We start from the raw sequence: 68,872 nt of genomic DNA, 5'->3' as shown, positions 1-68,872 counted from the left end.
GGTCCCCTTGCATTACGTGGCCCACCTTGCCCTGCCCTAAACGGCCCTACCCAGCTCCCAACCTCGAGAGAGCCCTCCTGAATGGGGGGTGCTGACCGGAGAGTAAACACACAGTGCAACTCTGTTCACAACGCCCCCAGTCTAGCCTTCTCAAGGCCCCCCTCAGATGCCCTTTAAGTTGTCTGTCAGGTGTGGCTGGCAGACTGCTGGGAAGATGGAGCCCTGCCCCAGCAACACTAACCCATGGCCACATTGTCACCCACAGGGAAGATGCAGCCCCTGCCCCAGCGACACTGACCCATGGCCACATCGTCATCCGTGGCATCCGTGAAGCGCAGCAGCAGCTCCGGCCACTGGCGGCCCAGCTTGTAGGGCTGGTGCTTGGGTTTCAGCTGCACCTCTGCAAGGCAAGAAAGGAGACAGTCATGAAGCTGCGGACCAGGCCGATGGTTCCTATCCACCCATCATACTGTCCACCAACAATGAGGACAGTCACATCCAACAATCACTGAGCAGGCCCAGAGTCACGTCAAATGATTTTACTGTATTTGCCCTGGGGCAACCCAGATCTCCATTCTACTTGGAGAGAACCAGGCTGGGTTAGCCACCTGTCTCAACCCAGAGCAGATGAGATTCAACTTGTACTGGGGCCCTGTGAACTCGGTGCTGGGGTCCTGAGATGTTAACTGAGAGGTGAGGTAGTGCTGGGCTCACTCAGGGGCGTGCAAAGATATCCGGTGAGGATGCCACCACATGCTTGCCAGACACGGACGCTCTCCCTCTGGCTGTCTCTTTCCCGACTAACGGCTGATCACTCTGTCCTGCCACCCAGCCAGATGCTAAAGCTTCTTTGACCGCTTGGACCTTCCTTCTGAGCCATGATCTTACCAAGTAGTAGCCCCAGCTTCCAAGCGGCCTTCTTGCCTCGAGCCTCCCCGATCCAACCTCTGCACCTAGCTCCAAATCCTTCTTGTCCTATTTCAGACTCAGCTTTCCCAGAGAGGATCCACAGCCTCATGTCCTCCACCTCCCCCATCCTCCCACTATTCACAGGCTCACAAGATGGGGCTATGGAGCAACAAGATCACTCATTTCACCTGCAGCCCACAAGGGATGGCAATTGCCCAGGGCCACACACCATCAGCAGTGACATGGGACCAGACTTAGTTTCCCAAACCTCCCTTCAGTGTACAGCTGACTCAAGAGTAAAGATGTCCTCTCAGTCCTCCAATGCAGAACCCCCTGGGTCTGAGTCCCTGTCCGTCCCAGCACTAAGAAAATCCAGAGTGGGACAGTAGACCTGGGGACCGGGGTGTGTTCCTCCCGCCTTCCCTCCCATGTCCCAGAGATCCCGCCATCAGAACAGGGCTATCTCAACACCACAGTCTGACTTCTGAAGTGGACTGTCTTTCCTAGCAGACATCATGCTGGCGCCAGTTCCATGCAGACATGGGGAGAAGGCCAAACACAGCAAAATGAGGAGCCTGATGGCCTCTGCCTCACAGGCACTCACAGCTGGGGAGGCAGGTCACTGCTCTGCTCTGAAGTAGCCTTTCAGCCGCCCACCCCAGCCTGGGAAGAACGGAGGTGGTAAGTGTGCAGCCTCAGGCACTCTCCTGGACAGTGGCGCCACACAGGCGTGCATTCAGCTCCAGCCACTGGCTGCTACGACAGAGCAGAGTTGGAGCCGGCTGCTCTCGCAGCAGAATAGGGCCGCCCACTAGGACCTGCTCATCCCCAGCTTTCCACACAGTCAAGGGGCCCACAGGCCTGACCAGCAGCTCAGAGGGCAAAGGAGGGGCTGGGAGGGCAGGAAGAGGGTGGGTGTGAGCCTGGGAAGGCAACTGCAGGAAGCTAGGGGGCAGGGCGGAGCAAGGATGGGGGATGGAGCTCCTCCCACAGGATAGAGGCAGAAACCCTAGGGACCCCAAGGGAGGAAGGTACCCATTCTGATCCCTGGGGCCTGACCTAGGCTGTCCCATTCAAATTCTTGAGACCAAGTGCCCCCTTCCTCCACAACAAGGGAATAGCCACTCTTTTTTGTTTTTGTCAACACTGGGGACTGAACCGAGGGCCTTGTACATGCTAGGCAAGTATCTATTACTAAAGGGAACTTTAAAAAACATACTTTGGTATATGCTCAACTTAAAAAATTGTTATTATCATTATCATTAATTATTATTGTGTGCACATGTGCGGCCACGAATGTGGAAGTCAGAGAACGACCTGCAGGGACTTGTTCTCTCCTTCCACGACACAGGTTCCAAGGGTCATACTAGGGTACCAGGCTTAGCGGCAGTGCTGTTAGCCACTGCGCCATCTTGCCAGCCTCAAAGGAAAATCTAAGCTCAGAAAACATGCCTCATGCCAGCACTGATCTATTTCCCAAAATGATGACAATGACCTTCCTTGAGTCCCTTTCCTTCCACGTCACAGGCTCAGGGACCACAATGAGGGACTTATTCTGCTGGCCTGAGCATCTATGAAATCCTGTCTCCATTCCCATCCCACTTTGGGCCCCAGCCTACAAGGGCAGAAAATGTGGTCGTGGGGCCATAAGCCAGGTAGGGCAGGGCCTCTTGCAGAAGGCCATGTTCCTCTTCTTTCGAAACCCCACACCTAAGCAAAGGTGCCCCTGTCCAGGACTACTTCCTGAGCCACGTCCACACTCTTCCCTACTGCCAGCGGTCCAGAGGTTTGGCACTGTGGTCTGTCTCGGGCCTGACGCCCACCAGCCTAGTGCTCCAGATCTGAGGACCTCACACTGCAGCGCAGACCTGAGTCACGGGGAGACACTGTACTCACACTCCCAGGGTGTGGCTCAGACTGCAGGCTCTGTAAGCAGGGGCTCCAGCAGCGCTACACCAGCACAAGAGAAAAGGCAGCGACAAAGGATCCAGAAACCCCTCCAGGCTCTGGGACACACCAGGTCCCATCTTTCCCTGACAGGTTCTGATAGCTAAGCCCTCTGTCTGCCCCAGTTCCCACTTACCCAGAAGAGGGGAAACAAGCCAGAGTGCAAAGGCCTCCAGGGCCACATCTGGAAGCTGCAGGACTTCATGGACTGCGCGGTGCAGCTCATGGGCACTGACGGAGGACAGGTTCTCCACGGCCAGGGGCACTACCGTGTCATCAGCCAGGTACACCAGCACATCAGCTGCTGGAACGTGAGTCAGACAGGGTCAGTTGAGGCCCACCCCCAGGCCAATGAGGCATTCTCCACCACCCTCTCTCTGCCCCTCACCATGACCCAGGCTACGCTGACATATCCCCTCAAGATCCCTTTAACCGTGATGCTCATGGCCAGGTATAGGGTGTGCACCTGTAGTCCCAGGACTCAGGAGGCTACAGCTGGGGGGTTTCAAGTTTTAGGACAGCCTGGACTACATAGCGAGACCCAGTATTCCACAAATAAATAAATAAACCAGGCAGTGGTGGCACACACTTTTAATCCCAGCATTGACAAGGCAGAGGTAGGCGGATCTCTGAGTTTAAGGCCAGCCTGTTCTACAAAGTGAATTCCAGGGCAGCCAGAGCTGTTACACAGAGAAACCCTGTCTTGAAAAGCCAAATAAATAAATAAAAGTGCTGCCTTTGAGGTCTTTTTGAGACCTCAAATTACCCAGAACTGTGGCCCGGGTACCAGCCCCACCTCACTCCCTAAGGCTTGCCATGAAAACCATCTCCCTTCCTCGGCAACATCAAATACTGCTGTATTGTCAATGTTTCTCAGGTGGGGAAGGAGGATGGGGTAGTTCATTCTGAGGTCACATTTCCCTATCAGGCTGGGAGCAAAGCCAACTAGTGACCTTCTGACTCTGTCTGGGTCTAAGAGGGCAATGACAATTTCCAAGGCCACCCCAGGTTACAGCAGGGGCCAGGTCTCAGCTTCGTTGGGACTCTTCAAAACTCTAAGGATCAATACTGTGGCTTTTGCAAATAGCTTTAAGTAGACTAGGAAAAAACAAACAACTCAAATAGCCAAGTGTTCCCTTAGAACAAACTGGATTCCCATTTGGAGCCCAGAGCCAGTGGAAGACACTTGCCAGGGTGGCCAGGTTCAAATCCCTATCCCCAAACCACAGGCCCAGTAAAGGAACACAGAGCTCGGGTGCGCAGATTCTCAACCTGTAATCCTTGCCTGCTCTCCGCTTATTGGCTGACTACAGTGGGGCTCCCTGTCAGTTGTAAATCTGTAAAAACAGTTAACACCCCTTCCTCAAAGGGCCGCCAACCAACCCGATGAAGCCTGTGACCGTGCAGGGGATGGCACATAGCTAACACGGTCCAGACACTTTAGATTCTATGTCTTCTGCTCCAACAGCTACTTTGAGAGATCAAACAAGTCTCCTCCAGGAGACTGCGGTCAGATCCATTTTATAGGCAGGAAAACGGGGCCCTGAAGGCTCAAGTTCATGATCCCTTTGGCCAGCTCCAGGAGTCTGGGACCTAACAAGCTCTCTGGGGCCAAACTGCCTTCCAATAAAAGAGGAAGCAAATCCTCTCTTTCAAAAGACTGCTTGTGAGAACAAAATGGAACAAAGAAAGTGGTGTCAATTTCCACTTGTCTTCATTTGAACACAGGCCTTTATACAGATGGGAGAAGATTCAACAGGAGGATGGCTTGGTCACTAAGCTGGTGACAGAGCCCAGCTAGGTCCTTTGACTTCTGTGAGTTTGCCACACCTTAACACATCGTATTTCCTACTGCCTATAACATTAACTTGCTGAAAAAGAAGACAAACGGGAGCCACGTCCCCAGAGCTAGGACCAAAAAGAGTACAGAAGATATGAAAAAAGGATAGAGACCTACCTCGGGCTCCCACAGAGGAAACGCTGCTTCGGTGGGATCGCTCCGCTGGGCCCAGCTGCCCTGTGCTACCTTCTGCCCCATCCATCTGTAACAGGAACGACAGAGAGCATTTAACGGGGATCCTGGGCAGTCGGTCTCAAGCTTTCATCCAAGAAGCAAAGGGGTCCCGAGCTCGGTCTACAAGTCTACAGTGATCAATTGTGTCGGCTGAAAGTGGGGAGTGACCCTCGGCCGAGTGCAGGTCGGGGTGGTGCTGGGTCAGGTCGGTGACCGTCAGGTGCAGGGGTCGTAGGTCGCTTGCAAGGGATGCCCAGGCAAGGCGCGCCCCCGTCCAGGGCGGGGACCCGGGCAGGGAGAGACCGCGCTCTCACTTCGCAGGGTCGCAGAGCTCGCTTCCTCACGCCAGAACGCCACCCGATTCAGGCCTCCAGTGGCCCCACCACCACGCCCGCTGGTGGGGGTCCCAGGCTCCCGCTGAGGGTCGGTACGCAGGCTTTGAGCCGCGGAAGCTACCGTGGGAGGAAGTTCGGGCCGAGGCCTCGCCTCTCCGACCATGGGAACCAATAGGAGCTCGAAGCCTCGGCGCACGCGCGCTCACTCGCTCCGTCCGTCGGCCTTTCCCACCCGCCCGCCCCAGCCCGGTGTGTTTGGGCATGTCTGAAAGCACTTGGCACGACCCCCGAACTAGTTATGGCCGTTGTTTTGTTTCGGTTTTTTTTCCTAATATTTCTAATTTTTCTAAGATTTATTTTATATATATATATACAACGTTCTGTCTGCAAGTATGTATGCCTGCATTCCAGAAGAGGGCACCAGATATCATTACAAATGATATGTGGTTGCTGAGAATTGAACTCAGGACCTCTGGAAAAGCAACTAGTGCTCTTAACCTCTGAGCCATCTCTCCAGCCCTAATGGTCCTTGTTGTGTCCCGCACAGCCAACTACTTTAATGACCCGTGCTGCTGCATTCACAAGACCCTTGATATGTGATAGGATGAAAACCAAGGATGAGGGAGCAAACTGTGCTGCTACCTCTCCCTGTGACTTGACCAGGCCCCGTTATGAAATGGAGATGCTTCTTTGGGACCGCTGGGTTGGGCAGTAGGTGGTGTCCTCCTGGGTCTGTCCTGAAGCGCCTTTTCAACCCCTAAGGACCACTGACTCTTGGCCTTGGGCAGGAGCCCTCAGGACCCTCCAGATCTGTTTTCACCTGTAGCATGAGAAGGTTGAACTGAATGACTCTCAACAATCCCTTTCACCCTCAAATTATGTATGTGCGTTTAAAATATGGAACTTGCTGTGCTTCGTGGGTACAGTCACTTAAGTCTGGCTGTCTTAGACCCATAACCTCCAAGAGCTAGAGGCATGGTGGTCCCAAAGAGATAAATGCAAAGTGTTTGTGTGTGTGTGTGTGCGCGTGCAAGCGCGTGTGTGCGTGTGCCTGTCTGGGGCCTGGAATGTATGGAGAAAAACAAGTCCGTGGACCCTACTCGAGTCACAAGAACCAGAGATCGTTCCGGAGGCAACGGTGGCGTGAGGACCAGGACCAGGACTTGAGTTCTCGCTGTCACCTGATTTCCTTGTTGAGAAGCAGGGTGAGCTCCTGGCTGGTCTCCAGCGTTGTTTTTGTTTTATTGAGCTTTTCATTTAGGGCCAAACTTGATGGCACACAAGCCTTTAATCCCAGCAGAGGGAGACAGAGGCAGACAGATGTCTGATTTTCAGTTAAGAGCTATACAGAGAAAAACCAAAAACCAGCCAAACAAAGCTAAAGTAGGCAGGCTAACCATGGTGACAAAGGCCTGTATTCCTAGCACTTGGATGGTGGAGGCAGGAGGATCAGCAGGAGATCAAGGCCATACTTGGCCACATAGCTAGCCCAAAGTCTGCCTGGGCCAGATGAGACTGTCCCCCCCACAAAAAAAAAACCCACAAAATAACAGCAATAAATATTACAGAAGGCCACAGTACTGCTCCAGGAGACACAAAACACTGTAGGCAAAGAGGGGAAGGTCTTTAGTTTCTGCTTACCTACCATGTGCGGGACGTGGGCCAACCCCTTTCCTGTGTGTCTCATGAACATGCCTTATGGGTTCTGTGACTGGAACCAAGAGGATTAGTAGCTACCATTTATGTGCTGGGTACTTTAAAATAAACTTTGTGTGTGTGTGTGTTGTGTATGTGTGCACCCACGCATGTATGCATGTCTGCATGTGCGCATGTGTGTGTTGATGTGGGTTAAACCTAGGGCCTCCTGCCTGTGAAGCAAGCACTCTAATCCTGAGCTACACGTGAGAGAAAATGTGGAACATTTTGTCTTTCTTCCCTGCTCCATTACTGCCTCTTGCTCTCACACTTTCTGGACTTCTTCCCCCTATCGTCTCCTGTCCTCTCTGTGTGTGGATGGGCACGTGTGCATGTGTGTTATGTGTACACACATTTATTCTACATTCTGGAGCTGGGGAGATGGCTTCCTGAGTGCTGACTGCACTCCCGACAACCCGAGCTGAGGTGATGTCAGGCATCTGTATCAACACCTTCTACGGCCAGATGCCAGGTGGAGGGAAGAGACTCACCTGGAAGCTGGTGGACCCAACAAGAGAGACCTGCTTAATGGAGCGGAAGGTGGGAACCTACTCTGGAAAGCTGTCCTTTGACTTCCTATGAGCGCTGTAGTACAAGTGTGCATGCTCTTGCTCTTTGTCTCTGAAACACAGAGTTAATTCGTTTTTGTTTTAATGGGTCTCGAGGGATGATGCTGGTTAACAGCACTGGCTGTTCTTGAAGAAGACCCGGATTCTGTTTCAAGCCCACACATGGGAGCTCACAGCCCCCTGTAACTGCATCTCTAACAGATTTGACAACCTCTTCTGACCTCTGAGGGCTCATGCACACAGGTGGGACATGTATGTACTCAGGCACACAAACATGCACACATAAAAACAAAAAAATGAGCCGGGAAGTGGTGGCACACGCCTTTAATCCCAGCACTCGGGAGGCAGAGGCAGGTGAATCTCTGTGAGTTCGAGGCCAGCCTGGTCTACAAGAGCTAATTCTAGAACAGGCTCCAAAGCTACAGAGAAACCCTGTCTCGAAAAAAACAAAAACAAAAAAAACAAACAGGTAAATGAATGAATGAATGAGCACGGAGGCTGGAGAAATGGCACAAGCAAAAGCATTTACCGCCTTTTTTCCTTCTGTGTGGTTGTGGCTGTCTTGGAACTCTCTTTGAACACCAGGCTGGCCTCGAACTCAGCATTTACTGCTCTTGCAGAGGTCCTGGGTTTGAGTCTCAGCACCCACATGTTAGCCCATAACCAACTTTAATGCCAGCTCCAGGGAATCTTATGTCTTCTTGTAATCTCCACAGGTACTAGGCATGTACGTGGCACAAACACATACATGTAGGGAAAACACTCATACACATCAGATAAATTTTAAACATTGTAAGGTTTGTTTTGTTTTTTGAAACAGGGTTTCTCTGTGTTGCCCTGGCTGTCCTGGAACTCACTCTGTAAATCAGGCTGGCCTTGAACTCACAGAGGTCTGCCTGCCTCTGCCTCCCAGAGCTAGGATTAAAGGCGTGCACCACCACTGCCTGGCTTGTCTAGTTATTTTTAATTTAATTTAATTTATTTATTTTGGTTTTTCAAGACAGGGTTTCTCTGTAGCTTTGGAGCCTGTCCTGGAAGTAGCTCTTGTAGACCAGGCTGGCCTCGAACTCACAGAGATCCGCCTGCCTCTGCCTCCCAAGTGCTGGGATTAAAGGCGTGCGCCAGCACCGCCCAGCCTATTTTTAATTTTAGATTCTGCACATGAAGGAAAACGTGACAATGGTCTCTCTGCGGTCAGCTTGTTTTGTTTCTCATGACGATCTCTAGTTCTTGCAAATGATGTCATTTTATTGTTCTTTACGCCTTAAAACTCTATTGCGTACAGCATCACACTGTCTCTGTCCACTTTTCCACCGTCGGCCTTGGACTTTTCATTCTCTGGCCACCGTTCATCCGTTCATCACCATTAGCATTTATCGTGTTATTCTACCACACTCTCTTATCCATTAAGCATGTAAGTGGATAAAGCTGCCACAGGTCCTTGACTACACAGACAACCTGCAAGCTGCATGTAACAGGTCCATGACAAGCACCAGGAGAAAGGCGAGGAAGACACTGGGAGGGAGGGGTGCAGACTTGGGGCGATTTCAATTGTCTATGAGATGGCTGGGGGTGTTCCCTGAGGTGATGTTTCAGCCGCAGCTTAAAGAAGTGCAGAGAGAGGATGTCCAGGAAGACGAAGCCAAGTCGGCTTTAGGGCCTCGAGGCTGACAGCCTGTTCAGCAAAGCAGGAAGCAGGACATGAGGTCAGAGAAGGGCGGTACTGTGAGGGCTCGGACAGCACAGAAGCGATTTAGCCACTTTCTTTTTAATTTTTAAAGAAAGGAAATTTGTTTGTTGCAGTTTAGAGGCAAGAAAGTTAAAAAAAAAAATCTAGCCTCTGGTATCTGGTGAGGGCCTCCCTGCCCCATCAGCTGACGGCAGGGGCCAGAGGGCAGGAGAGCAGAATTTTGGTTTTGACGCAGTGTGGCTCTGGTCTTTGCCCAGTCAAAAGCCTATTGTTCTTCCCCTGGGGTAGAGGAGGCTGCGGTTCTGACTCACGGCTGCAAACAACTCTGGAGAGAGCGGACAAACAGGCTTCAGGGCCTGGTGAGTCACTTCTGGGGGCAGGGGCCTCTCTTTTTCGGATTGTTCGCATCCTGCCCTAGGCTCAGGCGGCTGCCACAGGCCACTGTAGCCTGGGACTGCCACCTGGTGGCCACTGTCTGACTTCACATAGCCTCACAGCTGGTTAGGGTAGGCGAGGCTTGCGCTCCGAGAGGGAATGAATGAGAATTTGCTCTGGATAGGCTGCTCAGGCAGGGCCTTGCTCCTTACTCAGTAAGGCAGCCTTGCAGAGGCTCACCAAGCTAGGCCTCAGTGTCACACAGCAAAGTTGTCACTGTCCGGGGACAGGACTCAGGCTTGCTCTGTCAACCTGACCCTAGAGATTCCATACTTGGCTGGTCTCTTCTAGGCTCAGGGTCACTGAAGTTGGCTCCCTCTCGCTAATGGTTGTCTGAGGTCTGGGCACTGGGCCACTTCTCACCCTCCAGCCAGGGTTAAACATTAGTGGGAGGTTATCGGGTTCGGAAAGGGGGTGGGGATTTCACTTGCAACAGTCTTCTCTGCTTCTCTGCGGCCAGCCCGGAGCAGCAGTTCCCACCCGAGCCTACACAATGCCTGTGGAGGAGTTTGTGGCTGGCTGGATCTCCGGTGAGACCTTCTTCTACTTTCTGTCTTCTCACCCTTAAGGGTGGGCTGTGGGGAGGGAGGGTTGTCAAGAGGAGATGTTCCCTCTGGAGCACCCAGTAGCTAGCTGTTCCCAGAGCCTTCTGGGAATAGCCAAGGAAGCAGAAGGGAAAGAAGACAAGGAGAGACTGCTTCTGCATCCCAAGGTCATGCTGCCAGAGACCACCAAGGACCTGATAACCAGGGAACCTCCCCCAAGCCCCTTCTCCCAGACCAGTGTAAGGGACCCAGAACACATTCACCTTTGATCTCACCTGCTGTCCTGACTTCCCCTTTGGAAATCTGCCCCACCTGGCAATGGGTGGCACTCCTATGCCTTGAGAAAGAACACCATGGATGTGCTCCTGGTACTGCACCCCAGGCCCCAGAAACAGCATTTTTTTTTTTTATGGAGAATAATAGTGATATTGGGTGGCTTTCTCCCCTGGGGCTGGCAGGACTCCAAGCTTCCCCACCCCCCACCCTGTTCTGTACTGGTAAGACAGGTAGAAGGCCAGAGGAAGGGGGCAGCAGGGCCTGTTCTCATCCAAGGCCACAGAACTCTGAGAGGAAGGCAGTGTACAGCTCACACAGTTGGGAATGGTAGCCACTCCTCTAGGGCAGCGGCTCTCGACCTCCCTCATGCTCTGACCCCCAACCTTAAAATTATTATTGTTGCTACTTCATAACTGTAATTCTGTTATTGTTATGAATGTAATGTAAATGTCTGATATGTTACCCCAAAGGGGTCGTGACCTAGAGGACAGTATTACAGGTGGTTCTTCCCTATTGTGTGCGTGTGGGCCTCAGGTGAGGTCAAGGGTCTGCCACCTATTCCCCAGCTCTTTTGTGGCCCAATACCAGGTGTGGTGGGGTGGGGTAGGGCAGGGCAGCTGGGATCTCAGTGGAGCCCCAAGAATGTGGTTGTGGGTGTCTAAGCATACCCGGCCTTCCTGCTCCTACCTGATCCCTCTTCCCTCCAGTAGAGACTTGCTTCTTAGATTTGGCACAGAGTTCTTACTCATAACACACCTTCTTTTCATTTTATACCCCAGCCATGGTTTTCCCTCCTGCCCCTCCTCCTGCTCCTCCCTCCCCCACAGCCCATCCTCCATCCACTCCTCCCAACAGATTAGGGCTCCTATGGGGAGTCAACAAATCTGGCACATTAAGTTGGGCAGGTCCGATCCCACCTCAACCCCCCACATTAAGGCTGAGTATTCACAGCACCTTCTTGTCACCGCAGGAGCCGTGGGGCTGGTCCTGGGGCACCCGTTTGACACTATAAAAGTAAGTGTAGCAGAGGTACCAAGGGAACCGATGGTCTGGCTGGAACCTGGGTAAGAGCCCAGCTAATTGGGTTGGCTCGCTTGTGTGTCTGCCAGCGTCTACTGCGTGGGTGACCTGGCTGCCGCTGTGGGAGCAGCCCTGGCTTGCCCATTTCCTCACATACCCAGTACTTTCCATCCAGGTGCGCTTACAGACCCAGAACACATACAGGGGCATCGTGGACTGCATACTCAAGACTTACCGCCATGAGTCGGTAGGTAGCCTACTTCTTCCGGGGTGGGAGTGACTGTTTCCTGCCTGGCAGTCACTTAGCATCCCCAAAGCGGAGTGAGGTCCTTGCAGCCTCCTTCACCTGCTCTGTCTGCCTGGGACAGGACTTGAGCAGAAGTGATGTACAGATAGCAGAGGCCTGGCCAGAACTGGAAGTGGGACAAGGGAGGCCCACCATGCCTCTTACGATGCCATCATATTGCTCTGCAGGTCCTGGGCTTCTTCAAAGGAATGAGCTTCCCCATTGCCAGTGTAGCCCTGGTCAACTCCGTCCTGTTTGGCGTGTACAGCAACACCCTGCTGGCCCTCACAGCCACCTCCCACCAGGAGCGGCGGGCCCAGCCACCCAGCTACACAAACATCTTCATAGCAGGTTGTACTGGGGGTGTCCTGCAGGTGAGAGGGTCATGTCACGTTCAGGTGGCACAGTGATGGATCTGAGCCTTACACACACAGGCACACACACACACAGACACACACACAGACACACACACACACACCCGGGATTCCCAGCAGGGCCTGATAAGGCCTTCCTAAGGGATACTTGTAGCCACTGCTAATTGACCTAGCCATGTTGTGCCTTGCCAGCCTGCAGGCTTGGAAGTGGAAGGCCACAGAGACCAGGGGGACAAAAAGCAGAGAGTGTGTTGGGGGGGCAAAGACGATGCTAGGCAGAAGCGACCAATGCCTTCTTTCAGGCTTGTCTACCTTCAGAAGGATCTCCTAGCCCTAGAGTTCTGGGGAGACTATGCAGCATGGTGACCTTTTACCCCGGGGAACTGTCATTCTCCAGCAGAGCTGAGTTTTACCCTTGAAGTAACCCTAAAGTGGTCCTAGTCCATTCCACCTGCTCAACCAGGCTTTGGTCTGCAGTACAAGGACAGTCATAATCTCTGAGCCTGGCCTGAGGCCACAGGTCACAGACCTCAGCCAACCACCGAGTGTCACCCCCATCGTCTGTTTTGGTCTTTGTTCTTAGCACCCTGGCATGGCTTCTGTGGGGTGTGGTGGTGACTAAAAGAGCTTCCAGGCCCTAGAGGGGACCTGAGCTAAAGGGAGTGTCTGAGCATTAAGGGACAAAAGGACAGGTGCCAGTTCAAGCCTACACCCAGATGGGCTCCTAGGTAACCTTCTAATGGGTACCTGCCCTGATGCCACTGATACTTCAAGGGGCAGAGAGCAAGATGAGAGGACGGAGCCAGGGTGTGCACAGCGGGGGTTAATGATTAAAGAGACCCAGAGACGCCTGGCTCCTTTCTCCCTCCTCCCCCACCGCCTTTCCTTGTTTGTTTGTTTGTTTGTGAGTTTTGTTTTGTTTTTGTTTTGAGACAGGGTTTCTCTATGTAACAAACAGCCCTCGCTGTCCTGGTACTTGCTCTGTACAGAGACCAGGCTGTCCTCAAACTCAGAGATCCACCTGCCTCTGCCTCCTGAGCGCTGGGATTAAAGGCAACCACTATCCCCACCCCTGGCTTCATCTTTTTATTATTTATTTGTTTGGTTGGTTTGGTTTCTCAAAACAGGCTTTCTCTGTGTAATAGTCATAGCTGTTCAGTAACTCACTTTATAGACCAGGTTGGCCTCAAACTCACTGAGATCCTACCTGCCTCTGCCTCCCAGGTGCTGGAATTAAAGGTGTGTGCAACCACCGCCTGGCCACCCTTTTATTTTTTTTTATTTTTTTTATTTTTTATTTATTTATTTATTTATTTATTTATTTTGGTTTTTTTCGAGACAGGGTTTCTCTGTGGTTTTGGAGCTTGTTCTGGAACTAGCTCATGTAGACCAGGCTGGTCTCGAACTCACAGAGATCCACCTGCCTCTGCCTCCCGAGTGCTGGGATTAAAGGCGTGCGCCACCACCGCCTGGCCCCCTTTTATTTTTTTTTAAATGATTTATTTATTTTTTATGTGTTTGAGTGCTTTGCTTACATACATGTATGAGCACCATGTGTGTGCAGTGCCTGCAGAGGCCTATAGAAGGTGTTGAATCTCCTTGAACAAAAGTAACTACAGATGGTTGTGAGCTACCATGTGGGTCCTGGGAACTGAGCCCCAGGCCTTTGCAAGAGCAGTGAGTTTTCTTTACCATGGAACCATCTCTCAACCCCCTCTAGTTTAGGGTCTTGCTATGTAGCCCTAGTGGGCCTGTAATTCACTCTGTAGATTAGACTATCCTCCAATTTATAACAGTCCCCTAGCCTCTTCCCCAGACTCTGGAATTAGAGTTACATGCCACCAAACAAGGCTTTATATTCCTTATTATACAGATATGTGCCCATATATTTCTAAAGCCTGGAGGCCTGTACCCCTCAAAAACAGTACGAGACCAAAGTCCCTTGATAAAGTGGCCTGACTTAGGCCCAGCCAGGTGCCACTTCTCAATCACTTTCTCCTCATCTCTCTGAAAAGCAGAACCAGGGACTGTTAGGACCATAAGTGGTGACTTGGTCTAGGAACCTGCTAGAAGGCAGGGTTTCCTGGGACATCTGTCAACAGGGTTTCGAAGCCAGTTATGTACCAGTGAGGAAGTGGGAGGAAGGGGTAGGTGCTGACAGCTTCTGGTGGCACAAACATTGCTTGTGGCCTGATTGAAGCCTCTCTGGCTAATAACCCTTTAGGTTCCATGGGTAACACCCCACAAGACTCCCTGCGTCATCTCTGGAGCTCCAGGTCAGGAGCCCACCCTGCTGAGGTCTCGGCTCAGCCCTGTTGACAGGTCCCGGAAGGAACCTCAGCCCCAGCTTACAAAGGGCCTCCACCTTCCACGGAGGCAGAAGCGTGCAGTGTGCCCCGTCCCTGCTAAAGCCCAGCACTAGTCTCTCTACTACCAACCAGATCTAGAGCTGGACATGGAGCTCATGTGCTTCCAGACAGACAGACAGCAGACTCACAGCAGTAGCAAGTCAGTTCCCGCCAGCACCCTGCCTGCACCTCTGTGACACTGCAAACAGTGTTCTTTGATTTTTAAAAAAAGACTTTAGTCCTAAAATCAAACTTAAATTCTGCCCGTGGAAGCTCGAAGAAGGTGTATGATTCTCTGGAGCTGGAGTTACAGGCAGTTAGGGGCTGCCCTATATGGGTGCTGGGATGCAGACTCAGGTCCTCTGGACAGACAGTATACACTCTTACCCACCGAGTCTCCTCTCCAGCGCTGGTTAGTTTTTTTAATGAATGTTTTTATTTTTTATTTTTGATTTTTGAGACAGGGTTTCTCTGTAGTTTCTGGTGCCTGTCCTGGAACTAGCTCTGTAGACCAGGCTAGCCTCGAACTCACAGAGATCCACCTGCCTCTGCCTCCCAAGTGCTGGGATTAAAGGCATGCGCCACCACTGCCCGGCTTAATGAATGTTTTTAAATCTCTTATTTTATGTGTATGGATGTTCTTGCTTGCGTGCATGCATGTGTGCCATGTACATCCCTGGTAACTACCGAGCAGTGCTGGATCCCCTGCAACTGGAGTTACAGATGTTTACACAGAGCCGCATGTGGGTTCTGGAAACTGACTCTACACCCTCTGGAGGAGTAGCCAGTGCTTTCAGCCGCCAAGTCCCATCTCTCCAGCCCCGTGACTCGTTTATTGACTGAGTTTCATTCTGCTGTAGCCCACACCGACCTGGAATTCACTATGCAGACCAGGCTAGTCTTGAACTCTTGTAGTACTCACTGAAGCCTCTGGGGTCACAGGTATGAGCCCAGCACAGCCAGCTAGAACCTCCCCTGAGCTTCAGTAGCTTCTCTTGCTTTGTCTGGAGACAGGATCTCACTATGTACCTCTTGCTGGCCTGGAATTTACTGTGTAGACCAGGCTGGGCTTTAGCTTACAGAGATCTGCCTGCCTCTGCCTCTGCTTCCTGCAATGCTGAGGTTGAAGGCATGTGTCTCCCTGGCCAGCTAGCTGCTTAACAGCTACACCCCGGCACCTCATCAGTATGGTGATCTCCTCCTCTCCACATCTTCCCAGCCCAGTCCAGTCTACTCCATGTCTGCGTCCTGGCTAAGGGCTCTAGGGCCTTTTTGGTCAGAGGCAGGGAGGGCTGCTTTAAAGAGGGAGTGCTATGGAAGAGGGGGAGTCTCTGATGCTGGGTCTGTTTTAGAAAAATGCCAACGAGGTGACCCTCACCTGCAGCATCAGCTCCTCACTGTTTTGCTTATAGAATGAACCCTCATGGAGCCCCAGCCACTGCAAACGTGGGCTCCTCCCTGGAATCAGGGAGCCCAGGAGCCAGCCCACTCCCACTTGTCCTTGGGCACCTGTGCCTGCTATCTTAGGAGGAGGGGCCTGTGCGCAGCCTCTCAGGCCTGATAATAAGAGAGGCCGTCTGTTCTTAACCAGATACTTGGCCAAACCCAGCCGTGTACGTGGGAGGCTAGGAGCTGGCAGCAGGAGCCTCTGCCCTATTGTGATTATAAGCAGATTTTCCCAAGCTTAAACTCTACCCAGTCCCCTCCCATGTCTTTCTTCACAGGCCTACTGCCTGGCTCCTTTCGACCTCATCAAAGTCCGTCTACAAAACCAGACAGAGCCAAGGATGAAGATAGGGAGCTCTGAACCCCGATACCGGGGGCCTGTGCACTGTGCAGCCTCCATCTTGAGAGAAGAGGGACCCCAGGGACTGTTCAGAGGATCCTGGGCCCTAGTGCTGAGGGACACCCCTACGTTGGGAATGTACTTTGTCACCTATGAAGGGCTATGTCGCCAGTACACACCAGAAGGCCAGAATCCCAGTAAGTGGGGTGAGGTGGGGGTCCAGCAGGCTAGGGAGGGAACTAAGGCTGGGGAGATGCTCTGTTCCAGTCTGACTCCACCCTGGCTTCCTCTGCTCCAGGCTCAACCACAGTACTGGTGGCTGGCGGCTTTGCCGGCATAGCCTCCTGGATCACAGCCACGCCTTTTGATGTGATCAAGTCCCGGATGCAGATGGACGGGCTGAAGGGGAGAAAATACCGGGGGATGCTGCATTGTATGGCAAGCAGCTTCCGGCAGGAAGGAATACGGGTCTTTTTCAAAGGCATGACCCTCAATAGTGCCCGTGCCTTTCCTGTCAACGCCGTTACCTTCCTTAGCTATGAATATCTGCTGAGCTTGTGGAGATGAGCCCAGCCAGGCCGTGCCAGCAAGTCTACAACAGGAGCATGGCGGATAGATAGCAACTTGGAAAATCAAGCTAAAGAACCCAGCTAGCAGGTTCAAAAGCAAGAGGTGACATGCATCACCCAGAGTTAAGGAGTCAACTTGCAAGAAACCAATGAAGTTGGCCGTGTACGGACTCCAAGACACACCCATCTCCAGCCCACCTCTTTCCAGAAAGCGGGGGCACAAGCCACATACAAATCAGCCAGGCCACCATGTCACAACTGCCCCTCTGAAGGAGCTCTCAGGGACCAGTCACTGTCTTGGAGCCACCCAGTCAGGGGTTCAAACCATTCCTGGACGGGAGAATGACCTTTGCCTTCTTGTGTCCAGAAGCCTTCAGGGTTTCCATCATCTTCAGGGAAACCCAGGTCTCTAGCTCCTGGCTCTCCTGGCCCACTAAATGGTCCTCTCTCTTGGTCACTTTCTGCTGTGGTCCCTCATGTCCCAGGAGTGATCAGTGGGTGTAGTTATTGTCCCTCCAGTGGCCTACTCTCCTCTGAGACCCAGGCAGAGCTGTCTCTAGGGTCCTTCCAGCCCTGTGGGGTACCCAAGAACCTCAGCCCTCCTCCTACCTCAACCACAGCTCTTGTGTGCAGGGCTTCACGGTTAGTTGTCTCGCTCCTGAGACATTGTCTCTGAGAGTCTTGTGGTAAGGTTGTATTTCTGTCTCTTGAACAGATACATGCAATAAAGTTTCGTTTGCTGACATGCTGATGATCCCCTCCCATCTCTGCTCCCACCACACACATGTCTGTCCATGCCCTGGCTCCTCTCTAGGCTGTCTCTGCCTGGCCCACATCTCCTTACATTTGTCTTCTTTTTTTTTTCACCTCAATTGTTAAATTAGATATTAAAACTGTCTGAGGGGCTGGAAAGATGGCTCAGTGATTAAGATCACTGGCTGCTCTTCCAAAGGACCCAGATTCAAATCCCAGCACCCACAGGGCAGCTCACAACCATCTGTTAAATCCTCTTCTGGCTTCTGTGGGCATTGCATGTACATGGTACATATCTATACTTGGGGGCAAAACACCCATACACATAAAATAATAACGAAAATATTAAAAAAAATCTGGATGAGCCGAGTGGTGGTGGCATACGCCTTTAATTCCAGCAGTCAGGAGGCGGAGGCAGGTGGATCTCTGAGTTTGAGGCCAGCCTGGTCTACAGAGTGAATTCCAGGACTGGCTCCATAGCTACTGAGAAACCCAGTCTCAAACAAACAAACAAACAAACCCAAAACACAAAAAACAAAAAAACGAGAGCTTGACGATGGCCTTTAATTTCAGCACTCAGGAGGCAGAGGCAGGCAGATCTCCCAGTTCAAGGTCAGACTGGTCAACAAAGCAGTTCCAGAACAGCAGGACTATCGTGTCTCAAAAGCCATAAATAAATAGAATAGTCAGTTTACTCTTTCATGACTTCTCATGACTCAGAGAGTTCCCATTAGGGAAGGCCCTATTTACTCTTTTTTTTCCCCCCAAGACAGGGTTTCTCTGTGTAACAGGAACAGTCCTGGCTGTCCTGGAAGTCACTCAGACTCAGAGATCCACCTACCTCTGCCTCCCAAGTGCTGGGATTAAAGGCATGTGCCACTACCGCCCAGTGGACATTTGTTCTTTTTTTTTTTTTTTTTTTTTTTTTTTTTTTTTTTTTTTTTTTTTTTTTTTTTTTTTTTTGGTTTTTCGAGACAGGGTTTCTCTGTGGTTTTGGAGCCTGTCCTGGAACTAGCTCTTGTAGACCAGGCTGGTCTCGAACTCACAGAGATCCACCTGCCTCTGCCTCCCAAGTGCTGGGATTAAAGGTGGACATTTGTTCTTGATGAATGTCTTAACCTACTTCTCTAAACACATGGCCCTCTCCCACCACAAGACATTGGCACATGTTCTTCTCTCTGAGGTGTACCTCACCTTCTTTCAGCTCTAGGCTCTTTGAAATGTCTTTTAGTTGCCTTGGGCTGTGGGATGGTTCAGAAGTGCCTGGAGGGTTTGTTCAAGTACAGCTTGTGGAGTCTAACTTCAGTTTCTGACTCAGAAGTTTTTGGAGGGTAAGAGGATATATACTTCACTAAGTTCTCAGAGGAAGCTGCAGGTGTGGGCGAGGACCACTGGACATGTTTCTCATGTTACTGCTTTACTTCGTTCACCTCTGAGTGTCTTCTGTGATTCTGATTGTATCTGTCTCTCTAGCCCATGAACTCTATGGAGCAGAGACTCCATCCCTAATTGCTTGTCATTAAAACTAGAGCTGCAAAGAGGGTTGTCCAGGAGATCGTTTTGAGAGTCTAGGGATGCAGCTCAGTTGGTAGAGTGCTTGTGTGCACATAAAAGCCCTGGATTGATTGCCAGTATCACATACCTGGGGCATAGTGACTTTATACCTGTAATCCTAGCACTAGGTAGGTAGAGGCAAGATCAGAAGTTCAAGGTTGTCCTCGGCTAGGTAAGAGACCCTGTCTCAGAAAAACAAAAAGTTTTAACAAAATGAGTGAATGAATTAATGAACAAAAACTGGTTTTCCTAATTCCCTCTCTGGAAGACCAGTACTTTAATGGCGCTGTTTTCTATAAGCAACAAGATTTCAGATAATAATTACAAACAGCTGAAAGTCTTGCTAACTGATAAAAGAATGAAGAAACTTTCCATGGTCCCAGAAATAGAGGCTGTGAGGCCAGGATGTGGGGCTGAGGCTGCCTCCTGAGATGGGTGCTGAACGACCTGGGACACACAGAACCTTGTGGGAGAGAACCTGGGAATGACACACTCTACACCTTGAGTTCCCAGATTGTAGAAAGTTGCATCCAAGACTCAGAAAGTGAGCAAGATCCCCAAAGGGCTCCACCAGTAAAAAAGTGGACTGTAAAAACCTCCAGCCACCAAGAAAAGGAAAGGAAAATTGCTTCTCCCTCACAGACAGTAAAGTCTGACTGCCCAGAGAACTGGGACCCATACTCTTGTGCGCTGGAGCCTGTCTCCGAGAAGCTAACATTGTGTCTTCTTCCTGCCCCCTTGTGTCCAGAAGAAGCAACTACACGATAGTGTTCCACAAGTTTAATCCGAAGGGTGATTTCCCCAACACAGACATAATAAACATGAAGGAAATGAGCAGAGTGCCTAAATATATAGCTGTCTCTCTCCTTCCTTTCTTTGAGACAGGGTGTCACACCTGGCTCTGAGTAGACATTTCTCCCAAAAAAGACACAGCCAACAAGAGCTGGACAAGGAGCTGCTGGGCCAGGGGTTGCACACCTTTAATCACAATATCTGGGAGGCAGAGGCAGGAGAATCTCTGAGTTCGAAGCCAGCATGGTGAGTGCCAGCCCAACCAGAGCTACATGGTGAGACCCTATCTCAAAGAACAAAAACTACAACCGATCAACGCACCAAACAAAAGAGCTGGGCAAAATGGTGCGCACCCGTACTCCACCATTCTGACTCTGTAGCAGGATGGAAAGCTCACGGCTAGTCCGGTTCAAACGAAAGGGTGCAGGGGTTTTAAATGTTTTCAACACTACTAATTCTAAGAGAAATTGAATGATGACTGTGATGAGCTGTGGCGGGAGTCTAGTGGTCTGTGTCGAGGGCAAGCATGAGGATGCAACAGCTGTCTCTCTCTCTGTACCTAGATCTGGAAGAAGTCACAGTACAAAACAGTAATTGATTTTTTTTAGAGAAAACTTATTTATTTATTTTAAATTTATTTATTATATATATAGTGTTTTGGGCACCAGATCTCATTATAGATGGGTGTGAGCCACCATGTGATTGCTGGGAATTGAACTCAGGACCTTTGGAACAGCAGTCAGTTCTCTTAACCTCTGAGCCATCTCTCCAGCCCAGTAATTGATTTTTATTTATTTATTTTAGTTTTTCAAGATAGAGTTTCTCTGTGTAGCCTTGGCTAGCCTGGAACTCATTCTGTAGACTAGGCTGGCCTCGAACTCACAAAGATCCACCTGCTTCTGCCTTTAATCCCAGTGTTGGGATTAAAGACGTGTACCACCACCGCCCAGCTTTTTTTGTGTGTGTGATTGCTTTTTATGATTTATAGAGTTATTTTTCTAAGAAAGTTTTCCATCCGTTGCATGGCACACTTGGAGGTCTTGGATTATTGGGTACTGTTTACAGTACCCAATGTAAAAATAATAAACCTAAAAAACTTAACAAAACCTCCCAATTTTTTGTTTTTCTTTTTTTTTTTCTTTTTCTTTTTTTTTTTTTTTTTTTTTTTGGTTTTTCGAGACAGGGTTTCTCTGTGGCTTTGGAGCCTGTCCTGGAACTAGCTCTTGTAGACCAGGCTGGCCTCGAACTCCCAGATATCCGCCTGCCTCTGCCTTCCGAGTGCTGGGATTAAAGGCGTGCGCCACCACCGCCCGGCTGTTTTTGTTTTTCTTAAGATTTATCTATTTACTTACTTATTTATTATGTACACAATGTTCTGTCTGCATATATGCTTACTCACCAGAAGGCACCAGATCTCATTACAGAAGATGGTTGTGAGCCACCATGTGGTTGCTGGGAATTGAACTCTGGACCTCTGGAAGAGCAGTCAGTGCTCTTAACATTTGAGCCACCTCTTCACCCCTGTCTTTGTTTTTCAAGACAGGATTGATCTGTGTAACAGTCCTGGCTGTCCTGGAACTCGCTTTGTAGACCAGACTGGCCTCGAACTCACAAAGGCCCACGTGCCTCTGCTTCCCAAGTGCTAAGATTAAAGGTACCAACTATGCTGGGCAAACTCTCTAATCATTAAAAAAAAAAAAGTCAAAAGCACAAGAGCTTATGGTCGTGGTTTCATTCCCAGGACTGAGTGAATGAACTGATATGCACCCTGTTCTCTTACATGACACCCCAGTGTATGTCCTCCCCACAGTCCTCTCCACTCACAGGGAGAATACCGTCCCGCTCCTGTGCCACAGTGACTGATAAACTAGACACGAAGTAGATAAGAGCCACAGGGTGTCTGCCAATATAAACAAATTTTCAGTATAAAGAGTGACCTGGTCAGAGTACTAGACCTCAAATGGCCCTCAGTTAAGTGACCCATTAGAGTGTCATACTGTGAACACCCATAGCCAGCCACTGTTGAGACAGGGTCACTGGGGGCTCTCAGATCATCATATCTCCACGCATTCCATACTCAGGGGTGCTCCCTCACTCCATTTTAGGCCTGCCATCCTTCCCACTTTTCTCTCTTCAGCAGTCTACATATCGAAACTCACCCCTGGGCATATAAGATGGGTCAGGAGGGAAAAGCACTTGTCACAAAAGCCTAGGGACCTGAGTCTGAGTCCCAGAACCCAAAGAAGGGTGAAAGGAGAGAAGCAACTCCACAAAGCTGGCCTCTGGTCTCCAGACGTGCATGGTAGCATGTGCATGCATGTTTGTACACTCCCATACACAAGTACATTTTAAAAAATAAACAAGGTTGGGCATGGGGGCACACATCTTTAATCCCAACACTCCAGTTTAAGGCCAGCCTGGTCTACAAAGTGAGACCCTGTCTCAAAAACAACACCCATACACAAACAACAAAACCAGCTTACCTTTACTGGGTTTCACTCAGCTTTGGGGCCAAAGTACTCTGCAGGAATCTGCCATCACCTTTCTGGTCCTGCTTAGCAAAGACGTCACCTTTGCAATCTTGTCACATAGGAGGCCTTGATGAAAAGAACTGTGGTAAAATGAACAAACGGATGAGAAATGATAATGAATGACCAACCATTCTGGGCCTTACTTCCCTGGCCTGTTGACTAGAACATTAGGTGTTTTCCAACAGCCTGCAGGTGCTTCCCTGTCCTTTGCCTGTCCGGCCTTTGACATAACCAATCATAGTAAATGCCCTTAAAATGAGCCAATCCCTGCGTTTGACAAACAACCTACTGTACCCCCTCCCTGAATATGAGGTTTTTTGCCTTTAAAAGTAGCCTGCAGTAGCTGGTCGGGGCTTCTCTCCCTCGCCTGGCTGAGGAGCCCGTTTGCACAAACGAGAATAAACTTCCTCTTGCTTTTGCATCAACCGGACTGGTGAGTAGTTTCTTGGGGCGACCCTCCTGAGGAGTTAGCATCCTAGAGTTGGGGTCTAACAGTGACAAATCCCTTTAATCTTGGCACTTGGGAGTGGGAGGCAAGCAGATTAAGACATTCAAAATATCTTCAGTTACACAGCAAGTTCAAGGTCAGCCCAGACTACATCAGTCCCCATTTCAAAAAGAAAGAAAGAAAATCCACACCCTGACCTTTCTGGTTAAAAGCTTTATTTCCAGAAGCAGACTTGGTTTTGACACAAAATTTAAGGGTTGGGACCACCTGTCAGGAAGTCCACCTTTCTCACTTCCAGCCTTTCTAGACTAATCCTCTGCAGGGCTCGCCTAGAATCTCCACAGCCCAGATCCCCACTTTTGAGGCTCCATCTGTAGAGACTCTAGGGTCTGGGCTTGAATGACTTTTACGCTGACCTTCGACTCTGTGTCCCCGCTCCCTTCCCTTCTACACCCTCCACATGTTATTTCCACAGGAAAGAGCCAGTTTGCCTCTGGAGAGGCGTTTCCATGGGAAACAGGAGAGGGCAATTCCGCAGGCCACCATGCTTCCTCACAGACAGCAGAGCTGCTCCACCTCCACCTCACAGTCGTAAAATTTTTCAAAGAGCTCTGGAGAGGTGCTGTTACATTCGAGCCACCTCCTCAAGGTGCACAGTGCCCTGAGGGCATCAGCTTTAGTGGGCAGGGACTCAAAGCCCTCATCCTCCCTCCCACTGTCTTCAGTACCAGTCTCCTCTTTGCACACCCCAGGGCCTGGGTCCTCATCCTCCAGGTCCACAAACTCCTCTTGACTCAGTCCGCTAGGGAGCAGAGACATCTCTGTGACTTTGTCCAGAGACGGCAGTGTTTTGCCTGGAGTGAGCCCTTCCTGAATGAAGCTGCTCAAAATAAGCTGAGGTGGCACCTTGGCCCAAGCCGCTGCCACCATATGCAGAGCATCTAACACTGTGAGGCTGGCCCTCGCTTCAGTCAGTGAGGTGCCCTCTCTCCCGCTCCGCATGGCAGCCAGTTTGCTCATCAGACGGTGACGGTAATGGGCCTTAAAAGCCAAAACCACAGAGCCAGGCAGGGAAGGGGAGGTGCTGGAGGTTGAGAGAGGCAAGAGTCGCACATGGTGGAGTCCAGGAAGGTTGGCCCATTCCTCCAATACTCCGGCAGCCAGCAGCAAGGCTACCTGTCGGCCCTGCTGTCCCATGTCCTGGTCAAACTGTGCCAGCCACTCTGACCAGGGGATGGCTAGATCAGGGTGATAAGAGGCAGGTAGTGCCTCACTGTTGACTCCAAAGAAGCATCTTGGGACAGCCTGGAGCCCACCCACAAATACCCTTCGCTTTTCTGTGCCTCTGCTGTTGGCACACAGCAGTACCTGCAAGCGATCACATGCAAACACTTTGCCAGGCACTGCCCGGTACAACAAGGGCACTTCGGCACAGCCAAAAACATCTTCTGGTGAGAAGTCTTTAAGGGAAAGTGGTGGCTGGGCCTGGGACGGAAGCCCTGGGAGAGGTGGTTCCGGAGGGAACAGAGGAACAAGGACCTGGCGAGCCCCAAAGCCCACATTGTTGCGGCGTTTCCAGCGGACCAGCCAACCAATGCTGGGCACAAAATCCTGGCCCATGATATCGGCCAGCTCCTTGGCCTTGTGGAGCAGCATGGGCCCCGTGACATCCCAAGCCTTGGCTCGGGCAATGTGGTACCAGCAGAGTAGAGCCTCATCAATCCCACTGTATTTGGATTCACGCTTCCGCTTGCGCTCATGGTTGGCTGTGCCACTACACCAGTCTGCCAGGAGCTTCTCCTTATTCTTGCAGATACGTGAGATCTGGGGCTGGGAGACCTGGAAGCGCCGGGCCACCTCTGATTGGGACATCTTGGACTCATCCAGGAGTTCTAGCACTTGGATTTTCTCAGCCAGGGACAGGGCGTGAAGTTTCTTTTTGGTGCTCAGCTCCATGACTCTGCCAGGGCACCTGCTGGGGAAGAAAAGTAGAAGGTCCCATAGGCCGAGGGCAGGAGGTACAGAAGAGCACAGGACAGACGAGGCCACAGTAATCGGTGGGAACAGAGCAGACCAGCTGGATAGAAAGGGGATGGTCAGGCTGACGGAGAAGGCTAGGCCTCATCCTAAAGACTGCCAGAACAGAGCTGGCAGGGTGTCTCTGGTCGGGGCAGCGGGAATTCTGGGCTAGGGTTCGGCATTAATGAGGTAAAAGGATGACTAGAGGTCAGGGGACTGCTTTAAGGACAACCAGGGGACAGCTGGAGAGACAACAAAGGAGCAATGACAGCGAGGCCTGGGGCTAAGGCTGAGTGAGGCAGGTGTAGAGGACATTCAGGGTGGCCAGGAAGGAAACCCCTGAGAGATGGGGAGGAGGGCCTGGCTTGAATTGTGATGAGGATGTTGAGTGGAGGCGGATGGCAGACTGAATGGACAGAGTTGATGTGGACAGGTGAGATGGTACAGATGACAAAGCCAGATGGATGGGGTCTGAAGGCGTTCGTCTAATCTGGTGCTGGCGAGGCAGGGTGGTAAGGCTGGCCAATAGAGCAGCCTGAAGGGAAGGGACGAGAGTGAAGGTGCCAAGGCGACAAAGGGCGACAGGGTGAGGAGGCTACCGGCAGCAAAGGGGGAGGAGTGTCTCCTCCCGGGTGGTAGGCAGTCTGGAGGGATATCAGGGAGCAGGGAGCAGCGGTCGGGAGCAGGCAGCCCCAGAGCTGGTCTCTGCGCCCCGCCTTGACCCCGGGTTTGTCGGATAGCCCGACCCAGGCGTCGACCCAGCCCGTCCGCCCGCCAGCCCGGCCTCCCGATCCACACCCACCTCCAGGCGCTGTCCCGCGGCTCCCGTCCCTGCCCCAGCCCGGCTCCCGGGCCTCGGTGTGCTAGGCTACAGCAAAACCAGAGAGGGACGGGTGCCGCGACCCCGAGGGCAGAGCGCTCCGGGGGAGCAGCACGGGCGGCGGGCGCGCGCACAACACAGACCTGCGCGCGCTGCCCGCGCCCGGCTCTCTCAAGGCTGGGAAAACTGCGGCTCGGCCCCTCGGCAGCCCCGCCTTGGCAAGTTTGATTGGCCACTAGTTTCACTTGTCCCGCCTCCGGCTGTATTTCATTGGACGCCGAGGAGTGGCGGTTCATCGGCCTTCTGTGGGAGGAGCTTCCCGGGGTGAAGGGCGGGAGCCCGAGTGAGGGTCTGGCGGGAGGACTCGGCCTTAGTGCCTGATTCTCTCTAGGCGACCGGCGTCCCAAGGCGGTGACCCAGGTGGCTTCGACGCCATTCCCACTGGGTACCAAGCAGGGATACCGGCCTTCCTGGAGTTGTTTTGGAAACACGATGAAATAAGAAAACGAACGGATGTAAGCTTTACGCCACAAAACCAAGTTACCATGGACAGCGCTGGCTGACCTTCGGGCTCACCAACCAGCTACAAAACACAGGCCGCCAGACCTGAGGGGGCGAAAAAGGACGCATTTTTACCAGTTTTGGTGCCTCATGGCAAGATCTAAGTTCCTATACCAATCATTTCCCTCCTTTGTAATATTTGTCCTGAATTAGGTATAGACATCTTAGCCTCCCTGCCCCTTAAACAGCCAGGACCCCACTTTTCTGTATTTTCAGTCTCTTCAAGCGTCTCTGATGAAGTCTATTTCAGTGGTCTCACTTGCAGATTTTTTTTTTCTTTTTTGGCTCTCAGTTGCCTGACTCCCTCTACTCCTGCCCTACTTAGCAGGACAGGCAGTGCATATCTCCTCAGAGTCCACAGCACTCTGCCAATCTACCGAATGCAGAAGCAGCACAGGGCTCAGCTTTTCAATTGGCAACAATGACCTCAGGATGTACCTGAAAAATCTGAGGACACTTCTGGTGACACATTAAGTATTTAACTGAATCTTTAAGAAAAAAGAAGGGGTAGGTACTGGAGAGATGGCTCAGAGGTTAAGAGCACAGGCTGCTCTTCCAGAGGTCCTGAGTTTAGTTCTCAGCAACCACGTGGTGGCTCACAGCCATCTGTAATAAGGTCTGGTGCCCTCCTCTGTTGTGCAGGCATACATGCAGACAGAACACTGCATTCTTAATAAATAAATAAATCTTAAAAAAAAAAAAAAAGCCAGGCATGAGATTCATGCTTGTAATACCAGAACTCAAGGAGGATGAGTCAGGATCACAAGTTTGAGGACATCCAAGGCTGCATGGCAAAACCTCAAAAAACAAAAAACAGTATCAAATATGAGTGTGCATGCTTTTCCCCACACATGCCATGGTACTGGTATGGAAATTAGGGGACAACCTTTCAGAGAGTTTTTTTTTTTTTTTTGAAACAGGGTTTCTCTGTAGCTTTGGAGCCTGTCCTAGAACTAACTCTTGTAGACCAGGCTGGCATCAAACTCACAGAGATCCACCTGCCTCTGCCTCCCGAGTGCTGAATTTAAAGGCACGAGCAACCACCGCCTGGTGGGAGTTTTCCTTCCTTGTTGAGGTAGGGTTTTGGAGTGTGGCATACTCCAACCCAGTTGGATATTAAGCTTTCCGCAGATTCTATCTCCACTTCCCATGTCCCTCTAGTACTGAGATAACAGACACACAACACAGCATCCAGTATCTTATCTGGGATGCCAGCACAGAATTCACATGGTCAGGATTACATGGCAAGTACTTTTATTGGCTGAGCCAGCTCCCAGTTACAGAATCTAAAACCCAGCCGGGCCGTGGTGGCGCACGCCTTTAATCCCAGCACTTGGGAGGCAGAGGTAGGCGGATCTCTGTGAGTTTGAGACCAGCCTGGTCTACAAGAGCTAGTTCCAGGACAGGCTCCAAAGCCACAGAGAAACCCTGTCTCGAAAAACCAAAAAAAAAAAAAAAAAAAAAAAAAAAAAAAAAAAAAAAGAATCTAAAACCCAGGTTGGTGACATAGCTCAGCAGTTAAGAGCATTGACTGCTCTTCCAAAGAAAGGACTTGGATTTGATTCCCAGAACCTATATGGTGACTTAAAGCCATGTTTAACTCCAGTCGAGGCTATCTCGTGTACTTGGTACACAGACATACATGTAGGCAAAACACTCAAAACAAAACCAACCAACCAAAACAATCCCACAAAGATCACAGTTCAGTTCCCAGCACCCACTTCAGTGGCTCAAGGCTGCTTGTAATTCCACTCCAGGGGATCTGATTCCTTCGTCATCTCTGCACTGAGGTGCACATACCTGTACATTTTTCTTAAAATAGGGTCACCCTATGTAGCCTGGCTGTCCTGAAATTCTCTATGTAGCAGAGTCTAGCCTTGAGCTCAAGATCCACCTGCCTCTGCCTCTCTGGAACGCTGGGACTAAGTCTGTGCTAACACTGTCAACTCATGTTAAGTTTTACAAAGTCAATATATACTCATGAGCTTATACAAGATCCATTATGTAATATCAAAGTACTAGTTGGACTGGAGCAACTTATTGTTGGCATATAAACACCCTGGGAATGCTGGGAAGCTACAGTTTGGACAGTTCTGGTCCTGGATCCCTGCTCTGGCTCGGCAGTACTGCAGGCAATGAGAAGGTCCATCAGATGAGAAGACTGAGATTACTGTCCTCCTGGCTGCCCTCATCTTCTGTCCAAAAGCTTTCCTGTCCCATGATGACATTACTAGTTCCATGTACGTAGCTGTGGATGGGTGGGCATTATGCACGGTGAGTGACGGTGACTAACCCGGCCAAAGGAATCAGATCACCTGGAAGCAGAGTTACTTACGTGGTGGTTTTAAGCTGTAAGGAACTGAACTTGGTCCTCTGCAAAAGCAGTGAGCACTCCTCTTCCCTGCTGAGCTACCACATCTCTCTGCTTAGCCGGGCGGTGGTGGCGCACGCCTTTAATCCTAGCACTCGGGAGGCAGAGGCAGGCGGATCGCTGTGAGTTCGAGACCAGCCTGGTCTACAAGAGCTAGTTCCAGGACAGGCTCCAAAACCACAGAGAAACCCTGTCTCGAAAAAAAACCACATCTCTCTGCTTTAATCCGGTGACTTTTTGTTTGTTTGAAGAGAGGGTTTCTCTACTTAATAGCCCTGGCTATCCTGGAACTTGCTTTGTAGATCAGGCTGGCCTCGAACTCACAGAGATCCACCTGCCTCTGCCTCTTAAATTCTAGGATTAAAAGTGTGCAACACCGCCCAGATAATTCCTTTGAATTTATACCACGAACAAGCTTCTGGGCCCACTTTAAACATCACAATGCCATAGGTTCACCACATCTCCATCTACGTATCTTCTTTCTAACCAGCCAAAGCACAGAAAAAAATAAGGGTGCTAAAGTTGATTTTAACTCAATTTTTGCATTAACAGCTTTTAATTTATTTATTTGATTTTCGAGACAGGGTTTCTCCGTAGTTTTTTTGGGGGAGCCTGTCCTGGAACTAGCTCTTGTAGACCAGGCTGGCCTCGAACTCAGAGATCCGCCTGCCTCTGCCTCATTAAAGGCGTGCGCCACCACTGCCCGGCTATTATCAGCTTTTTAAAAATAACAATAAATTGTTGTAAACTTAAATTTATATCAAAACAAAATTTTATGGCGGGGCTCAGCAAAAATTTTGATTTTGAGAGAAAAAAGTTGTTTAAATTTTTCAAAAACCCACTGTAATTAAAGAAAGTAAATTTGAAATGAAATGGCTTTTCATTTTTTTTTCATTTCATTTTTTTTTTTTTTTTGGTTTTTTCGAGACAGGGTTTCTCTGTGGTTTTGGAGCCTTTCCTGGAACTAGCTCTTGTAGACCAGGCTGGTCTCGAACTCACAGAGATCCGCCTGCCTCTGCCTCCCAAGTGCTGGGATTAAAGGCGTGCACCATGAAATGGCTTTTCAACAACCAGTCAGGAGACAAACCATCCGTCAGAGTGCTCTGTGTAAAAATGTTTATTTTTACTAATGATTTGAATACAGGAACTAAAGATGGGAGGAGGGGGCCTCAACTTTGCAGAAAACAACAGTTAGGGCCTGCCCACAAGCCAAGGAGGAAGCCATTCCAGAGTGTCCTGGCATGGACTGTCCCCTCCTACTTAATGTCAGTGCCACTAAGCAGGAAACAGAAAAATCAGGGTGTGAAGACTTTACCAGCTGCTAGCTAGCGTGCAAGGAATGGGGACCTCCCTGTGACCCAAGAGCCAGGATACACAGGCAGGAGGCAGAGGCTCCTGATTCAGTTAAGGGCAGGACGCTGAATGTCCAGGTCCAGGAAGAATGAAAAGGGGATTTTGGAGGTAGGCTTTTTTATCGAGTTAAAAAACAGGCACATTATCCAACTTCTCCTTGTGGCCCCCAAGCTGCTGGCACAGCCACTGACATTGTCCCTCTCCCCACAAAACCAAAGGGAATAAGGAAGGAGGCAGAAGACACGAAGTTCTGAGGATGGGAAATGTGGATGAGTCAGCTAAGCGCAGGACGAACAGGTGAAGCTGCTTGTGTCTGGGACTGGGAAGGACAGGACAGAGCCAGATGGTGCCTGAGAGCATCCCAGTTCGAGCACAGGACCCATGAAGCAAAACAGAGGACATAGGACTGTTTTGGCAGAGGCAAAGTGAAGCAGAACAAGGGGTATGAAAAGGTCCTAGCAAGTGCCACTTCAGCCTGATCACTCCAGCTGCTCCCAGCAAAGGCCAGGCCTAGCTTACCCCTGGGGCTTTTGGAAACCCGAGGTGGGGGGCTAGGCTAGGCCTGAGACAAGTGAGCTGCTCTCATATTCCTCCTCAGAGGACCCCATTTGAACCCTGTGATTACCAGGGACTTGGGCCCAAGGCAAGCAGAGTGAATGCACTTCTTGGAGAGCAGAGAGAAGTTGGGCCCACAGGCCAGCCCTGGGGCAGCGTGCTGCTCCTTACTCCCTGAGGGCGTGGGGCCAGAGGCAGTCAAGAGTTGCCACCTCCCTGCAATGTTGCCAAAGGCAGGTTGGCAGGACTACCAGAATGAAAGAAGAAGAGGAGGGGCATGAAAACCAAGGTGGAGGAGAGCAACAGCCTTAGATGTGTGAGGAGATGATGTGTGGCACATCAGGAGGAGTTCTGGTTCTGGTAGATGGACGCTTTTTCCTTCAGCAGATCCAGACACAGGTGGCAGCTCCAGCTTCCTACAGAGAAGTAGAGGGGTCAGGGTGGATCCTACCAGATCCCCATCTGCTGTCTTCCCACTCTTTTCACACCTCTCCCCAGGCAGGACAGGGTAAGTTCTGCAGCTGTGGCTTCATAGCTATCCTGAGCTTAAGAATTTCTTGGCCTTCAAAACTATGAAAACTGGAACTGGAGAGACTGCTCAGAAGTTAAGAGGATCTGGCTTCAGCTCCCAGCACCCACATGGAGGCTCACAACCATCCGTAATTCCAGTTACAGGGGATCTGACGCTCACTCCTGACCTCCAAGGACACCAGGCACTCATGTAGTGCAGTGACACATATGCAGACAAAATACTGATACATAGACTAATAAATGCATCTTAAAAACAAAAAAATAAACATCCATGGAGATAAAGGTAATACTAAGTGGGAGGACAGTGCCCAAACAAATGCTCAGAATATCCTGTCTCCTCAGTGACCCTGGGACTCAAAGGACAGTCTGGGCAGACACAAGTGTTTTGTGTATTTGTATCTCACTACATTTATTTATTGATGGGGTGGGATGCATTCTATCCTTCCACCATGTTTTTGGGGTTGAACTTAGGTTGTCTAGGCTTGGTTACAAATGTCTTTACCTGTTGAGCCATCTTGCCAGCCAAGACACAAGTTTTGTTTTGGTTTGGTTTTTTCAAAACAGGGTTTCTCTGTGTAACAGTCTTAGCTGTCCTGGAACTAACTTGCTTTGTAGACCAGGCTGGTCTTGAACTCACTGAGATCCACCTGTTTCTGCCTCCCAGTGATGAGATTAAAGGCATGTGCCACCACTGCCCAGGACAAAACTAGTTCTTAATGTTTAAAATTCATAAGCGGGCTGGAGAGATGGCTCAGAGGTTAAGAGCACTGACTGTTCTTCCAGAGGTCCTGAGTTCAATTCCCAGCAACCACATGGTGGCTCACAGCCATCTATAATGAGATCTGGCGCCCTCTTCTGGCATGCAAGCATACATGGAAGGAATGTTGTATACATAATAAATAAATCTTTAAAAAAAATAAATAAATAAAATAAAAATAAAATAAAATTCATAAGCATAAATTATGTATGTTGTTAGGATAGTACTCCAGAGGAAATATCTTTTATTAGTTCCCCAAAGACACATGGTTCCACTAAAACTAACCCAGCTGCTCTAGAGGCTGAAACAGGAGGACTGCGAGTTCAAGGGCTACCTGGGCTACAGAGCTAGCTCCAGGCTAGCTCAGGCAACTTAGTGAGACTCTATCTCAAAAAATACAAGTGTGGCCGGGCGATGGTGGCGCACGCCTTTAATCCCAGCACTTGGGAGGCAGAGGCAGGCGGATCTCTGTGAGTTCGAGACCAGCCTGGTCTACAGAGCTAGTTCCAGGACAGGCTCCAAAGCCACAGAGAAACCCTGTCTCGAAAAAACAAAAACAAAAACAAAAAAACAAACAAACAAAAAAAAAAAATACAAGTGTGGGAACAGTGAGAGGTTTAGAGCCTGAGGACTGGAGTTTGATCCCCAGAACCCAGGGTGAAAGCAGACCTAACTTCCAAATGTTAATGATGTCCTCTGACCTCTACACAAGCACTATGGCTCAACTGCAATAGCATTCTCAATTTTCTTTTTAAGAGTTGGAGAGATCCAGGACAGGCTCCAAAACCACAGAGAAACCCTGTCTCAAAAAACCAAAAAAAAAAAAAAAAAAAAAAAAAGAGTTGGAGAGAGCCGGGCGGTGGTGGCGCACGCCTTTAATCGCAGCACTTGGGAGGCAGAGGCAGGCGGATCTCTGTGAGTTCGAGACCAGCCTGGTCTACAAGAGCTAGTTCCAGGACAGGCTCCAAAACCACAGAGAAACCCTGTTTCAAAAAACCAAAAAAAAAAAAAAAAAAAAAGAGTTGGAGAGAGAGGGGCTGGAGAGATGGCTCAGAGGTTAAGAACACTGACTGCTCTTCCAGGGGTCCTGAGTTCAATTCCCAGCAACCACATGGTGGCTCACAGCTATCTGTAATGAGATCTGGTGCCCTCTTCTGCTCTTCTGGCATGCAAGCATACATGGAAGGAATGATGCATACATAATAAATAAATAAATCTTTTTTTTTTTTTTTTTGATTTTCAAGGCAGGGTTTCTCTGTAGCTTTTTTGGTTCCTGTCCTGGAACTAGCTCTTCTAGACCAGGCTGGCCTCGAACTCACAGAGATCCGCCTGCCTCTGCCTCCCAAGTGCTGGGATTAAAGGCGTGCGCCACCACCACCTGGCTAAATAAATAAATCTTAAAAAAAAAAAAAAGAGTTGAAGAGAGAAGGATATAGCTCAATGGGAAGGCATTTGGCCATGGGTTCTATCTCTACTACAAAAACAAAACAAAAACAAAACAAAAAACCAAAAAAAAAAAAAAAAAAAAAAACCCAAAGGAATGAAAACAAGCAAAACAAATGGGGAAGAGAGGAAAGGAACAATCCATCAGAGAGGGAGAGCAACACCAGAGGTGTCAGGTCAGATAAGCTGCCAACTGAATTTTTGGACTACCCGAAGGAAGAAGACAATTTTCTCGTCGTAACTGTTCTCTGTTCAGCATAGTTCTTTTTCATGTTGGGAATTTTCTGTATCTCTAAGTATCACTAATGACAAAATGCAAACATTAAATTCTTCAAACTAAAATGCTGGGCTGGGCAGCGGTGATGCACATCTTTAATCCTAGCACTTGGGAGGCAGAGGCAGGCGGATCTCTGTGAGTTCGAGACCAGCCTGGACTATAAAGAAAGTTTCAGTACAACCAGGGCTACATAGAGAAACCCTGTCTCAAAAACAAAAACAACAAACAAAATAAACAAAAACAACAAAATTACTGAACTAAATCTTGCTTTCAGTGTTGTCAGAGACTCTCAATATTTACAATTCAGGTGATTGTCTGAGTTACTAATTTTTTTTTTAATCCACAACATATCACTTTATTATGAAATCTATTCTGTATATGAATCTATGGGTATATGAACGCTGAAACCCACACAATTACAGATCTATAACAAGTCACAAATTTCACTGTCAATGTTTTCTTTGGGTGTTACGGATCCTTCTGGGATAAAATATTTTGAGTAGATCTGGGCCACTTACCTTCAGGAGGCTCAGACATGGATGGGGTGAGACAGTACATGTGGTAGCCACGGTCACAGTCATCACAGAAAAGCAGCTGGTCCTACAGAAGGCAAGGAGGAAGAACAGGGATCCAACGGTTTATGTACCTAACTTATGACACTGCTGCTGCTTCCTAGAGGGACTGGTAGCTGCTAAGAACATCCAGATATAGGATCTGTCCATCTCAACTGATCACAAAGCCTACTATTTCCATACAATCTCTTCTTTACAAAGCTGTCTGAAAATATATGACAGAACATATCACTCCCCTAATAAAATAATAAAAGGCGGCCTCTGACAACATCCCCAAGGTCCAATCACGGGGGGGGGGGCACACAGAAGATCTGGTGTGTAGCAATGGTCTCGTCACTGAAGTTTCTGCACTAGCTATTGGAGATACACTCACTCCACACCTTCTTGGACTGCTCTTTGTGTTATCAAAACTCCAACACTAACCTCATTTCCTTCAAAAGCAAATCTAACTAGAAACCTCTACCAGTATCCAGTTAACACTTTGGCTCATTACTAGTTTCATTTTCTCCAAGGCATATCATATCCTGTACAACTCTGTTACCCCAAGTACACAGATTCTACGAAAGCACGGTCTTCTCTGTCTTATTTAGTGACCTGCGAGCCAAGAACACTGTTAGTGCTCAGGAAACAGTTTTTAAACAAGTGTAAAGTTCCCAGGAGTAGTTAAGGGAGAACATCTGGGAGGCCCTTGCTTGCTCTGACAGAAAGCTTGCTTTGGAGAAGGCTGAGGAGAGCCGGGCGGCTGAGAGGGCGGCACGCACGTCATTCTCCGAAGTGCCGCAGAGGTTGCAGCACTTGCACTCGATGCACTGCCAGCGGTAGGTCTTCACAGCTGCCATCATCACAGGGGTGAACTGCAGGCAGGATGGATGCCCTGCGGGGGAGGGGAGTCAAATAGGTGGCTGGAAAACGGGGTGGGGAAGGGCTAAGGGAGGCTGCCTGCCTGACAGCACTGAAGTAATCAGGCCAAGAGCTTCTTGGGCACTGAGTGTAGCCTGCTCTTTGAGAATGGAGTACCTGAGCGGCCACAGTCAGAACAGGACACTAGCTCCTCAGGCTGTCCTGTCTTCTTGTTGATTTTTGAGTCCCCCAGGCAGAAGTCACAGTAGTTGTTGGGCAGAGCTAAACCATCAGGTCCTTTTTTGGCTACAGGGGAGAAAAGAAAGGAATTTTGATGATGCTCAAGGGAACCCTGGGTTACCCACCCCACATTCCCTACAAGGGGGTCTCTACAACTAGGCTGGCACCTCTCCTGTTTGCCCACCCTGACCTCAGCTTACATTTTTGCTCCTCAGACCTCTGGGAAACAGGAGTGGGTGGCTGAGAGTCTTCTTTGTCCTCTCCTTCCTCCTCAGCCAGGTGGGAATGAGCATAGTGGTAACTGAGGCCAGGTCGGTTCTTGTAGCGTTTTCCACAAACTGGGTAAAGAAGATTGCAGAGCAATGTTAGGATGTGAAGGTGCTACTTACCGACTCTGACAAGCTGTAAGCAACACCTGAGGCCTATGGAAAACACCTGTCCCCAGCATCTCTAATCTAGGAAAAACCTTAAGATGGCTGCTTCCCCTTAGCCAAGAGCAGCAGACACTGGACCTTTCCAGTTTCTAGGATTCTCATCCCTCCCTACATCACAATCCCACAGCTACAAATATTTTTCATGTTGGCTTTTGGAAAGACTCAGCCCATGTTGCAACATTTGTCCTGGGAAGAGCAACTGTCTGGGAACTCCAGGTCGGGAAAGTTCTATGGTCTTCCTTATAGGAAAGGGGGAAAGTAACAAGATGTCAGACTTCTTCTGCTATGCACATGTGGCGCACTCATGCCATCCCATGTGTACCATGCAGCCAAATGAATGGCAAAGGGCTGAGGGTGGGTCTCTGGGGGAACACCTACCAACTGAGCAGTCAGGATAACTGTCCCCAAAGAATCTGAAATACTAGTGTTTTGCCCAGCCCCTGCCAACCAGCAAGGAAATATTCATGGTATCTTATCTTGAACGATGACACCAAGAGGGGCAAGGGGGCCAGCAGGAAGGATTGAGGATGGGAGGAGGTGAGGGTATGATGGTGGGAACATTAGCTGACCACCTGGTGTCTGTTTTGGGGAGCATCAGATGAATCTATCATAATGGGTTTCTGTTAAGACTTTGGAGCTACCCCACATACTAGGCCAAATGGCTATAGAAGTAAGTCTAAGGGAGACAGGCATTATAAAGACAGCTGCTAGGACTCGGAGAGTGGAGCACAGTCGGGGTTCCACAGCACTTCTGTCATACCGTTGCAGAGATTCCAAAGCTAGCATCACAGGAAATGAGAAAGGCAGGAGGAACAAGGGAAGAGGGGAAAGGGACAGGAAAACCACAAGTCTGAAAAGTTGAGAGAGCTACCTCTCTGGGGCGCTTTCGAGGTATGCTTTTGTTTGAAACTATCTGAAAGACAGAAAGAAAAGTCATGAGAAGAAGGCCTTGGTACATTTGAGACAGGGCAGCAGCAGCAGCAGCAGCAGGAAAACAGAGCGAGTGAGAGAGAACCCCAGCAGCAGTGCTACAGGCTGGAGTAGCATGGAAGTAGGGTGAGCCAAAGCAAAGGGAAAGAGGACAGACACTGACCCTCAGGGCTGGCCCCCTGTGCCCTGCCTTGATGGGTCAGCAGATCTGGATGCTGCCCACTGTGAGGCCAACCCTGTCTGCTGTTGAGTTCCCTCATCCTCCCACCCCAGGAGCCACAGAAATCTCTCCCAGAGCATGCAGGTCCCACCCACTGTGAAGCAAAGGCCAGGGCTTCTCAGAGGTTGGCAGGCAGGGCAAGAACCCAGGCTTATTTTTATCATCCAATGCAAGAACATGGCCCCCTTACTCTCACATCCAGAGCAGGGGTTGGGTCCAAGGAAGAACTACCCACCCCTTAGGAGGCACTCACTGTCACAGGCATAGGGCTTATCCCGGTCCTCTAGGATGGAAGCATCCAGTTTCTTCCGGGCACTGCTCACACCCTTACTCTGACAACAGCAAAAAGACAATGCCATTTACTAAGGTGTCTAGGCCAGAATAGCAAGGCAACCACCAGAAATAAAGCCTGGACCTCCAGGGCTACAACTTTCAGGCAGCACACTGGCTCCTCACCTTGGATTTCCCCTTCCCCCGACGCTTTGGAGTATCTTCTTCATAGTCTTCATCATCAAGGTCATCTAGGAAGTCATCAGGTTCAAGGATCCGCTGAGTGTACCAGAAGATTTGAATGAGCAGAAATCAAATACATCCAAAAGCTCCCTCATGACGTAGAATTAGCCACCTGAATTACTCTGAAGCTTCTCTGGGGCTTAACCTCACCCATAATCATTCTCTGCCTTGCAATCCCACTCCTGCTGCCTTTAGTGCTTTCTTTCTTCTGAGCCTCCTCAAGTTGCTTTCCCCCATCTGTTTCCAGAGCTCTCCCTGGTACCCCAGGCAGCCATTCCCTGTCCTGTCTGCTCTGCTTTAATTCCCTTTGCTGCTTACTTGTGTGACCCCGAGGGAAGTTTTAACTGCTTTGCTTCTGCCTCCCTGTCCGTGAACTAGGAACCACAGGACCTACCTCACATGGCTGTACAGAAGGAAGCATATGGAAAACACTTAGCACAGTACCTGGCTTCTCTGTAGTTCTTCTCATCTTTAAACTTAGCATTAACTTCCCAGCTGATAGTTGGGAACCACGTGTGCTTCACCTATGTAACACCAGACACCTAAAGTCTCTTGCAAAATCCTTGTGTAGAAGAGAATGAGTGAGTGAGCCTCTACTGAGAGGGGAAAGGAGTGTCAAAGAGCAGGCAGCAGGGCCGGGAGCCAGCACAGCCACAGGGCAGCCTCAGCTTCTGTTTCTATCTTTTGTGTTATAGTTTACACAGCACCAAGCAGGTGTTCTACCATGGCTCTGTCAATTCTGCTAACTGGGTGCACCCTCTCCACCCATAAAGAGGAGGCTGGTCCTTATTAAAGTCCTCTAGCCATAGAGATAATAGACCTTCCGTGCTCGGCTGTTGGTGACAGGAAACTCTCCCAGGCTGTCATCATCAACACGGGGATCTGGAGCGCCTCGCTTCTCCAGGGGGTCAGTACGCAACAGAGCCTCTAAACTGCTGCCATCCTGAGAGATAAGCCCCTCTTTCTTCAGGCTCTGGTCCGTGTCTGAAACAAATCAGGAGGAAGCAAGCTCAGAAAGGCTAACGCAGAGCCTACATGATATGGGGCCAAGTCAAAGTCAGCCACTAACTGCTGTTTTACAGGAACAGATATCTTGGTTCAGTCAGGACTGGATTACAGCTACTTACCTGTTTCTCCTAACACAGCGAGTTCTTTGAAGGATGAAATCATACCTCATTTACTTTAGTACGGGCAAGAGCTAACACAGAGCCTGGGACTAGCAAGTGATCAGCAAGCCTCTTCCCATACAATAGACCATGGTCCTGCTTAGGAAGTGGGCCCCTTACTTGGTTTATTTATTCACTCTTGATTATTTTACTTATTTAGCTTTGTGCACATGTGTGCGGTATATGTCTGCATGGTATAGGAACATGTGTGGGAACACATGTTGGAAAAGGACGTTGGGTGTCCTGCTCAATCACACTCTGCCTTATTCCCTTGGAGTTTCTCACCGAACCTTGAGTTAGGCTGGCTGCTAGTAAGCCCAGCTCTGTACTCTATAGTTTTGGGATTACAGAAACAGATTGGCCACACCAGGTTTTTTTTAATTAATATTTATTTGTTTATTATGTATATACTATTCTGTCTGTGTGTATGCCTACAGGTCAGAAGAGGGCACCAGACCCTAACACAGATGGTTGTGAGCCACCATGTGGTTGCTGGGAATTGAACTCAGGACCTTTGGAAGAGCAGGCAATGCTCTTAACCTCTGGGCCATCTCTCCAGCCCCACACCAGTTTTTTGTATGAACGACAGATTAGAATTTAGGATTTTGTGTTTACACAAGAAACACTGGGCCATCTTTCCAGCTTATATTATTTTGAGATAATTTCATGTTTGTTTTGCTTTGTTTTTCCAAGACAGAGTTTCTCTGTGTACCCTTGGCTGTCCTGGAACTTACTCTGTAGACCAGGCTGGCCTCAAACTACAAAGATCCACCTGTCTCTGCCTACCCAGTGCTAATTTTATGTTTCTAATTTTGAAGCTCTCAGGTAGCCCAGGCTGGCCTCAAACTCCCATGTAGCAGAAAATGACCTTGAATTTCTGATCCTCCTGCCTCAACATCATCAAAGCTGTGATTATGTAGGAATACACAGCCATGTTCAGTTTATGCTGGAGATCAAACTTGTGAATGCTGAGCGAGCACTCTAGCAGCTGAGCTTTAACATCTCCAGCCCTTACCTGGTTTAATAGACGGAAAGGAAAGCCTGGGATCCTCAGGTGGGTGGGCTCGACGCTTTTTCCGCCAGCGCCGGGCAGGGTAGGAATACAACTGTCCAGAGGCCAGTCCTGTGGAAGGAAAAAAGAGCAACAAACCCTAATCCAGCCCTAGAAAACGATAGCAAATGTTCTGTGGATGAGAACTCTGTTGTGCTCTAGAACAAAGGAGGGATACTGAACACGTGAGCCTGGGGTGAGTGGGCAGGACTTCTGGACAGAGAGAGGATTCTGAGAAGGCAGGATGGGCAGTACAGAGTAAAGGTTACCGGGCTATGTAAAAGAATGCAGATTAAAAGATAGGGGCTAATTTAAATTTTAAGAACTAGTTAGAAACAAGCGTAAGCTAAGGCCGAGTTGTTTTTTTTTTTTTTTTTTTTTTTTGGTTTTTCGAGACAGGGTTTCTCTGTGGCTTTGGAGCCTGTCCTGGAGCTAGCTCTTGAAGACCAGGCTGGTCTCGAACTCACAGAGATTCACCTGCCTCTGCCTCCCAAGTGCTGGGATTAAAGGCGTGCGCCACAATAAGTCTCCATGTTAGTTTTGTGAGCTGGTGTCCCAAAGAAAAATCTACCTACACTTGCGAGACCAGAAAACAAAGGTGCTGCTTCCTCCTCCCCACTTATCCTGAGACCATATTGATCTACTGGTGTGAGCAGCAGAAGACTTCACACTACCCTATCTCCTAGGTGAAAAAAGACACTTTCTCATGCTCCTGAGTTACTTTCCTGAAGCCTGCAACCTTACCTGGTCCACGGTGTCGCTTTTCCATCCAGATATAACAATTGCTCTGGGCTACTCCGGTCTGGGAGTCCAAGAAAGGCAGGCGCACACTGCGCTCAGCACAGAGGCGGGCATTGTAATTGTGGCACTGTTCCATGGCATCTTTGTAATACTGCTCCCCAAGGCTGCAGGAAGGTAAGACACAGAGGTGTGGGTCTCAGGTCATCCCTCCTTCCTGTCAACTGGTTCTCTAGAAAGCTTAGGAGTCTGGGAGACTCTTTTCTGTTATTCATCTCCTTTTCTGCCTCAAGAGACACAAAGAATCCCACACTAAGCCACCACACAAGGAAAGACAAGTAACCATGAGCTGGGTCACAGACCCCACATAATAAATAATAAACAATCACTGTGAGCAACACATGATTTTATCACGTATAGAATCAGATTTAAGCCTTTGAAAATATTTGTTTTGCTTTGAGACAAGGTCTCTCACTCTACAGCCCAGGTACTAAACTCATGAAAATCCCTCTGCCTCAGGCTCCCAAGTCAAACTTAAATCTTAAACCACACAGAGTGAAAAAGGATAGAGGAAAAAACTCTCTGGTCAAGTGCTTGTCAGCCCTCACAAGGCTCTGGATTCAATGCCCAGTATTGGGGGAGGGAGGAATAGGGAAGAAGTGAATTTTTTCATTCTGTGGTTTGCATGTGTAACTCATGCTAGTTAACATGTTACTTCTCTTAACATCAGTATCCTGAGCTGCAGACTCTAACAAATGGAGAAGATCCCAAAGACTTACACAGATTTCTAGTAAACTAGATCCATCCCACAAAATGTTATTCAGTTCTAAAGAATGAAGCTCTTACTACATGGTGGTACAGACCTCTAATAGACTTAGGCAAAAATATTATCTGACTTCAAGGCCAGTTGAGCTGATTAGCAAAACTTTGCCTCAAAACCCAACTAGCCATGTATGGTGGCACACACCTGTAATTGCAGCACATGGAGGTGTAAGTAGAAGTCATCCTCAGCTAGATAGCAAGTTCAAGGACAGCATGAATTACTTGAAACATAAAGCAAAACAAAACAAAAATACAATCCCAGTGTTCAGGAAGTAGAAACAGAAGGATCTCTGAGTTTGAGGCCAGTCTACAGAGCAAGTTCTAGGCCAGCCAGAGTCATATGGTGCCAACAATTTCTTTTTTAAAAAAAAAGAAAGAAAGGAAAGAAAAAGAGATGGCTCAGAAGTTAAGAACACTGTTCTTGCAGAGGACTAGGGTTTGCTTCCCAGCATTCATACAGTAGTTCACAACAATCCATTGACTCCAGTTACAATTCCAGTTATAGGGGATCTAATTTCTTTTCCTGAGCTCTGAGGGTACTAGACACACATGCCGTACACATGCAGACAGGTAAAACACTCATACAATAGAATAAATTTTAAAATATGTAAATGTTTGGGGGCTGGAGAGATGGCTCAGAGGTTAGGAGCACTGGCTGCTCTTCCAGAGGTCCTGAGTTCAATTCCCAGCAACCACATGGTGGCTAACAACCATCTACAATGAGATCTGGTGCCCTGTATTGTATACATAATAAATAAAATCTTTTTTTTTTTTTTTTTCTTTTTTTGGTTTTTCGAGACAGGGTTTCTCTGTGGTTTTGGAGCCTGTCCTGGAACTAGCTCTTGTAGACCAGGCTGGTCTCGAACTCACAGAGATCCGCCTGCCTCTGCCTCCCAAGTGCTGGGATTAAAGGCGTGCGCCACCACCGCCCGGCAATAAATAAAATCTTTAAAAAAAGTAAATGTTTGTACATAAAAGCAATTCAAAGGTAACTAGGGGCTAAGAAGAGCATAGTGCCAAAAGGAGTCACAGGATATGACCATCCATGGGTCCATAAGGAAAGCAAGAATTTGCAGCACTCCATGAAGAGAAACCCCAAAGCTTTTACAAAGCTCCAGCACTAACAGAAAGTCTGTTTACACTAAAAGGCCACCTCAGGCCCTTCCTAACTGCCATGCAGCTGACACCCAGAATTTTCTGGCCCTGGAAGATCAAATCTGAAAGCCGAAGGGGATTCCCTAAGTACTTTAAGAAAATAGCAAACTGCAAGCATGTTCAATGACCAACACTGCTTTGGTAAAGGAGTCAATTAACTCTAAGGATTTGTATTTATCACCTGACCTTTCCATTGTTATTTTGGGGTTCAAACTTAGGACTTCTCAAATGCTAGATGTATTCTACCACTGAGTTATATCCCAGTCAAATGTTTAATTTTTTTTTTAAAGTAGGGATTTGTATAGTTTATACTGGACTCAAACCTAGTGTGCAGTCCATGATGACCTTGAATTTCTGATCTTCCTGCCTCGATCTGCCCAGTGCTAAGGTTACAGGTATACACCACCACATCCAGTTTTATTTGGAGCTAGGGACTCAAACCAGGATCACTTGTATACTAAGCAAGTACTCTACCAACTCACTCAACTGAGTTATATCCCTAGCCTTCAATCAACCTTAAAGAAGGACATACTGGGGCTGGGCGGTGGTGGCCCATGCCTTTAATCCCAGCACTCAGGCTCTTGCAGGTTAGATGCAACTCCAGGAGGCAGAGACAGGCGGATCTCTGAGTGTGAGACCAGCCTGATCTACAAGAGCTACTAGTTCCAGGATAGCTAGGGCTGTTACACAGAGAAACCCTGTCTTGAAAAACAGAAACAAACAAACAAACAAAAACACAAAAAAATCAAACAAACAAAAAGATAAAGACATACTGAGGGCAGAGGAGACATCTTTCCCAAAGCATCCCCATTACCCATGAAGATGTCTAGTTCACATCAGAATGGATTTGAGAGTAAAAAGACTTGCTTGGCTACAGTTACCAATAGACACAGACATGCAATTAACCTGTTTGGGACTCCATTCTTCTCCTACAGACTGGGCCAGTTAAGACGAGCTGAGCTCTGACCTACCAGGATTCTGATGGAGACGGTAAGGAGACATGAAATGCAGGAGGGAGTAGGTTTTTGTGGCTGATCCCTACAACCAAAGCTATGCCAGCAAGCCCTGATGTAGATCTGATGGGGACTCTCACTGAACAGCCACAAGAGACCCATGCATAGCTCAGCTTGTTCCCAGCATATGAAAAGGACACACACCACAAACAGCAGCACTACAAGTACAGCCTGACTCGAGTCAATGAGCAGTGATGACTGTAATTAAGGCACGAATGTGTTGGAGAGCACAGCGCAGAGCAGGCTCCCATTTGCTCGCCTTTAAGAGGCAGCAACATCCTTCCACACAGAAAAATTGGATAAACAAGGCCGAGTGCAGCAGTGCCTTTGTTTCTGCTGATGGGAATTGATACTGACACTGGAAGTCAAACGGAAGCAAGGACCAGCTCCGTGGGCTAGAGGCTGTAAAGCCAGAGCAGGGAGGCTGAAGAAGGCTCGGAAGAACGACTGAGCTGTCCCAGTCAGGGCTCTTGCAGGTTAGATGCAACTCCAGAAGGTGAAACAAGTGGCCTATAAGTAAGATGGCCAGAAATGAAACGTGTGTGTGTGTGTGTGTGTGTGTGAAGAGAGCAAAAGAGGAAAATACACTTTACACATTCAAGGGTCTTGTGTCAAAAAAAAAATTCAAGCTTCTGTTATTCTATGGATCTAAGGACTTAATTCTATTTACCTAACTCATTAAGTTTTTGGTTTTTTTTGTTTTTTTTTTTTTAAGTTTTTCGAGACAGGGTTTCTCTGTGGTTTTGGAGCCTGTCCTGGAACTAGCTCTTGTAGACCAGGCTGGTCTCGAACTCACAGAGATCCACCTGCCTCTGCCTCCCAAGTGCTGGGATTAAAGGCGTGCGCCACCACCGCCCAGCCTAACTCATTAAGTTTTAAAACTACTTAGCAGCCATGGTTATTTTCGACTAGTATTTATCCTAATAAGACCATTATAAAGACTATTTCAATGACATTATATCTGAGAAAAACAGATCATTAAAATGGCAAAGTCTTCTCACAGGACAAAATGAAAGAAAAGATGAGCTAGTGGTCTTGCCCTCAATGTGTGATGTAAGCTGCCAGAAGACTTAAGCACACTATAATCAAAAAAGGTACCAAAAAAGGGCTGGGTGGTGGTGGCACATGCCTTTAATCCCAGCACTCAGGAGGCAGAGGCAGGTGAGTTCGAGGCCAGCCTAGTCTACAGAGTGAGCTCTAGGTCAGCCAGAGCTGCTAGAGAAACCCTGTCTCAAAAAATATTTAAAAGCCGGGCGATGGTGGCCCACGCCTTTAATCCCAGCACTTGGGAGGCAGAGGGAGGCGGATCTCTGTGAGTTCGAGACCAGCCTGGTCTACAGAGCTAGTTCCAGGACAGGCTCCAAAGCCACAGAGAGCCGGGCGGTGGTGGCGCACGCCTTTAATCCCAGCACTCGGGAGGCAGAGACAGGCGGATCTCTGTGAGTTCGAGACCAGCCTGGTCTATAAGAGCTAGTTCCAGGACAGGCTCCAAAACCACAGAGAAACCCTGTCTCAAAAAACCAAAAAAAAAAAAAAAAAAAAAAAAAAAAAAAAAAAAAAAAGCCACAGAGAAACCCTGTCTCGAAAAACCAAAAAAAAAAAAAAAAAAAAAAAAATTAAAAAAAAAAATTTAAAAAAAAAAGGGGGGGGGGAGCACACACCAGAAAAGCATCTTTTCAGGGTGAGAACAAAATTCCTCCCTGTGAGGGGAAATTCTGAGGAGGAGGCACATAATAGTGGTGGTCCAACCTTCTACACTTTAACTGGGAGAAGTTCCTCATTGACACTCAGGAACCAGTGGCTGGCTGAAGAGGAATGGGCAGCCAGCACTTAAAACACCACACCAATGGGCTGGCAGCTCTATTTTCTGGAAGACCATCTTTGAATGTGAAGAGCTCCATCAACATGTAATTCTCAAAACCTAGGCAAGCACATTCCTCTACAACAGACAGAGACCCAGGAAAAAGCTGGGATTCCTTTTTCACGGAGAACGAGAACGTGTGTTAAGCCCCACCCTCCCACTGGAATAGGGGGCGTCAACAAAGAAAAAGGCAGGGTCACACAGAACTAACATCTGAGTCCAGAAGGAGAACTATCAAAACGTTACAGCGACAGTCTCGTTTCTAACTCGAGGGGAATGTCAGCCTGAAGAGAGCTGGGCAGAGCAGAAAGAAAGAAAATAGTGCTGGGAGGAGGGGCGGTTGAATGAGGCATCAGGATAAAGCCAAAAGCAAGTTAAAAAAAAAAAAAAGCCACAAGAGAAGGCACTTAAGCTTAATGGAAGTGGGAAAGCATTTTCGAAGAATGGAGCTTCCAAGCAGCGGGGGAGAAGCAGCTTAACCTTAAGGGGGGGGGGCTCTTGGGATGACGGGAACTCAGCCCACCACAAAGACAGATGAGAAGCTGTGAAAGTCCCCCAGAATAGTTCCCAAACCTTTACTTTGTCATCCAGAACCCAAAAGCTTTGACTGGACAACCGAACACTTCAGTTTTTTTTACCCTTATATCACGCCCAACATGGCCATTAAAGGAAGGTCATTCTTAAGCCTAACAGGCACTAACCATCCCATTCCAAAGCGTGCTCGGATTCTTCTTCAAGGAGGAGGATGAGGCGCACCAAAACCCCAAACATCTTTAACTCACGGGAAGCGGCTAACAGGCCAGTCCCCATTCCCAGTGTTTCCCAACAACCGTTAACTAACTTCAGCTCTGCTCGAAAGGTACCCGCACAATGGCATCTAGGTTATAGAGAACGTCCACCTCGGGGCTCCTGCGGACTCAGAGGCCATCGGGTTCCGGTCTAGGTCCCCACTCCCCGAAGTTCTTTCCTTCTGTACCTACTCTTGAACCAGTTCTTTCCGAGAACACTTTTAGCTTCGGGTAACCAGGATTTCCTGGTTAATGTCACCGGACTGCTAGTCTTCGGGTCCCAGCAGGAGCCGGGAGCCCCAGGGAGGGCGGTGGGCGGGGAAGGGACCGCGACCTCCAGGGGCCGCCCGGCCTCCGCTGGCTCCGCGAAACTGACGGCGGCTGCGGAGAGTGGCCGGGAACCGGGAGCCTCTCGCTCGCAGCCCGTAGCTCTGCTCGGGGCTCGGGCCGCGAGGAGGACGCCCGCCGGGGGCTCCCGTGTGCCCCCCTCCCGGCCTCCACAAGTTTCCCAAAGAAGCCCAGCGTTTCTCTGGAGTCTTCTGTTGCCCTCCCGACCCGGAGTCGCACAGCAAGGACTTCCCGGGCATGTGTTCCTCTCTGTCTTGTCTCTTCCCGCACCTCCCTCTCTACTCCAGGGCCCCTTTACAAGACCTCTGGTCCGGGAGAGAGGAAAAGAAAAAAAAAAAAAAAAAAAACACCACTCACAGCTTCACTACATTCTCCACCACAGCCGCCATCTTGCCCGCTCCTCTCTCAGGCCGGAGGCCCTGAAACCCGCAACGCGCAGGCGCTAAGCCTACTTCGGGGCACTCAGTCCTCGACCCTTTGCGCAGGCGCAATCCGAGGGTGCGCGCGCACGCACTGGCCCACGAAAGCGTGAGCGGAGGGGGGGGGAAACAGCCTAGGGCGCCTAGGGCGCATGCGCAACGGGAGAAGTTCGCGCGCTCTGCCGCTGTCTGGAGCAGCCGCTGCTTTTAGAGGAGCCTCAGAAAGGGGGTCTGGTCAGAAAGGTAGGTGAAGAGGCTACGGAGATGGCTAGACGTAGCACCAGTGTCCTGCCTAGCTGACTCGCAAGGAGGGAGAGTTGGGTAGGAAAGGTCAGAGAGGTACCCAGAAATTATTTACAGAAAATAATTTCAATTTGCGATGTTTCATAAAGCCGTATCAAAACAAAATTAACTAGTTGTGTTACCAGTAGTGTGAATAGCAAATGGTAGAAAAGGCCTGAGAGTCTGAGGGACCTGATAGAAGGGTACTGAGATGTTTATCTGTCTTTACATCATCTACTGAGTTTGAACGTTCTAAGTTTAAGATTCTCAGAAAATAATTCTTTGTAGCACAACTAACTAAACAGCTATATCCGAAGCAGAAACAACCTGGGTCACTCAGGTAAGACCAAGTTGAGGGCATTTCTTTTTCTACTATAATCTGTGAAGTCTTGAGTTTTAAGTTGCACATTGTTGAGCTTCATTCAGTCAAAGCTGATGTAGACTACAAGAGAAGGAATCCCAGCAGAGCTGTAACTGTGGGCTCTGGGAGAACACAGCTGACAGCACAGGACTAGCCACCAGCAGGTCCGGCCAACGCTGGGCCATTTATCACGGAGACTGAATATTTACCACGTAGCTCGCATACCTCCAGTATCCACTAGTGGCTTGGCTGGTCAGTGCCACCACTGCCTGGTCTAGGACCTTCCCTCTTCAGTTTGTCTAGGTTAGGTAACTTGCCCCTCAAATACCATAATCAAAAGGAAGTTCCAAAGTGCAAAAAGGAACTATTGGACAGCCAACAATGTCAAGTGACACTATGGTACACTGTCTTTGTAAATTTTTATTTGTTTTGGTTTTGGAGACAGATTCTCAAGATGGGTGGTGGTGGTGTATGCCTTTAATTCCAGCACTAAGGTGGCAGAGGCAGGAGGATCTCTGAGTTCAAGGCCAGCTTGGTCTATAGAGCAAGTTTCAGGGCAGGTTCCAAAGCTATACAGAGAAACCCTGTCTTAAAAAAAGCAAAGAAAAAATTGTGTGTGTATATAAGTGTATTACATATGTGTCCTCTAGGAGAGCAGCAATAGCCTTAACCCCTGAGAGAGATCTCTCCAGCCCTCAGGTGCCTTAACCCTGAGATCTCACCAGCCCTCAGGTGCCTTAACCCTGAGATCTCACCAGCCCACAGGTGCCTTAACCCCTGAGAGAGATCTCACCAGCCCTCAGGTGCCTTAACCCCTGAGAGAGATCTCACCAGCCCTCAGGTGCCTTACCCTGAGATCTCACCAGCCCTCAGGTGCCTTAACCCCCGAGATCTCACCTAGCCCTCAGGTGCAATTTTTTTTTTTTTAATTTTTAAACTTCGTTTTGTTTGCAGGTATGCACCACATGTGTGCTTGGTGCCAGGGGGAGGCCAGAAGAAGAGCATCAGATCTAGAACTGAAGTCACAGCTGATTGTGAACTGCCCCGTGGGCTCTGGGAATTGACCTGGCCCTCTGGAAGAGCAGCCAATTCTCTTAACATCTGAGCCATATTTCTAGTCCCCTGTAATTTTGTTTTGTTTTTTTGTTTTTTAGAGACAGGGTTTCTCTGTAGCTTTGGAGCCCGTCCTGGAACTAGCTCTTGTAGACCAGGCTGGCCTCGAACTCACAGAGATCTGCTCGCCTCTGCCTCCTGAGTGCTTGGATTAAAGGCGTGTGTCACCACAGCCCGACCTGTAATTTTTAAAACTATATTGTACCCACGGCTGCCAAATTCATGATTATAGAACCCATGATGCACAGGGTTGATTGTATCTTGCATCTCTTTGTTAGAAAACGTGAAGTCTGATTATCACACCCACTTCCAAGTACAGAATTTCTGTCTATTCCTATGTCCATTCTCTTACTGATTCATCTCAATCTCTTGCAATATAAGAACTATGTTATAGCATTAACTGAAGGGCAAAGATGTAGCTCAGTTGGTAGAGTGCCAAGCTAGCATGCAAGAAGTCCTGGGTTCAATCCACATAAACTGAACCCAGGTCCTCTGTAAGAACAGCCAGCATTAGCTGGGTGGTGGTGGTGCACGCCTTTAATCCCAGCACTCGGGAGACAGAGGCAGGTGGATCTGTGAGTTTGAGACCAGCCTGGTCTACAAGAGCTAGTTCCAGAACATAGAGGCTCCAAAGCTATCAAGAAACCCCGTCTCAAAAAACCAAAAAAAAAAAAAAAAAAAAAAAAAAAACATCCCAACATTTATTTTCTTTCTTTCGTCCTTCCTTCCTTCCTTCCCTCCCTCCCTCCTTCCTTTGTTTTTGTTTCTCTAGCTTTGGACCCTTGCCCTGTAGACCAGGCTGGCCTCCAACTGACAAAGATCCATCCACTTGCCTCTGCCTCCCAAGTGCTGGTATTAAAGGCGCTGTACATCACCACTGCCTGGCACAAGCAGCATTCTTATCTACTGAGCTATCTCTTCAGCCCCTTCCAGCTCATCCCTGCCAAACACCTAAATCAATGTCCAATATCCACCATTGATACTTGGTTTGTGAGGTAGTTAATCTTGGTGGTCAACTTAATAAGGTCAGACTCATCATGGAAACATGGAGCTGTCTGTGAAGGAGATTTTAGATCTAGTTAATGACAGAGAAAAAAACTGGCCCCTAAATGTGGGCAGCACCACCCAATGGACTGGGGTCCCCTAAATGTGGGCAGCACTACCCAGTGGGCTGGGGTCCCCAAAATGTGGGCAGCACTACCTAATGGGCTGGGGTCCCCTAAATGTGGGTGGCACCACCCAATGGCTGGGGTCCCAGACTGAATAAAAGAGAAAGTGATCAAAGCACCCTCATTCACTGCGTTTCACTTCCTGACTATGGTGGCCAGCTGCCTCAAGCTCCTGCTCTCATGATTTTTTCTTCCTGATGGACAGAACTGTACCTGGGACCTCTGAGCCCAGATAACCGCTGTTTTCATCAGGCATTTTGTCATAGCAACAAAGTAACAATGCTGACTATTCTTGTTTCATTTTCACTGTGGGTGCAGACTTAAGCACAACCCCCTGAAGGGAGGCCCAGGCTCTATGGAATCTTCTGGGGTGGGACTTTTCTCATGTGAACTTCTTGCTTATGGAGACTGGCCCACCTTTGGAAGGAAGCCTGGGACAAGGGGACAGGATGCTCAGCCACCACCAGCAGCATGTTTTATTGCAACCAGAATCCCCTGGTCATGTGGAGAAGGGATGGGACAGGACACAAGGCATACCATGTCTGGTTACGGACAATGTGCTCCCAGGCCAGGGCACAAAGACAGATGGGTGGGTATCCGATGATGCTGGGATGGAGGGCAGTGGAAAAGGGGTAGAGTCCATTTCAGCGAGGGAAGTGGGGCTCCAGATGACCTAAGAGGCTCAGGAATGTCTGGGGCAAATCTGACATGGCCCCCTGCGGATGTTGTTAGAGGGAAGCAAAGATGTCCTCTGTCCATTGGGAGGAGGGAAGGAAAGAAAAGGCTCAAAACACAGTCACTGACCAGCACCCACAGGTGGGATCTAGGACGCTGACTCCTAGGTCAGGGCCATGTCCATAGATGTCTCTAGGCATCACCACAGCCTCGGTGACCTGTCTGGTCAGCAAGGGTCCTATGTGGGGATCTGCACGTGGCCCAGGTCCTGATCCATGATCTGGAGGACGTCATCCATGATAGATGGCCCCAGGTCCACGTGGAGAGACAGCAGGGAGCTGGCATGGGACAGGAAAGGCTCTTCTGGCTCTGGCTCTGGGCTCATGCCATTGTGCGGGGAGCTGGCCTCCGGGATCCTCCAGATGTCCACATTTCCTGCCTCCTGCGGGGAGGACTTTGGAGAAGACTGTGGGGACTCCAGGTGCAGGCGAGGAGGCTTAGGTGGAGCCTGGGCTGTGGGCAGGGTGAGAGCCTGGGGACCACCGATGACAGGAAGGGAGATGGCGTTTTTGAGCAGAGGTGACAGTCCGTCAGGGAGCGGCCGCCCACACACTGTGGCAGTGCGAGTGAACTGGAAGGGAAGGTCGAAGCTGCCATCCTCCTCGGCCTCCTCCACTGCCGTTCCTGGAAGGAGGTGGAACTTGCCCTGCAGGAAGGAGATGTCCCCAAACATGTCATCACCCCCACCACTGCCAATGTGAATAGTATGACGGAAGTCCCCAAGTGGTGGGCTAATCATGTCTGAGGACAGCAGGTCCCGAAGCTTTTCCTTCTTGCCTTTGCGGCTGCCACGTTTCAGATAAATGGGGACCTTGGTGGACATGGTGACTTCAGCACACAGCCAGCCCTGGCTGCTCAGTCCTCAGAACCCTCTCAACAGCCTCAGCCCAAAACACTGGCTCCAGAGGGCGGTGTTCAGATGTCCACACCTGCCAACGCTAAAGTTTAGATGGTAAATGTGATCAAAGTTGGCTCAGGGAATTAGAAGTTAGGTTAAAGGCCAATGAAGACAGGGTGTGTTACTATCCCACTTTCTTCTCAAAGGGATGGAAGTCCTTCTGCAGAGCTGCGGGCAGAAAGGTGAGGTCTCAGCAGCAGTGATATGGTTTGCTCTTATTCTAAGATTCTTTCCTTAGTCCAAGGTTGAGAAGCTGAAATGAAAGAGCACATAAATCAGGGGCAGGAGGACAACATACAAAGCAACTGTCAAGGTGAGGGGCATGCCAATAATTCCAAACACTTAAAAGACACAGATGGAAGGTCAGGAGTTCAAGGCCAGCCTAGGCTATGTGAGAACCTGTCTTAAAACACAACAAAAAAGAGTTGGGGATGTAGCTCAGTTATAGTGACTGCCTAGCATGTAGGAAGCCCTGGTTCAATCCCCAGAACCTCATAAATACATGCATGGCGGTACAGCCAGTGTCCTCAGCACTTGAGACAAGAAGTTCAAGGTTATCCTTGGCTACATACCAATTTCTGGCTGTGAAATCAGCCTCAGATTCATAAGGCCCCCATCTCAAAAAATGGAGAAAAACAGCTGGGTGGTGGTGGCGCACGCTTTTAATCCCAACACTCAGGAGGCAGAGGTAAGCAGGTCTCTGTGAGTTTGAGGCCAGCCTAGTCTACAGAGTGAGTTCCAGGGCAACCAGGACTACACAGAGAAACTCTGCCTTTAAAAACAGAAACACACACACACACACAAAAATGGAGAAAAAATAAATAAAGGAGGCAGAGGTAGACAAGATGGCGGAGTGGGGGAAAGCACTCGCTGTACAAACCGTCGACCCGTGCGTGGTCTGCAGAACTCACAGCTGGAGAGAGCAGAGTCCTGAAAATCATTCTCTGACCTCGAGCAGCTGTGGCGTGTGTCCACACTCATAAACACCAACAGTAATAAAACAAACTTTAAAAAGTCAACACATGGGGCTTGGTAGATCACACCTTAATCCTAACTCAAGGAAGGCAGAGACAAGTAGATCTCTGTGACTTTGACGTCAGCCTGGGATATGTAATGAGGGTCTTTTTATTATTATTTATTTATTTAGTTTGGTTTTTTGAGACAGGATCCTCTGTGTAGCATTGACTGTCCTGGAACCTTCTCTGCAGACCAGTATGGCCTCAAACTCAGAGATCCAACTATTTCTGCCTCCTGAGAGCGGGGATTAAGACTTGGCCACACCACTGCCCCCTCTTTTTTGTTTTTATGCAGCATTCACTGTGTAGCCCTGGTTGATCTAGCACTCACTATGTAAACTAAGTTGATCTGGAACTCAGAGAGAACCACCCACCTTTGCCTTCCAAGTGCTGGGATTAAAAGTCTGCACTACAGCAGCCCTCCCACATCTCCTGAGGAGGAACGGAGACCCTGAATCTTGATGCTAGGTCCTTAGACACCTACAAACTCCAGCCCCATCTCTTGCTCTACTTTACTGCTCCTGCCTGGTATTCACGCTTATCCCTGACCTCCATCAGCTATGTTCTGCCATACGAGAAGTGCCCCATTGTATGTGAATCTCACCACTGGTCTCAACTCCCTACTCAACTGAGGATGGAGAGTTTCGAAACTGCCTCTCCCACCCAGGCCTGGTTCAGTGCTGGGAACACAGGCATCCAGCCAGCAGCTGAATGACCAATGCCTCGTAATCCGCCACTTCCCACTTGGAGGTTTCCCTTTCCTCCTCCCTCAGGTCAGAAGCAGAGGTTGAGTCTGGAGTTCCTGTCTGACCTTCCTCCCAGCCCCAGCACTGAGAGAGATGAGGCAGGGTATATAATACTTTTTGGAGTGGTATTCTTCTAAGAGCTTTGCAAACATGTTATCACAATCCTCCTATGATCCCCATTTGAACATTAAAACTCGGGGCTGCCACGTAGCTCCTGGCAGAGTGCATGCCTAGCAGGAGAAACAGACTGAAACAGATGAGAAGGATCAGACACAGCTGGATGCTTGCAGAAAGAGACAAGCGAAATGTGTAAACGTTCAAAAGGACGCCGCTAAGTTTTTCAGATTTATTTATGTATGTGAGAGTTGACTGTGAGTATGTGAGTGCGGCGTGGGCATGGCTGGTGTCTGCAGCGGTAAACGGGAACATCAAATGCCTCGAACTGCAGTTAGAGTTGGTTGTGAGCCGCCCTGTGGGTGCTGGGAACCCAACCTTTGCAAAAGCAACAAGTGTTTAATCACTGAGCCATCTCTCTAGCCTGAGAGGGTACCATTTATTAAAAGCATGGACTACCAATGCCCCTGCCATCCACACTACATATATGCCAGCCTGTTTAGGATTCTATCTTAACATGAGAAATGAGAATCAGGTCGTCATACTGGTCAGAAGAGTGGTGGTATGTGGTGCCTGCTTTGGAGGGAAAAGTGTCCCCAGCAGATGACCTATAACTTTGCCCATTGGCATACCAAAGTACACATGGACAATCTACATGTGTGTGAAGGGGTTTTGGCCAAAATGCCAGTGATGTTATAATTTCAGGCTGATTTTTCCTCTCTTGTTCAGACATTTTTTGGGGGGACTGAGTCTCACCTTGTCTGGCCTGGAACTCAGAGAGATTTGTTTTTTTTTTTTTTTTTTTTTTTTTTTTTTTTTTTTTTGGTTTTTCGAGACAGGGTTTCTCTGCGGTTTTGGAGCCTGTCCTGGAACTAGCTCTTGTAGACCAGGCTGGTCTCGAACTCACAAGATCCGCCTGCCTCTGCCTCCCGAGTGCTGGGATTAAAGGCGTGCGCCACCACCGCCCGGCCAGAGAGATTTGTATTTGTCTTCTGAGTGTTGGGACTGAAGGTAAGTGGCATCATGCCCAGATTATTATTATTATTTGAGACAGGGTTTCTCTGTGGCTTTGGAGCCTGTCCTGGAACTAGCTCTGTAGACCAGGCTGGTCTCAAACTCACAGAGATCCGCCTGCCTCTGCCTCCCGAGTGCTGGGATTAAAGGCGTGCGCCACCATCGCCTGGCTTCATGTCCAGATTCTTAAAAAAATATCATGCATTAATGAACACACAAACACGTATAGGTAAAACACTTATATACATAAAAACTCTTTAAAAATAAAAAGCTGAGCGGTGGTTAGCATACACTTTTAAATCCCAATACTGGGGAGGCAGAGGCAGATAGATCTCTGAGGTCAGCCTGATCTACAAGAGAATTTCAGGATGATCTGGGCTGCACAGAAAAACCCTGTCTCTAAAAGCAAAAACCGTCATCCTTGCACAGAGGCTGCACAGCCATCTCTGTGTTGTTCTGATTTAGTGTGTGCTGTTACAGTGACCACTTTTTCAGTTTTATAGAAATGTAGTTTTTCTTTTTTTGAGGTGCTGTCTAAAAACACAACACAAATAATAAAACCCCAAGAAACTGAGCTGTACTCAGCCATCAGTTTCTTACTAAGCCTGGGTTGTTTCTCTGGCCAAGGAAACAGAACAATCTTTTTTTTTTTTTTTTTTTTTTTTTGGTTTTTCGAGACAGGGTTTCTCTGTGGTTTTGGAGCCTGTCCTGGAACTAGCTCTGTAGACCAGGCTGGTCTTGAACTCACAGAGATCCACCTACCTCTGCCTCCCGAGTGCAGGGATTAAAGGCGTGCGCCACCACCGCCCGGCCCAGAACAATCTTTAAGATAGGGAAAAGGCCCCGGGCGGTGGTGGCGCACGCCTTTAATCCCAGCACTCGGGAGGCAGAGGCAGGAGGATCTCTGTGAGTTCGAGGCCAGCCTGGTCTACAAAAGCTAGTTCCAGGATAGGAACCAAAAAAGCTACAGAGAAACCCTGTCTCGAAAAAAAAAAAAAAAAAAGATAGGAAAAAGGCACCCAGTGCAGCATTGGTTTGACAACGCAGGAAGCAGAAGTAAAGCAGGTGCACCGGTTCACTGTATACCCTCTAGTCCCTTGGTGGGGTTGCTGTGTGGAGGGCCTGACTCATTTGACTCCATGTGCAGAATCCAGTGCAAAAGGCAAAGAAATTTGTCTGAGGAGTCCAAGAATAAGAAAATAAAAATGAAGATTCCAAAAATAAGAATGTAGAAATAAATATAAAGTTCTAAGTCTTGGAGAACGAGAACAGACTGTCAGCAGCGTTCTCAGCAGATCGAGGACCAGTCTTTCAAAGGGAGCTATTTTCTCAGACGCTTAAGAAGCCTAGGTCATCTCATTTTACAGCTGGCTGTTCTATATACAAGGCCGGGGCTTCTGAGAGCAGTGTCCTGGCCATCCTGGATAAACGACAGATGTGAACTGAGTTAACCTTTAGGAGACAGAGATGCGTGTCCTCTGGGTTAGGCACTGTCTCCGTTATGGGAAACTGGCGCCATCAAAGGGGAGGCATGGGGCGCCAGTATCCACTGCCTGGAGGAACCAGAGAGCTCTGACAGTGGAGTGTGTAAAGTATTGAGCTTTATCTGAGCTTTATCTTGAGATAGTGTGAAAAGGTTTCTGCTATCTTTTAAGTTTCTTGTCTAAGAAGCAATTAATTTTTTTAAGATTTATTTATTTTGTTTACAGTGTTGTGACTGCATGGATGCCTGCAGGCCAGAAGAGGGCACCAGATCTCATTACAGATGGTTGTGAGCCACCATGTGGTTGCTGGAAATTGAACTCAGGACCTCTGGAAGAACAATCAGTGCTCTTAACCTCTGAGCCATCTCTCCAGTCCCCTAAGAACCAATTAATTCTAATTTATTAACCTTCTGGTATTACTAGAAGTCCCTTTTCTAATTGCTAAAGACACCTGTTTTCTTGTAATTATTGACTCTAGCTGTAATCTACTCTGAAACATATTTCATGATAGCTGCCCATTGACATTAGAACTCACTCCCCTCCTTAGAGTCTACGTTGACTGACCCACGGGTAGGGGCAAGACTAAAAATCCTTTGTTCAGACCTAATGCTTGGTGCCCTAACTATAAAAGGTTGGTTCAGAAACCAGCCTTTGGCCACAGCCCAACAAACAAGCACCATCTCTGACTGTGGTCTCAGCTAGCTGATAAGCTTCTGTGCTCCGCAGTGTTTTTATTTTTTATTGTTTTATTTTTAAGTTTGCTTCTGGTTTTCCTGGAATCTTGTTTCTGGAATAAAGTTTGCTTCTGGTTCATTAGACTTTGGTGGTCTGTCCCCATCTTTGTGTGATTCCCCCTGGAGTCAACATGTCCAAGATCACATTGCAGTCAGCAGCAGGGCCAGGATTAGCCAGAGAAGCCTGTCTTCTTTCACTAAGCCTCCTCCAGGCCAGCTCACACCTGAGCAAAGGTGGCACCCCTGTTTCCTCTGTTTCAGTCTCCATCCTGGGTAGGCTGTGGGTGATCAGGAAGGGCAGGAAGAAGGCAGCCGGATACAGGCAGGGCAGAGGCCTAACTGCCCCCATCTCAGCACAGGCCCTTGCTCAGGAAACCCCACCCCGAGACCGGACACCCTAGGCTGAACCATGGAGGCTGGACATCTCTGGCCTCTGAGCACCTGCAGCCAACAGGAGACAAGGGAATGAACTTCATGGTAGATTCCAGCTAATTCTAGAGGAGCTGTCGGAAGAAGACGCACCCTAGGTCTTCGAATTTTGTCACTGGTTTACCCTGTGAGCACATCTGATCTGTCCAGTTTGCTGCTGTGTAGCAATGGGGTAACTACGGCTTCCTTTCCACTGAGGGAGAGCTGGGCCGATTGGTGAGATCTGCCTAGACTTGGGCCAGGTCGTTCCCCCACGCTCACTCCATCACACTAGAGCTCCAAGACAGCTTGGGTGTTTCCACAGCAAACTGGGCGTCCCTGACAGCTGTCTCACTCTGAGCCAGATGTACCCACCCAAACCCAGATGTGAGGAGAACAGAGGCTAAAGGGAAGGGTGGGGCCAGCATCAGCCACCCAGGAGAAAGCTGGGAATAACCACTAGCAATCCTGACTAGAAGATCTAACAACCACAGGAGTGGAGGCTCCAGCCTGCCATGGGGTTCCTCACACACTAAAGCCACAGTGTGGTGGGTGTCACTACCTAGATAGTCACCGGAATGGAGCCTCATCCAACTCGCAAGGAAAGGCACTGGTACCAAGGCTGGCCATGTGGCTTCAAGGCAGTGAACTGGCCCTGTGGTGATATGGATGGGGAACAGGAGAGAAACTATCAAATCTGCAGGCTTCCTCTATGTAGTCATATCCCTTGGCTGCCACTTCCCGGACTTGCCAGTGTTCAGAGCTGGAAGGAACTCTGATTGGAGGAAGGCTGCCAGGAGGAGCCTCCTCCAACAACCGGAGGAGCAGATGGGAGCCATCCCAGCTCTGTGGGTTGCCCTGGACAGCAACCCTGGGCCTCCCTCAGAGGAAATAACTTCCTGGAGGCAGATCCCCTCTGGCCATGGAGAATATTTAGCCCTGCTCACTCTGGATGTTCCCGGAAATTCCCCTCCCTCCATACACACTTCAGAACTAATGATTTTTTCCCCTCTTTTTGTCACATTCTGTAGACTAGGCTGGCCTCAAACTCAGAGATCTGCTTCTGCTTCCCAAGTGCCAGGATTAAAAGTGTGCCACCCAGCTGGGCATGGTGATGAACGTCTAATCCTAGCACTTGGGAGGCAAAGGCAGGCAGCTCTCTCTGAGTTCGAGGCCAGCTTAGTTTGCATAGTGAGTTCCAGGACAGCCAGAGTTTACAAAGGGAGTCCCCCTCAAACATCCGAAAAACCAAAAGGAAAAAAAAAGTGTGCTAGCATGCCCAGCTCCAGGCGTGATTTTTGTCCCTACTCTTAAATGCAGTAAAAGTTTTTTGTTTATTTGTTTTCTTGTTTTTCAGACAGGATTTCTCAAAAGAACAGGTTGTCCTGGCTGTCCGGGTACTCACTCTGTAGACCAGGCCAGTCAAACTTAGAAATCTGCCTGCCCCTAAGAACTAAAATACTGCCTCTAAAAGACAAGCAAACAAAAAGTTGCATGTATTGTTATCGTGAATATACGCACGATGTATGTGTGTGTGTGTGTGTGCATGCAACCTCACACACAAGCTTATATGTGTGTGGAGGTCAGAGGGCAACTTTGTGAAGTCAGTTCTCTCCTTCCATCTTTACATGTTTCACAGATGGAATTCATCCCCAAGATTGCTCAGCAAGCTACTTCTGCTGAGACATCTTGCCAGGCCAAAAGGAATTGTTTGGAATCTGATTCCACCTGGAACTCTGTGACCTCTCCGGGACTGGACTCACCTTCCTCATCTTTAAAATGGGCTGACCCTTTGCTATTCTGGAAACAAGAGGCTCTGCAGAAATAGATGAGTCCATTGTCACTATCAAAGGACATTCAGCAAATATCTGCAGGTCCTTTCTCAAACCCTTCGGCTCTCCTGGGTTGCAACAAGAACAAAAACCGAACCCTACTCAGCCCCCAGGCGTGGGTTTCCTTTTGCCAGCCCTGACAGGGCCACCTCAGAAGCTGGTTCTCCTGCAGCAGTCTCCCTGGGTCCCAGCGCAGAGAAGCGATAGGACCCGTGGTCGCTAGGTGGCGCGCGCGCCCCCGCTATCGTCCAGCATTCTAGGGTCCCACTGAGCACACCGGCTCCAAGCTGACGCCCACCGCGGAGCAGCGCGCTCCACTACCCGAGGTGTATCACCCATATGGCTTTTTCTCTGGGTCGCACAATCAGGCCACGGTGAGGGTGGAAGTGCGAAGACTGGGGGACCTTGTCCCGGTCCCCGAGCTCTGGGAGGGGCCTTGCCTGAGCTTCCCGGCCTGGGCGAGGTCCCAGTGTCTGCTTGGCGCGCCGCCAGGTTTCGGACGTGCAGGCCCCCGCCCTCCAGCGAGTCCGGCTGCTCAACCCTGGCTCGCGTTCCCGTGCCGACCCCTCCAGCTCCCCAGCCAAGCGCTGCCTGGCGCAGCCCAGATCCGTTTCAGTAACATTGCAGCTAAAGATAGGAGGACACCTCACCAGCCGCTAAAAATACGGCCTCCAGCCCAGGCGGGGACACGGGCCGAGGAAGGATGCTCCCTGGTCTCGAGGCTCCAGCATAGAACACTGGTAAAGACAGGAGATGCAAGACTGACAGCGCAGTGCCCTGAGCGCTGTGGGAGGTCATGGGTAGGGGGCGGGGACCCAGGCGCCTGGTAAGGGGCCTGACCTGGACCAGAACCGAGCACCACCCTGGATGGACTCTCCAAGAAGCCACCAGAGGCCTGAGAAACCTCAGTCTAGACTCACCTTGAGGCGCGCGGGCAAAGCCGCAGAGCTGCACGGCCGGGATAGAGCACCAGGGAGGGCCTGGGAACTTACAATGCGGACCTCAGACCCGAAGCCCCGCCCCCAGCACTAGAAGCCAATCCCGAGTCGCCCTTTTCCAGCCCCCTCCCACACATCCCCGCCCACCGCGGCACCACCCAAGTTCTCTGTTCTGCAGACTCCAGAATGCCTCCAGTACTCGGGGGCATTCGCCAAGAAATAGCAGTGGTGGCTACCAGGACGCCAGCTTGCATGTTGGAGTCAAAACTTTAGGCTAGAAGCACTGGGTCAGCAAAGGCCGGAAGAGCGAATTCTTGAGAAATCTCTGAGCGTCCTTGGATGGGTTTCCTTGCCGGAAGGATTGTGACCCGGGAGACGTCTGCACGAGTGTGACTTTACCTGAATGAATCGGGCTTTGCAGGCTCCTTCCAAACTTAGGAGCGCTTTGAAGAGTTTGCCTAACCTAGGAGAGAGAGCGATGGAAGAAGGGAGAGAGAAAGATTCGGGGAGGGGGCAGCGCGGAGAAAACCAGAAACAAGACAGACTGAGAAAGACAGAGAGAGACTAGGCATGCCTGTGTTTGCTGTCCTGCTAGGTGGTTTCCGACGTGGGTTTGGGCTCCTAATGATTCGTTCATTTATACAGTCACACAGGATCAGAAACAGTTATTGAAGGGCAGGTTCTAAGGTTGCTGAGACAGACAGAGGAAAACTTGTTATTGCTGCGTTCTGTGAGTAAGTGGAATAACTTCGTTGGGTGTCTACTTGTGGTTAGGGAAGCTGAGAGATGGGGACTCAAGAAATTCAAGGTACAAGGCACAGGGCGATCCCAATCCAGGTGGTTAAGTGCGAAGAGGAGTGAGGCAAAAGAGAAAGGTGGGAGGAGGGGAGCCAGGATGCTTGGCTTCCAGACAGCAACTGAAGAAATGGGATGTGTGTACAGGAGGGGAGGATGCTGGGGTGAACGAATGTGTCAGCCAAGCCAGGGGGGAGGGCAGAATGGGAAGGACTATGAGTCATGCATCCTTAAAGATGTCTGTAATCTGGGTTAGGAAATACAGCTCTGAGGGGCTCGGTGTGTTTCCCTGTATGTTAGTCCCTGTTTAATCACCAGTCACAGTGCATGTATGCATACTCACACATGCATGCATCCCTAGATCAAGATCTCCCCATTTTAACCTCTGGAACCTATGACTGCTTGTTATGTGGAAAGGGAATTTTGAGTACTGGGGGATTGTGATAAGCAGAAACCTGGGCTCAACCAGTCCTTCTTCCTCAACCTCCCAAAGAGCTGGGACTATAGATGGAAACCACCATACCCTGCTCAGGGGATTTTAAAATAGAGATTATCCTAGGCTAGGCATACACTTTAGTTCACAGAGTGCTTAAGTAGCACATGAGGCCCTGGCTTCTGTCCTCAGCGCTCAGTAAATAGGATGAATGGTGTAAGTCTGTGATCCCAGTGCTCAGAAGACTGAGGCAGGAGGATCAGGAGTTCATGGTTATTCTTCTCATCCATATAGTTAATTCAAGTCCAAAAATAAAAGAGGGTCTGCCAGGCGGTGGTGGTGCATGCTTTTAATCCCAGCACTCAGGAGGCAGAGGCACGCAGATCTCTGTGATTTTGAGGCCAGCCTGGTCTACAAGAGCTAGTTCCTCCAGCCCTGTCTGTAGGCTTTTAAGCCACCAAGCTTGTGTGTTAATTTGTTCCTGTATCATTGGGAAATAAATAAAAAGGAAGTTTTGGATTTTTGTTTTTGTATTGTTTTGTTTGTTTTTTGAGACAGTGTCTTACTACGTAGCCCTGACTGGCTTGGAACTCACTCTGTAGACCAGGCCAAACTCACAGAGATCCTCCTGCCTTCCTAGTCCTGGCATTGAAGGTGGCAGGATTTAATCTTCAGCTGGCTCTACTCCTTCCTCAGTGTCCCAGGACAGGTCAGGATTGGCCTGCATGGCTTGGAGGAAAACTGAGGAGAGTCCTAGAAAGGAACCTGGACCACACTGACATACGGGTGACGGCTATATTACGAGTATATCCCCTGAAAGGCAGATGTTGGGAGGTGGGACCCGCTGGGGGCTGTTTAGATCATAGCGCTCTAAGTCCACGAAAGGCTCAGTGCCAGCATGGATGGGCTGGAGGATGCAAGCCCACTTTCTCTCTCCCTCTCCCCACCCACCCAGTCTCTCTTCTGCCTCCTGCCAGGGGATGAAACAGTATAAGGACCCTCACTAGATGCCAGCTGGCATCCAGATGTTCTCAGACATTCCAGCCTCCAGGACCAGAGCTGGCAACAAAGCAGGAAGTAACAGGAGTGGAGGGTTGGGGGTGTCTAAGCTCTCCTCCACAGCGCTGCACTGCCAGCGAGCAGCCCAGGGCTCTTTAGGGTAGTGTCTGTGGCGGGGTGAGAGGGGGGTCGGGACTGGAGGGCGTATGTAGAGAACAGCAGACCAGACCGAAGCTGCCACCTGTGCTCTGGGAATTGTTTTCGGTCACCCTGGATGGGAAAAGCGTCCAGCACCGGCTGTCCGTGCTGCTTGGATGGCTCCTTGGCTCTTGCTGTTATCCTGAGCGAGACAACGACCCACCCAGTCTGCACCCAGGATGGTCTGACCCAGGTTCTGCCCTGTGCAATTGCGTGAGGAGGACAGCTTAGCTTTTCCTCCATTTATGAGCAGGCTAGACACGGAGTCCCAGAGGAGAGTCCCAGAGAGTGGGACTGTGAGCACATACCTGGCCTGAGGAGACCCCCAGAGGGTGGGATTGTACGCACATACCTGGCATTGCCATCTGCAGTCTCACAGTTAATCATTTATAGAATGGAATTTCTGGTTGGATACTGTGGTATGTGCCTATAATTCCAATACTCACAAGGTTGAGACAGGAGATTGCCATGATTTCTAGGCTAACCTGGGACTCATATTGAGTTCCAGACCAGCCATGTCTACAGAATGATACCCTGTCTCAAAACAAAAGAAAAATAAATAAGATTTCAGTTATTAAACTGGCTTTTTACACAACTCCTCAGGCTAGGTAAAGACCTAGGTGTGTGTAGGAGTGGAGCTAGAATAGCCTAATTCTTTGGGGACAGCCTGGGTGGCTTGCACTTCTGTCAGACACTCAGAGAAGTGTCTACAGCTCCCAGCCTGGATCCTGTGTTCCGGTTGGACATCCAAGTTGGGATATGGAATGTGTCCATTGGGATGGCTCTTGGACACTGTGGTCCCAAGAAGGCACAGACGGGCACACTAGAAGAGGGGTCTCACTTTTCCTCTCAGCTCACAGCCTCCCTGACCTAGGATGGGCCCACTAGATCCAGCCCTACAGCTTCCTCCCCCACAGAGATGACCACACAGAGACTGACTCAGACCTTCCTTCCCGGCCGCTTCTTCCTGGAAATCACCCTCATCTTGGACCCTGACCTGATGGGCCCTGGAGAGTACAGTCGAAAGTCCCCCACTCCCAAAGGCTGACCAGAACAAAGAGACCAGCATGGAGTCCCTCTCCTCTCCATGGGCTGCAGCCAGCTCTCTGCCCCTTGGGAATAGAGGATCCTGAGAGGTAGGTGGGATGACAGAGATGACAGGGGCATCGAGAGAAGGGGCTGGGAGAGGGAGGTGGAGGTCTCACAAGGTGTGCGAGCTCCCCTCCTGGGTCATCACGGGGTATTGGGGGTGGTGAAGGAGCTGTGTCCACCCGTTGGAGCCTTGAAGTCCCAGCTCAAGGGTGCCTGGGGTGCCTGCGACCTGAGCCCAACCCAAGCCTTGGCTGTGTTTTTTCCTTGATTGTTAGTGCTTCCTTCCTGCCCAGGACTCTTGCCAAGCCCTGCCCTCCCCTCTTCCCTTTTCACCCCATTTTGGAGAACTCGGCCATTCAAAGCTAGGGTTCCAGATGAGCAGTCATCCATAGAGCCACCCCCAGATGGTGGCTTCTACTCTTTTCTTTCTTTCTTTTTTTTTTTTGATTTTTTCCAGACAGGGTTTCTCCGTAGCTTTTTGGTTCCTGTCCTGGAACTAGCTCTTCTAGACCAGGCTGGCCTCAAACTCACAGAGATCTGCCTGTCTCTGCCTCCTGAGTGCTGGGATTAAAGGCGTGCGCCACCACCGCCCAGCTGTGGCTTCTACTCTTGGGAATTGGGTGGTAGGGGGACTTTCCTTTAGGTTTGCATTTTGGCCTCTAGCTCAGGGCCATGGGGTTTTCCAGAGTGGTGACAGTTCTGTCCTAGTAGGGACAAGCCCAGGCACTTCCTTCCAGAAGTATGTTGGCCCCATGGCTGTCACTAGACTAGGAAATAAATTACACAATGAGCAGAACCTGCCCTCAGGACTTCCCATGCCCAGGACTTCCCAGGTCCCTTGTCATTACCATGAAAAGCCTTCTCTTTCTCAGGTTGTTCTCAAACTCTCAATCCTCCTTCCTCTGTCCCTGAGGTAATGCAGGTGTGTACCAACATGCCAAACTAAAAAGACTTTGCTTGTTTGTTTGTATTTTGAAACAGGGTCTCTCTACATAGCCCTGGGTGTCCATCAACTCACTGTGTAGACCAGGCTCTGGTGTCAAACTCACAGAGATCTGCTTGCCTCTGCCTCCAGAGTGCTGGTTAAGGTATGAGCCACCATGGCTGGCCCAAAAAGCCATTTCTGCAAGCAATCTTTACCTCAGGACCTGCTGGACTAGAGAAGACACAGTGGGCAAGCTAGGCCAACCTCTGGAACAAATAACCCATCATGAAAGAACAGCAATTCTAAATCAGCATGGATGTGATGTCACAAAGTCCCCAGGACAGCATCAAGTTCTCAATCACCACCAGGAAGACTTAGTCAATGGATGGCAATCAAAAGAGCAAAAGAGGGAGCCCTATAATACAGTTCAGGGAATAAAGGTGCTTGCCACCGCGTCTCACAACCTGAGTTCAATACCTAGAACACACAGGGTGGATGGTGGAAGAACCAACCAACGTTCAAAAGCTATCCTCAGACCTCCACATACATGTATACCATGAAAACACACACACACACTACAAAGAACTACAGGGCCTGGAGATAGCTCAGCAAGGTTAAGAGTACTGGCTGATCTTCCAGAGGACCTGAGTTCAATTCCCAGCAACCACATGGTGGCTCACAATCATCTATAATGACATCTGGTGTCCTTTTCTGGCCTTCAGGAGATACACGCAGGCAGAAAACTATATACAGCCCAGCGGTGGTGGCGCATGCCTTTAATCCCAGCGCTCGGGAGGCAGAGGCAGGCGGATTTCTGTGAGTTTGAGGCCAGCCTGGTCTACAAGAGCTAGTTCCAGGACAGGCACCAAAGCTACAGAGAAAGCTTATCTTGAAAACAAACAAACAAAAAACCTATATACAAGAAGAAGAAGAAGAAGAAGAAGAAGAAGAAGAAGAAGAAGAAGAAGAAGAAGAAGAAGAAGAAGAAGAAGAAGAAGAAGAAGAAGAGCACCAGTTGCTCTTCCAGAGGACCTGGGTTTAATTCCCAGCACCCACATAGCGCACACACCTATCTGTAACTCCAGTTCCAGGGGTTCCAGCACCCTCACATGGACACACATGCAAGTAAAACACCAATGATCATAAAAAAAAAAAAAAGAATCTTGAAGAACTACAAAGATGGATTTGCTGCCAGAGGTGGAGAAACAAAGACTTCTAGGAAAGGGGGACATGGATGAGTTAGAGTTTGTTAGGCAGAGAAAAGAAAGAACATTCTACGGGGACCAGAAGGAAGCCTGGGGAGATTAAGACCAAGAGGACTAGGCTCACACAGGCTGTGACTGTGAGATGAGGTGCACACAGAGCGATGCGTAGAAGGGGTCAGGTAAGAGGGCGTACTGGCTACTTTGTTAACTTGATGCAACCTAGAATTCCTAGAGGGAACGTCAGTTCAGGAATTGCTCAGATCAGACTGTCATGACTATTGGTTGAGTGACACCATCCCTCAGCAGGTGGGACTGGGCTGCATGGGAAAGCTAGCTGGTTGTATTCCTCCGTGGCTTCTTGAGTTCCTTCCCTGACTTCCCTCAGCTATAGATCGTGACCCGGAAGTATAGCTGAAACAAACCCTTTCCTCCCCAGGTTGCTTTATGACAGCAACAGAAAGCAAACTAGGGTAAGAGATGGGCTCTTTGTACGCCTGCCACTCCTGCTCTGAAGGTCCCCTCCCAACTCTGCAGTCTCCAGGGTGATTGACTCCACACCTCAAACTCTAAAAGTGGGTTTGAGGCTTGTACTTGGCCAGTCTGAGCCATAGCAATAGTTCAAGGGCAGAAATGGTGTTTAACAGTAAACAGGATCTTGGGAACTTCCTGGGACTGTGAGGGTTCCAAAGGGGATGCTGGTGACCAGCTTTGCAACCCTAAGGAAAAGCCTGCGGAGAATAAGAGCAACATGAGAAAGCAGAGCAACTGCCCGCGTTGACGCACACTTACAATTCCAGTAATCAGGAAGTGGAAGCAGGAGGATCAGGAGTTCAAGGTCAGCCTGGACTATTCAAAGCCTGTCCCACCGCTCTTCCAAATAAAGAAAACAGAACCAAGAAAATGAATCTATGGTATTGCTTGTGTCCTGGTCCCAGCCATACCCAAAGCATTTTCCATTACATTAGCTAACAAATTCCAGTTTTTGGGGGGTTTTGGTATGGTTTCTGTCACTTGCCACTGAGAAGGAAAGGCTCGTTGCTGAGTAAGGCCAGAGATAGTTGTAACAGTTGCTGAAAGCAGTGAAGACAAGGGTCCTACGGAGGTTTGCCACTGTGGTACTTTGAGCAAAAATGATCCCCAGACAGCCGGGCGGTGGTGGCGCACGCCTTTAATCCCAGCACTCGGGAGGCAGAGGCAGGCGGATCTCTGTGAGCTCGAGACCAGCCTGGTCTACAAGAGCTAGTTCCAGGACAGGTTCCAAAACCACAGAGAAACCCTGTCTCGAAAAACAAACAAACAAACAAACAAAAATCCCCAGAAGTCCATAGGGAGTGGCACTATGAGGAGGTGTGGCCTTGTTGGAGGAAGTGTTTTTCCTGTAGCCTGAAGATCCAGATGCAGAACTCTAAGCTCCTTCTCCAGCACTATGCCTGCCTGCAAGCTGACAAGCTTTCCACTATGACGATAATGGACTGAAAATGTTTTCTTTTATATGGGTTGCTGCAGTCATGGTGTCTCTTCACAGCAATAGAAACCCTAATTAAGACAGACACAATCAGAATAATCTTTTTGTTTGTTTTGTTTTTTCAAGACAGGGTTAATCTTTTTTTTTTTTTTTTTGTTTTGCTTGTTTTGAGATAGGGTTTTTCTGTTTAGCCCTGGACGTCCTGGAACTCATTTTGAAGACCAGGTTGGCCTCGAACTCACTGAGAGCTGCCTATCTCTGCCTCCCAAGTGCTGGGGTTAAAGGCGTGAGCCACCACTATCCAGTGTTTTTGTTTGTTTATTATGTATAGTATTCTGCCTGCATGTATGCTTGTACATAAGAAGAGGGCACCAGATCTCATTACAGATGGTTGTGAGCCACCATGTGGTTGCTGGGAATCGAACCCAGGACCTTTGGAAGAGTTGCCAGTGCTCTTAACCACTGAACCATCTCTCCAGCCGTTCTTTTTGATTTTTAGGGACAGGGTCTCACTCTGTAGCTCTGGCTGGTTTTTTTTTTTTTTTTTTTTTTGGTTTTTCGAGACAGGGTTTCTCTGTGGCTTTGGAGCCTGTCCTGGAACTAGCTCTTGTAGACCAGGCTGGTCTCGAACTCACAGAGATCCGCCTACCTCTGCCTCCTGAGTGCTGGGATTAATCTGGCTGTTTTTATATCAACTTGACACACGCCGAAATTGTCTAAAAGGAGGGAGCCTCAACTGGAAAAACGCCTCCATAAGATCCAGCTGTATGGAGTTTTCTAGTTAGTGATTTATGGAGGAGGGCCTAGCCCATTGTGAGTGGAGCCATCCCTGGGCTGGGCACTGGTGGTCCTAAGAAAGCAGGCTAGCCAGGCAGTGTGGTGGCACGTCTTTAATCCCAGCACTGTGTGTTTGAAGCCAGCTTGGTCTATTGAGTGAGTTCCAGGACAGCCAGTCACAGCTATTACACAGAGAAACCCTGCCTCAAATGAAGGGAGGGAGGGAGGGAGGGAGGGAGGGAGGGAGGGAGGGAGGGAGACTGAGCACACCACGAGGCTCTTCCTCCATGGCCTCTGCATCAGCTCCTGCCTTCAGGCCTGGCCTGTTTGAGTTCCTGTCCTGGCTTCCTTCATTGATAAACAGCAACGTGGAAATGTAATCCAAATAAACCCTTTCCTCCCCAACTTGCTTTTTGGTCAACACTTTTCACTGCTGCTGCAACAGAACTGGTAACTAAGAAACTCCCTATGTGGTCTGGCTTTGAATTTCTATCAATTCTTCTGCCTCTGCCTCCTAACGCTGGGATGACAGGTTGCATTCCCATGCCCAATCCAGACTCACATCTCTTTTTTATTTAGATTATCTTTCAACAAGCCTCCCAGGCTGTCCTCTTGACCTCCCAATGCATGCCGTGGCACACACGCCCCACCCAAATAAATAAATGTTAACAAAATGAAAGCTGGTGATGTAGCTCACTTGGCAGTGTTTGTCTAGCATGAGTGAGGCTCTGGGTTCGAGCCCCAGCACTGAATAAACACCCGTGTAATCCCAGTACTCAGGAGGTGGGAGGACCAGGAGTTAATGCCAGCATCAGCTATAGCTTGAGTTTGAACAGGATACGGGGGTGACTCCAAGCCCTGTGTCACATATCCCTAGGGGCAACTTCTGTTACCAGAAATGTTCTAGGGGGCCTCAGGGGCTCATGGGAACAGCAGATTTCAGGAGAAACCTGCTGGGAGTCAGGAATGACAGTTCTCCATCTCTGTTTGTCCTATGAGAGGTCACCTCTGGCCCCTCTCTGGTAAGTGAGCTGTCAGAACAGGCTGGACAAAATGCGCCTGAAGGGAGTCCTCTTTTCCTAATACTGTTCCTGCTGGGTGGAAAAGCCTCCTCTGAATAGCATTGGGGCTGGGGACTGCTCTTGCTGCTGATGCTCTCCACCATGGCTGTGCTCCTGTTGTGTGCTGGGACAGCCCTGGAACCCCTGGGCATGATCAGGAGAGTGGAATGAGCAATGGAGACAAGGCTGGCTGGGCTGTCAAAGAGTAGTGTCCGGGAACCATGGCCAGTGGGGTCAGGGGCAGCAGCTGTCCTTGAGACCTCTGAGGGGCCTTCTAGCTGGGCAGCTGCAGGCCCTCAGCTGTCAGGAAGGCTCTGGGCTGAGAGGAGCCTGGGGCTGGAGGAGGGTGGGGATGGGAATGTGGAGCTGGCTGTGGCCCAGTCTGGTCTGAGGGCAGTCTACTCT

General features: G+C 49.5%; 5 protein-coding genes across 7 annotated transcripts in view; 1 reads left to right on the top strand and 4 right to left on the bottom strand.

The window, feature by feature from the left end:
* Positions 1–5,337, bottom strand: part of Frmd8 (FERM domain containing 8) — a 21,592-nt gene extending 16,255 nt beyond the window's left edge. Inside the window, exons 1-4 of one of the 2 annotated variants that reach the window (XM_057778917.1) lie at positions 5,185–5,337; positions 4,814–4,898; positions 2,993–3,160; positions 299–400 (exon numbers count right to left, since the gene is read on the bottom strand). In XM_057778917.1, the coding sequence (XP_057634900.1) occupies positions 299–400; positions 2,993–3,160; positions 4,814–4,898 (355 nt within the window). In that variant the 5' untranslated portion in view covers positions 5,185–5,337. The remainder of the gene's footprint in view (positions 1–298; positions 401–2,992; positions 3,161–4,813; positions 4,899–5,184) is intronic. The other variant, XM_057778918.1, reaches the window with a different exon arrangement.
* Positions 5,338–9,199: 3,862 nt separating this feature from the next.
* On the top strand, positions 9,200–17,491 carry Slc25a45 (solute carrier family 25 member 45). Its single transcript, XM_057778291.1, has 7 exons — positions 9,200–9,518; positions 10,055–10,124; positions 11,386–11,429; positions 11,611–11,682; positions 11,910–12,095; positions 16,168–16,426; positions 16,528–17,491. The coding sequence occupies exons 2-7, from the start codon at positions 10,088–10,090 to the stop codon at positions 16,794–16,796; spliced, it is 867 nt and encodes a 288-aa protein (XP_057634274.1). The 5' UTR covers positions 9,200–9,518; positions 10,055–10,087; the 3' UTR covers positions 16,797–17,491.
* A 5,675-nt stretch (positions 17,492–23,166) lies between these two features.
* Positions 23,167–25,868, bottom strand: Tigd3 (tigger transposable element derived 3). Its single transcript, XM_057778290.1, has 2 exons — positions 25,698–25,868; positions 23,167–24,851 (listed from the first exon to the last, which is right to left on the bottom strand). The coding sequence occupies exon 2, from the start codon at positions 24,830–24,832 to the stop codon at positions 23,429–23,431; it is 1,404 nt and encodes a 467-aa protein (XP_057634273.1). The 5' UTR covers positions 24,833–24,851; positions 25,698–25,868; the 3' UTR covers positions 23,167–23,428.
* A 3,865-nt stretch (positions 25,869–29,733) lies between these two features.
* On the bottom strand, positions 29,734–46,728 carry Dpf2 (double PHD fingers 2). 2 transcript variants are annotated; one of them, XM_057778479.1, is made up of 12 exons: positions 46,612–46,728; positions 40,274–40,434; positions 39,494–39,601; positions 38,133–38,296; positions 37,256–37,348; positions 37,053–37,131; positions 36,521–36,562; positions 35,416–35,553; positions 35,153–35,281; positions 34,897–35,009; positions 34,082–34,163; positions 29,734–30,971 (listed from the first exon to the last, which is right to left on the bottom strand). In XM_057778479.1, exons 1-12 carry the CDS (start codon positions 46,641–46,643, stop codon positions 30,895–30,897), a joined length of 1,218 nt encoding a protein of 405 aa, XP_057634462.1. In that variant the 5' UTR covers positions 46,644–46,728; the 3' UTR covers positions 29,734–30,894. The 2 variants fall into 2 exon arrangements, with proteins under 2 accessions (XP_057634462.1, XP_057634463.1); XM_057778480.1 differs by lacking the exon at positions 36,521–36,562.
* Positions 46,729–49,175: 2,447 nt separating this feature from the next.
* Positions 49,176–59,578, bottom strand: Cdc42ep2 (CDC42 effector protein 2). Its single transcript, XM_057778322.1, has 2 exons — positions 59,500–59,578; positions 49,176–51,484 (listed from the first exon to the last, which is right to left on the bottom strand). The coding sequence occupies exon 2, from the start codon at positions 51,154–51,156 to the stop codon at positions 50,512–50,514; it is 645 nt and encodes a 214-aa protein (XP_057634305.1). The 5' UTR covers positions 51,157–51,484; positions 59,500–59,578; the 3' UTR covers positions 49,176–50,511.
* Positions 59,579–68,872: the final 9,294 nt, after the last annotated feature.

Source organism: Chionomys nivalis, chromosome 8 (genome assembly GCF_950005125.1).
Source record: "Chionomys nivalis chromosome 8, mChiNiv1.1, whole genome shotgun sequence".
Lineage (NCBI taxonomy): Eukaryota > Metazoa > Chordata > Mammalia > Rodentia > Cricetidae > Chionomys > Chionomys nivalis.
This window is presented reverse-complemented; position numbering and strand designations above follow the sequence as displayed.

Bases quoted from the DNA above. Each gene is read 5' to 3' on its own strand.
- Slc25a45 (XM_057778291.1), top strand. From the start codon at position 10,088: ATGCCTGTGGAGGAGTTTGTGGCTGGCTGGATCTCCG. The intron at 11,430-11,610 runs GTAAGTGTAGCA...CTTTCCATCCAG, and splicing joins ACCCGTTTGACACTATAAAA to GTGCGCTTACAGACCCAGAA. The intron at 12,096-16,167 runs GTGAGAGGGTCA...CTTTCTTCACAG, and splicing joins GTACTGGGGGTGTCCTGCAG to GCCTACTGCCTGGCTCCTTT.
- Cdc42ep2 (XM_057778322.1), bottom strand. From the start codon at position 51,156: ATGTCCACCAAGGTCCCCATTTATCTGAAACGTGGCAGCCGCAAAGGC.
- Tigd3 (XM_057778290.1), bottom strand. From the start codon at position 24,832: ATGGAGCTGAGCACCAAAAAGAAACTTCACGCCCTGTCCCTGGCTGAG.
- Dpf2 (XM_057778479.1), bottom strand. From the start codon at position 46,643: ATGGCGGCTGTGGTGGAGAATGTAGTGAAGCT. The intron at 37,132-37,255 runs GTGAGGAGCCAG...TGCTGTTGTCAG, and splicing joins GGGGGAAGGGGAAATCCAAG to AGTAAGGGTGTGAGCAGTGC. The intron at 35,282-35,415 runs GTAAGCTGAGGT...TCTCCCCTGTAG, and splicing joins GAGGTCTGAGGAGCAAAAAT to CCAAAAAAGGACCTGATGGT.